At 41.8% G+C, this 60,948-nt stretch overlaps 1 protein-coding gene and 1 non-coding gene across 2 annotated transcripts; one reads left to right on the forward strand and one right to left on the reverse strand.

Moving 5' to 3' along the window:
• The first annotated feature begins 35,933 nt into the window (after positions 1–35,933).
• LOC140705289 (small nucleolar RNA SNORA49) lies at positions 35,934–36,072 on the forward strand. Its single transcript, XR_012084717.2, has one exon. It is a non-coding gene; the product is annotated as a small nucleolar RNA SNORA49 (small nucleolar RNA).
• Positions 36,073–44,875: 8,803 nt separating this feature from the next.
• Positions 44,876–57,680, reverse strand: KCNJ2 (potassium inwardly rectifying channel subfamily J member 2). The gene is made up of 2 exons (XM_020791307.3): positions 57,421–57,680; positions 44,876–50,212 (listed from the first exon to the last, which is right to left on the reverse strand). The coding sequence occupies exon 2, from the start codon at positions 49,995–49,997 to the stop codon at positions 48,720–48,722; it is 1,278 nt and encodes a 425-aa protein (XP_020646966.3). The 5' UTR covers positions 49,998–50,212; positions 57,421–57,680; the 3' UTR covers positions 44,876–48,719.
• Positions 57,681–60,948: the final 3,268 nt, after the last annotated feature.

Raw genomic sequence — 60,948 nt, forward strand, 5'->3', positions numbered from 1 at the left:
AGAATCCACAAAGCTTCACACAGGTCTTCCAATTTGGGGTGAAAAGACCTTAAGACTTAAAATGTTGAAGTGTAGGAGAAATCAAAGCAGACAGATTTGCCCATTGAGGACAAAAACGTTGAGTTCGTAAAGGCTTAAAAATGGGTTTGAATCCTTGCTCAATCAATCAAGTTTGTAATGCAGAGGTAGGCTTGTCACCTCTTTCTTTCTTTCCTTGCACAAAGTCCTCTTCTTTGTCACATACTTGGCCTGTAGGTACAACACAATCTTCCATATGGGGAGAACAGGTGTAATTATTGAATTGGCCAGTGCCGGTGAGGTAGAATTTCATTTCAATTTACTCCTGAAGAATTTCCCCAAATTCACATTTACTAGTAACTCTTTATCAGTTTACATTTATATGCCACTTTTTCTGCAATGAGTTCAAGGCAGTGTGCATGGCTTTCTTCTTTCTCCCATTTTACCTTCACAACTTGTAAGTCAAGCCAAAGAGAGAGTGGCTGGCCAAAGGTTAAGGAGGGATTTCCATGGTTCACAGCGGCCACAACCTGGAACTCCCACACTTGAACCACGTCCATGGCACTGTTCAGAACAAGCAGAACTAGAGGGTTTTAATAAAATAAATGAGAAAGAAAGTGAAATGGACCAATTTTTCCATTCCTAATATGGACAGAAGGAAAGTCAGAGGGTGCTAAATTCCCTGGCAAGATATTATACTCCAGCTACAATGTACTCAAGCATAAACGCCAGCTGGAAAATTGTTAAGTGGTCATCAAAGGAACTCCTGGAGGGCTTTGGTTTCAATTATACTTCTCTTTATTTAGGACTTCAGGGCACTCCAAGACTTGAACCAGAGCTTTCTTCAAACCCCTGAAGGGTATATTACAGCACAACATCAATTAGCCATTAGTTGCCAAGCAGTAGGGAGCATCTGGACTGGCTAAGTCTAATAAAAATACTTGGACTTCAGCCCAGCCTTCTGATTTTGCCTGAGTAGAGCCTATCTAGCTTAAAATGCTTTCTCCCAGAGCTTGGAAATAATTCGTTACTTCTACGTTGCCTCACCTGACAACAAAGTTATAGCTGAGCTACATTATTGTTGTTGTTTGGAAAGAGATAACTTCACTCCTTTGGCAACAATTCTATACCTTTCCAATTACTTTTATACTTCTGCGCATGTGGCCTCACTAAAGTGTGTGATATCCTATGTTTCGAGTGTTGGCTCAAGCTGCTGCCTCATGCAGATCATGCTCTGGACTCCATGCTTTGCCTAAGCCATACATAGACTTGTGATAATATTCCATTCCTAGTATTTTTAACGTTGGGAAATGGAGAAAATTGCATTTTTCACAGCATGTGTAAGAATGGAATGCTTCCTAGCAAGAGATACATGGACAGTTAACACAGCACAGTCATATTGTGGACACCCACCCATAAGCCTTTAATCTGTCCCACATCAATTTAAATTAATCATACAAAGAAGATGGGGGAAATTGGTTTCTGTCATGTTGGTTTGAACTAAATGTTTGCAGGAACTTGTCTGCTCTACAATAAATATTTTCTGCCCCTCTCCAAAAATGTCTGTTCTTTTTCAAACTGTCCATTATTCCCACAGTTGCTAATATAAAAAAAGATCAATGCGTTTTTAATGTGGAAATTTTATGCACTCGTTTCTCCATCTATTCAGCCAATTCCCATTTTAAGTTTCCTAAAGATTTATTTACTGATGGGTTTTTGGCCTGCTGGTGAGTTACACAACTTTTTATCGCAGGCAGGATATAACCACAACTTTGCAATCCTTTAATTTTTGTATCCCATGCAGCCAAAAAAAAAATAGTGTTAAACAGACTCACTTAACTGGGCATTATGGTTTACTAGAGTTTTTCATTTTCAGTGGGAAAAATTGGTCTAGCAAGCTGAAATATTTTTCCTTGATTTTGGAATTCCCAAGACAGGGAATATATGCCCATCTGACAATTAAAAGCACCATTCTTCCACTGTTGTTGTTGTTGTTGTTGTTGTTGTTGTTGTTGTTGTTGTTGTTGTTGTTGTTGTTGTTGTTGTTTTAAACCACACTAAACATGTTTATTTAGTGTGGTTTAAAACAACAACGACAACACATTTTCGCTACAGGATTATGATGCTCACATGTGAAATGCTCCATATTTGTCAGTGAAAACATATGTGCATATAGAGCTGGGTCCCAGGCAACCATCTTTGGTATGTCAGAAACAGAGCTCAGAAGATTTACTGGCAATGCTACCTGGGGTTTTTGTCTGCTGAGATAAATAAGTTTTCTCAAGCTCAGGACAAGACAGGAAGCAGGCACAACGAACAACTAAGGACATAGAAACAGAGAAAAGTCAGGAAGAACACACAGCTCCTGTGAGCTGGAAAAAAAAAACTTACTATAGAAGAGCCTCGTGGTGCAGTGGTTAAACCGCTGTACTGCAGCCAACACTGTGCTCACGACCTGGGGTTCAAATCCCAGGTAGCCGGTTCAAGGTCGACTCAGCCTTCCATCCTTCCAAGGTCGGTAAAATAAGTACCCAGCTCGCTGGGGGGGGGGCAATATGTAGCCTGCATAATTAACTTGTAAACCGCCCAGAGAGTGCTTGAAGAGCTATAGGGCGGTATATAAGCAGCACGTTTTTTTTCTCTATCCAGAAGGTTCAAATGTTTGGCCTGGTTTTGAGGGAGGGGGGAATTATTCCACTCTGGAAGGTTCTTGCAGTTCAACAAGTTACAACACAGGGCAGGTTGTAAATACAGTAGAATGGCAGTATCTGGGGGGGTGGGGATTGGTCCAAAGCCCCCCTCCAGCTGATGCTGAAAAGCATGGAAGTAGTGAATGCTATAATAGCTTGGTCTCTGGCTCCATCTACTGGCTAGTGTGTTAAATACACTATATTTATACCTATTTCTGGGTGTTTTTATTTAATATTTTCAGGCAGTCATTTAGTGAATCCATGGATATTGATCCTGCTGATGTGGGGGGGGGGTTCGTACTGTGCAGCAGCTTTTTTCTTTGTTTCCAGACCAGAAACATAACCCACAAGGCCCTGGGACTGGGACTTATACTTCCACAATACTTGCTCTATGCTGCACAGATGACAGGCGCTGGATAAAGAAAAGCCATCTCTAGTGCTATGTCATTTCTGTAGTTATAACCACACAGCTTTGATTCCTTTCCAGGCCTGCTTGGTATTTGTCTGTTACAAGCTATATCCAAGTTCACAACAAAATTGACACCATATATCTGTCATTGTAAAGTCTGTTATAATTGCTAAGCTTTGCTATATTTCAAAGCTTAGCAAAGTTGGTTTATGAAGCTGCCATTTCAGGAGCAAAGCATTCTCATTGGGTTTGTTTGGACTCTACTTAGAGTTCAGGCAGTCCAATTTTTGCCTGGCTGGAAGCCCCTAAGATAAGTCCTGTGGTTTTTACACAGCAGTCTCTTTCTCCTCATTATGAAGAAATGTTTTACTTGACAAGTGCTTTATTTTCCTGCCTAATTATGAACATCAATCCTGTTCTCTGGAGACAAATCCAAGAATCGTGGACTGCTTTTAACCAGTGTGTTAGCAGAGATTAAAAGAAGTGAGGGAAGGAAAATGAGGGAGAGAGGGAGAGAGAGAGCTTTACAGCCATAATAATGTGGTTGAATCAAGAATTATCTTTCAGGTATTTTTGTGATCTCAGCCCCAACCTCTCCATACAAACACACACTTTTATTCTCATCCACCCCACATTTCATCATTCCATGATGCTGGTAATTATGACCAGGATAAAAAACTAAAAAGAAGAAGTCATGCCAAAGGCCTATCTAGAACAGAGTTCTGTTCACAAAAGGGTGAGCAGATTGCTCCTAGGACCACAAGGAAAGTTACATTTTCCTGCAAGCACAAAAGGGTACATTTGTCTCTCTTATTGCAGAAAACCTATCTCGCATCTAGACTATTATCCATTCATGCTCCCATTTCCACAAATTTGCTCACTCACCCTGACTTCAACTCTGTCTATGTTGGCAGCCAAGCTTACATCTTGTGATACTTTAACTGCATGAACAAGTACTTTTTATCTATCCTGTCATTCAGCCTCAGCCAGTTTCTAATAGTGTGACTACGGGAGAAAATCTTCTCCCTCTCCACTTCTCCAAACCATATTTAATTTCATACACCTCTATCACCTTTTTTCCCCTCTAGGATAAAAGCAAAGCAAAGTGAGTGTACAGTAAGTGAGCATAAGAACATAAGAAGAGCCCTGCTGGATCAGGCCAAGGACCGACCGAGTCCAGCTTCCTGTATCTGACAGTGGCCCCACCAGATGCCTCTGGGAGCACACGAGACAACGAGATACCTGTCTCCTGATATCCCTCCCCTGCATCAGGTATTTTGAAGTACCTTCCTTTTAAGGCTGGAGATTATTTATCCCTATCATGGCTTGTAACCTGGGATGGACTTTTCCTCCAGGAATCTGTCCAATCCCCTTTTAAAGGCATCTAACTACACGCTGAGTAAATAAATATTTTCTTTTCTCTGTTCTCACTCTCCCAACACTCAAATTGATTGGATGTCCCTGGTTCTAGTATTGTGTGAGAGGGAAAAAGACCTTCCCTCTATCCACTTTATTAATCTCAATCATGTCCCCCATCAGGTGCCTTTTCTCTAGACTAAACAGCCCCAAACGCTGTAGCCTTTCCTCATAAGTGAGGTGCCCCAGCCCAGTCATCATTTCATTCGCTCTCTTCTGCACCTTTTCCAGTTCCATGATGCCCTTTTCGAGGTGCAGTGACCAGAACTGTACGCAATACTCCAGGCGCGGCCTTACCATCATTTTGTACAATGACATTACAGTGGTGCCTCAACTTCCGTACATCCGTACTTATGACCATTTCGACTTACAACCAGCTCTGGCCGCAAAATTTTGCTTCGACTTGCGGCCAGAGCTTTCACCTATATTAAAAAAAAAGGCAGGGGAAAAGTGCGGGAAATTCAAATTGCTAACCATTGGTGGCGAAGAGGCTGCTTCTTTGTACAGTAACTCTTTCACCCCAATGGTTAGAGCAGGAGTCCCCTAGCCGGTCCAGACCCCTGCAGGCTGGGGGTGTCTGGGACAGTTGCCCAGAGGGTGAGGCTGGGCTCAGCCTCCCAGTGCTAGGGCACCACTACTGCTGCAACCCAGGGCGACAAGGGGACCGGATCCGATTCCTCCACACAGGGAGGCAAAGGGTCCAGCTGGGGCCGGCTCTCCCGAGCGCACCACGGAAGGCATGCTGATAAATTTTTAGAGCTTGCCAAACCTCAAAGGAAGTGACAGGCAGGATCTGGGGCCCTGGCTTCCTCGCCCTGCTCCCTTAACTCGCACAGCTGCTAAACTTGCTGTGTCTTCATTCCCTGCACTTTGTTGCAGTGCAACACTTTGTTGCAGGAGGCATGCACTCTTCAGCAAGGACACTTGCTTTTATGCTCTTTCCTCGTTCCTCCTTGTGCCTTTCTGGCTGATTGCAAAGGGCTGAAGAGGCCAGCAAGGGCATGCTCTACACAAGGTCAGGACAATGGAGCCCTCAAGAGTTCTACTTACTGTCCCTTTGAAAACCCCTCTCAAGTTAGTTGAATCCCCCCCTTGAAGGTAAGCCCTCTCATTAAGGAATACTGAATGTAAAACTGAAGGTTACAGTAGATTTAGAATAGACAATGAATACACTTACCCTCTTGCACAGCCCCTTCTCCCTCCCTCCTTTTTCTCACACAGGTCCTCCTTTCTCTCTTCTTTAACTCGCACAGCTGCTAAACCCGCGGTGTCTTCTCACCCTCACTTTGTTGCAGTGCCGCACTTTGTTGCAGAGTATATAAGCAGCAGTGTGCTGCTTATATAAGCAGTGTGCTGCTTATATACTGCTCCATAGTGCTTGAAGATCTCTCTGGGCAGTTTAGTTTAATTATGCAGGCTACACATTCCCCCCCCCCCGACCCACTCCCATGAGTTGGGTATTCAGTTTACCAACTTCAGAAGGATGGAAGGCTGAGTCACCTTTGATCCAGCTACTGCAAAGTCTCTCCTGCAGGACACCAGTTTAACCACTGTGCCACAAGGCTAAATAGCTCCAAACATTGTACCCTTCCCTGATAAGGGGTCTGCTCATTTTTTGCTGCCTGCTTTTGCATTTTTCTGCAAGGGCTACCACAGCATGTTTCTGAATAATAAATAGCATCCATCCTCCAACAGAAATGAAAACAGATAAAACAGTTCTGCTTGGAGAAATGCTATGATGTTTGCATGTAATAATATGTCAGACATCATGCAAATAGCTAGGTTTGATATATCAGGCCTGAAGCAGGCTCTGGATGAGTGTTTCAAAATGGCAGGAGAGATGCTAATGGAGAGTAGAGCAAAGGTGGAAAGACTTGAAACTCTTCCTCCTCACTGGTTGCAATCCTTTTTTTTAAATATGAGCTGCCACCACCAACCCCACTCTCTCCCTACCACCTACTGGCCAGTGTCCTATGCTGCAGGGGAAATGGGCTGAAGGTTCCAGTACTGCCCTGAGCGCGACACTGGGCTCAGGGCCCATTATTTTATGTTTTTAAGTCCCAACAGATTTTTTCTGAACACGACATCAGACACAACTGTTTCAAACCTCTAGTTGTGAATTAAAGCCAGAGCAAGGAAGTAACATGCTTCCTAATGACTTACAAGTTGCAGTTGACAGTAACAAGCTTGAATGAAAGTACTTTCTTGTCTGCAATAAGAAGCAGAGTCTCTCTGTTACTTGTTACTGGTGTATGTGAAAGGACTGTGGTTTAAGTGACTCAGTAATTCCTCTCCCCACTCCCCTCCAGGAGGCCCAGTTGTCCTGGGTGGAGGAGCATTGCCAGAGTCTCTGCTGCATGGGTGTGAGTCCATGGGCCCTTGGATCATTGCAGCCGATGGTCCGGTGGTTCCAATGAGGTAAAGATGAGTGCAACACCCCCACATCCTCATCCTCCTAGTCAGGCATGCCTTTCAGGGCACACAACCCAAGAAGCAATTATTCCCACCCACAAACCTCCTCACCTTCCTCCTTCCCCCACTTATTTCTGGCTGTGCTCCTCCCATCCCACCTGGGTGCTCTCCATGGCTCAGGTGTTCTTCACCTCCACCTGTAGCTCCTGCTGGCTCTGTTGTCATGACCAACACACCCTCTTCCTGAAGCCATGAAGATGGGGAAGGTAGGCCTGCCAGGGCTGGTGAGAGCATTCTCCACACACAGTTCAATGGGAAACAAAAACATAAGTGCAATGTCCCATAAGGACACATAGTTGTCCAAGTCTCTCTAATAGAGAGAGAGAGCAGAAGGAAGGAAGGAAGGAAGGAAGGAAGGAAGGAAGGAAGGAAGGAAGGAAGGAAGGAAGGAAGGAAGGAAGGAAGGAAGGAAGGAAGGAAGGAAGGAAGGAAAGCATGCAAGACAACAAGACAAAGATTGCAGGTGCACAAGACAGAGCAAATATGTGAAATATAGCATGTGTACTCTTGCATGAAAGTGAGTGTGAGAGAGAGAAATTCTGAGAAAACAAAGAGGAGAGTGAGAGTGCATGTGGATGCAGGCAAAATGCAGACAAGGGAGACAGAAAAGCCATAATGGCTGTGCAAAATATCTGGCGTTCAGAGGTATCCTGCCTTTGAACATGGAATGTTCATTTAGGAGGACTTCCTGTAATTCTTCCAGCCAACTGGGCACTCAATGAAACATGGATGTGATTTTGAAATCCTCATGTCCATCCCATTCAACACAGCAAGAAAAGTTGCCAGGTGGATGTAGCTCTAGAAAGAGGCATTTTGTTGTGGCAAATCAAGAGAGAGAGAGAGAGAGAGAGAGAGAGAGAGAGAGAGAGAGAGAGAGAGATTCTGAATTATGGTTCTTGTTGTCTTCTCTCACCTGAGGATGCTGACCAACAGTGGCACAAGAAATGAGCAAGGGAACCTATGGAGAAGTGGTATTTTGTGAAATTATTAGTTCATCACATTTGAAACCATTTTGACGACAAACAATAAGCCGAAGGCTGGCAACCTGTAAACCTCATGATTGGATTTCAAGTCCCATTTTTCTTGGCATAGCAAATGATACGCTATCATGGAAGTTGCAGGCCAAAATCATCTGGATGGCCAGAAGTTGCCTATTTCTGCTATAGGCAATCATTCAACTGCATTCTGATATAACTAAACAAAATTCACCCTAGATAAAATGCAAATATGACTCATGAAAAACACATTAATGCATTTTAGTCCAGTCTTTGTTCCAGGTAAATGTCAGCAGGTGACTAATGTATCAGAAGCTTGGATTTTGTATACTTCCCTCTCTACTTTTAAAAAACAGAAAATTCCATTCATGTTTCATTCAATTTTTCTTAAACTTAAAAATCAGGAAAAGGGTTACAGTGGACCCTTGACTTACAGACGGCTTGACTTACAGACTTTTTGAGTTACAGACTTCTCTGGCCGCAAAATTTAGGTTTGACTTGCAGCCTGAGAATTGACTTACAGACCAGAAAAAAAACAAAATGGAACAAAAACGGCCTGTTACGGGATTAATCGGTTTTCAATGCACTGTAGGTCAATGGAGACTTGACCTATAGACTTTTTGACTTGAGAACCGCCTTCCAATACGGATTAAGTTCTCAAGTCAAGACCCCACTGTATTTTCCGGGCATGTCCCAATCACATACTGAGAGGCAACAGACTGTGTTCCAGATATTCAAATGCTAGGTAGAATCACCCAGGTTTAATCCAGAAACTTTTGAGAATATTAAATGTTACCTTATTCCAACTCTGATTTTGTATGTTACTACTTACCTTCAAGTCTTAACCGTCGTTCAACAACAACAATATTTATTTTATCGTCACAGACCCAATAATAGCCTTCTTTCTTTAAGGCCACAAAAAGAAACCATAAAATGACAAAAACAAAGTGAAACTCATGAGCTTTCTTGTTGCATAAGCTTTGGCAGGATTGGTACAGACCCTGGAATCTTTGCCCCCCCCTTACCCCGGATTAATTAGCAAGACCAGAATTGTGGATTAAACACGGGTCACACTTCATTGAAATAATTAATGTTGTCAATCCTTTGGCGAAGGGGGGTCCTGCCGTAGTGCAGAATCCGGTTTAAACTCAGAAGTCTGAACGGACCCTTTAACAAGCGAATGGGTGAGGCCCTGGCCCAAGTTTTCGCAGCCATGAAGACAAGGAAAAACCTGGCCAGCCCAGATTTGACCCACGGGCCTCAAGCCACCCTCTCCCTGTTGACTGTTGGTCCTGGTATGGCCCTAGCGCATCTTTCCCCCCCAAGCACTGTAATCGCACAATCTGCAGCACTGGGAGTTCAGATGAGCTATACCTTACCTGAGATTGCAATGGGACTCACCAAAAAAACATTTTTTCTGCCCTACTTGCCACAGCATTGGGACTAGCCATGCTAAGTCTCATGCCCACTATCGAGCTCACCGAGCTCCAAAAGCAGGCCCTCCTTGATGTCTTCAAAGAAAACATCCAAACCTTGTTTGGATACTGTAGATGTATGCCATCTGACCAGAAAAATCAGGCCTATCCATGAGGATCCTCTGGTGACCAATCACTGATCCAAGGCCACAGCAATCAGCCCTGCAGGCTACCCTGCTAACACTCCTTCATCCAATGTTAGTGGGCCAAAAATGCCTTGCATCCCTCCATACCAACTGAGGGATGGTTGTCGGCCATACAATGTTCATAACATTATACAGTGCCTTCACCGAACTGAAAACTCAGGTCTATCCGTGGATCTTCTGGCGACCAATCACTGATCCAGGCCACTGCAGGCAGCTCTGCAGGCCATCCTGCTAACACTCCTTCGTGCGGTGTTAGCGGGCTAAAATTGCCTCACATCCCTCCATGCCAGCTGAAGGATGATCATTGACCATACAATGTCCATAGCAGGGCATGCAACCCTCAACCATGTGAGGTCACAAATCACATCAAGGATCAAGGCCTTTCTGCAGATCCTGGTCAGGTCGTTACCACCCAAGTGTATTACCAACACATCTGGGGGGTGTTGACCAAAGGCAGCCGCACGGCAAAGTTGGCCTCACAGCATCCCCCGGCATCCTCTCTCCATTCGATATGGGCTCTAGCTCCCAGGCTGAGGCTGCTTCCCAATGGGGACGTGGCCGCGTACTGAGCTGCCCTAAAAACATAGCTGTAGCCAACGATCATGATGTGCTTCCTCTCATCATTGTTATGGCATCTGCAAGATAAAACAAGCCAGGCCCCTGCCTAGAAGTTAGGGGGTGCCTCATTAATCAGCCTTGGATTGGTGGATGTGAATCTGCACCGACATCCTCTCAATGTAAAGCCATGTCTCCCTTTCCAGTGGCTACCACTTCACTAATTCTGAGGGCGCCGAAAGAATTTATTAAGGACACTGCCCTGAATAAAACAACATCTCTACAGATAACCTACCACTGCTTACAAATGCTTTCTAATAGTCCCGGTGATATAGATACCCTCAAATCTTTAAATCTGCCTCTTTCCATAGACCAACCTTCAATCATTTTCCTAAAGTCGTAGTCTGAAGAATAATTCTGATACCATGAACCATAGCAAGCGTGCGCCAATAACCTACCCTATATAGGTCCTGGCCACGTAGGTTCTAAATCAACTAAGTTCATAAGCTCCCGAATCTCTATACTCACTGCCAAGTACACTTATCATTTCCTCAGTGCCAGGGCCAGTCTTATTGCCTTTTCCACCGCATCATGCCAAATTGCCAAGCCCCCTCAGGGGAAGAGCCTCTGGAAATTTACAATTGTATTTACTTATAGTTTATTCTCAGATTACTGTCAAAACTATTAGGCAATGATAATCCTTATTGGATTCCGTAATTAATTCATGAAGAATTAATCCAGATTTTATTTATGTATTTATTTATGTGGGTAAAGAGCAACACTTAAATTGAACCAGGCTGCGGAACATGATTTAATTCTAAATAAAATACATGCACACAACAGCAGCGTGCTTAGCACAACTACTGTGCACGTGGTCCAACTGAAATCCAGTCACTGCCAAAATCTCTTTACTATTACACCCCGAGGCGGTGGGGGGAAGTGGAGCGCCGAACAGCTAATAAACTACAGTAGTATCCTTTCCTAACCCAGGGCGAATCACCCATCAGAACAAATAATTACAGACCACAATAAAAACACAAAATCTGTTACTAAAGTAAAGGTAGAGGCTCCTAGACTGAAGTGTGTTCAGCCTAACAGCCAATCACACAATTTAATTCAGACTCCGGCAGAGAAGAACCTGCTCTTTTCTCTCTCCTTTGGGGTGGGGTGGGGGGACACAGCTGAACAGCTGAGCTGAGCAGCAGCCGGATCCGCTCCTCAACCCCAGTAGATCGGCCCGACCACGGTCCTCCCCTTTTAAATTTTTGCTTCTGAACTCAACTCAAAAGGAAGCATAATCTAACCTTGTCAGAACTAACAAGGGGGCAGCGGCAAGCCAAGGCACCACCACACAGACTGCCTGGCCCAAACACTGCATTCGCACTACCCAGCCCCAAACCAAACTCTATCCTTTACTCAATCAAATTAATTAATTATAATCAGTATATCTTGCGAAACAGTGATACAAGCAGCAGCCTGCAGACCACGGGAGGGAGCCGACGCTGTCCTCCCTATCTCAAACGCTGATCCGTGCAGGCCTCGCTGTGCAGCAGAAACTATCTGAACAGTCAAGACTCCGTCGTCATCTGTTGCCAGAGAAGGAAGAGGAAGAGGAGAGGAGGGGGGGGAACAGCCTTTAAATAACCTAGTGTTCCCCCTTCTCCCCCCAAGCTGCTCACGCGAGACTGAAGAGGTCTCTCACCACCTCCGAGGAAGAGGGCAAAGGCGAGCCGCATCACTGAAGCATGGCTCAATCATCGTCTGTCCTGCATCTGTGACCTCACAAGTGTACCCATCTCCTTGTCACTGAATTTGTGTTTAAAATCACAAGGAATGGGATTTTGCCGAACTAGCTGTTAAGCCTACGGTGTTTTCATTACCAAGATCCACCTAACTGTCCATTTCTCCTCCTCTTCTTCCACCATCCATCCATCCTCCACCACCACCTCATCATCATCATATTTATTTTTTAATACTACCTTTTATCGCTAAGAATATCTTAGTGATGGAACTTGCTTTTTGAAAGCTCCCTCCTGCATGCTCTCATTTTGCGATATATGTATCTTCCACAGTGACACTTCTAATCTTGAGCATCTTGTAGCCAGGAGGGATTAACAGATTTGCATTGTGCTCTGTTCTGTCTGAATCAAATGACAGCCTTATAGAATCAGCTTAATTGGATGTGCCTTTGCAATCTCTCTGTCTCCCTCCGTACACAACCAGTAGTTTAAACCACAACCTGAATTTGATGTTTGACTCTCTTTGCAGAAAGATAAACCGGGAGAGTGAATGAATAATCAACTGCCTGGCTGCCTGTAACAAACAGAGATTGCACTTACTTTGTTCTGTCTGCCGATTCCCTGGCATGGGATATGTTGTGCCTTCCATTCTGAGGTTTGCAAATGTTAAGTTTATTGTGTTGTTGTTGCGGTTGTTGTTTCAGCTTTGCAGCTCATGGCCTGGATCACTTCTGCCCTACTAAACTGGATTGCTGTCTTTTTCTCTTTTTTTGCTTGCTTGCTTTTTCTGTTTTTGTTCTTGTTTTAAATTGTAAAAATTGAAAGACAGACAATGTGGAGAAGGGTGAAATAGAGTGGAAATGAAGAGAGAAAGAACGGAACATCTTATAAGAGCTGTGGATATGAATTCCCACATTAAATTGTTGGTCTTAACTATAGTAGAACTTTTGAATAAATTGATGAATGGCAAGTCAGTATTTCTTTATGGCTGGACCATAAAGAAAGCTGACCGCTGAAGAATTGATGCTTTTGAATTGTGGTGCTGGAGGAGGCTCTTGAGAGTCCCCTGGACTGCAAGGATAACAAACCTATCTATTTTGAAGGAAATCAACCCTGATTGCTCACTGGAAGGACATCTCCTGAAGCTGAGGCTCCAATACTTTGGCCATCTCATGAGAAGAAAGGACTCCCTGGAAAAGACCTTAATGTTGGGAAAGTGTGAAGGCAAGAGGAGAAGGGGACGACAGAGGATGAGATGGTTGGACAGTGTCACCGAAGCAACCAACATGAATCTGACCCAACTCCGGGAGGCAGTGGAAGATAGGAAGGCCTGGCGTGCTCTGGTCCATGGGGTCACAAAGAGTCAGACACGACTAAACGACTAAACGAAACAAAACAAAAGTCAGTATTTAATTGATATGAATCCTATTACCCTGCCTCAAACTTGCAACCCCAATTGGCAAAACTGCAGTAAGTGGGACACAAGAAGAGAGAGAGAGAGAGAACATGATAGGAAGAACCACAGCAAATCTTTTACATGCACGAAAGCATATGTGCAGTTTTTACACCAGATTATACACCTGGATTTTTCTATCCTACACTAGCTTTTAAAGAGAGATGCATGCAAGAAATAGAGATACGACTCTTCCAGACTCTCACTCTCAGAGCTTGGCCACATTGGGAATAAGAACCACAGTTGAATCAGTTCTGGTGATATTTAAATTGATTCATAAATTACTGGCTACATGATACATGGGTGAAATTGATTTTGGAGGGTTGCAAAATGAGACTTTTTGAACTGGCTAGCAGGGGCCTTTTAAAAGGATCAATTGAATCAGTTCAAGAAATGTGAACACCCCTGCTGTTTTAGGTACTGTCTTTGTGGGCAACCGCAAATTTCACACACCAGAGACACTGCTATCCATCCAAAATAATTTTTGCAAAAAACTATTTTTAACTTAATCATTGCATCACTATAGTGATATGCCACTTAAAATGTATTTTTAAAAAAGATAGAAATACAGATATGCCTGAAAAACAAAGCAATAATACAGAACATTGAAATCATGGTCTGCAAATATGTAGGTTAACGAAATAATTTAAAGTCTCACGTGTAGTTTCTTGAAGCACTTTTAAGCCCCTACTTTATGAGTAATAATTTTCAAAGTGAATGCACACAGCACTTACACCATATACTGTAAATAGATTTCAAATATATCAGGGCTGAAATTGATACAAATCAACAGTGTGATCGAGCCATCAGTGAGAAACCAATGGGGAAAAGGTCTTCTTTTCTCCTCACAGCATGAGACCCTTCTGAGAAATCTCAAAGCATTTTTGTGTGGTCAGTATGTGCAGAATTATTACAATTCCTGTGTAAAGTCACTTTTTTCCTGCACAAAACTCCCTGGAAGGGCCATGAAGCTGCAAAATTTGATGCTTTCTTATGCAAAATATCAGGCAAAACGCAAGCATGCGAACAAACAAAGTAAATGCGAGAAACCAGAACAGTAGTCTCATTTTCCTCAGGAAAGCAAGAAATCTTGCTGGTGTAGGGAGACATCTTGGTCAAAAGTCTTGGCATGGTAAGACTTGGAAAATAGTTGAGAATGAGAATTTTAATTTTTTTAATATTCTCCACGACCCTTCTATGCAATGTGAGCTGATTCCAACATTCCTGAGTTCCTCCCTCCATCACCCCAAAGACAGCAGACCATTGAATTTGTTTTAAAATGTGAAAGGAAAGAGGTATCCTCTGGCACCAGATTAAATTAATTATATTAGACAATCTGGTGAGACAGCGTATTTCTCTATGAGGAAATCACTATAGGAATAGTCTAAATGACCTTTTATGTTCCTTCAAGTTTAGAAGCAGTATGTTGCAATGGTCATAGTTCAGAATCAGGAAGTATGAGATCCTACCTCCTTCTACCTCAGTCTCTTCCACCGAGAGGCTGAGTATCTTAGAAGTTTCATCTCTCAACTGTTCTCCTTCCTTTCCCACATTTTATCTGTCTAGACAATTTATTTTGTATAAGATCTGTCAGGCAGCTGATGTCAGAACAAAATATAAACAACACAATGTGTTTGTTTCACACAATAGCCCTGGTATCCAGTGGGGTTCCTGCTCTCCTTCAGGATAAATAAAAGCATCCTGTTTCAGTCAGAAGTAATTCAGAAGCACTGCTCTCATTAATTCCTAATTTAGTTGTGCTATTGTCACTAAATATTAACCTTAAGACAACAGAATCATGTACGTCCATGGACTATATAATAGTTCCCTAAACTGGTTAATGAATTAGGAGTTTGGTACTTGTGTAGAGACTGAGTAGGGTCAGATGGATATTAGGGTTGTGGATGTTAGACTCAGTACTGCAGAGAGGTTTGAGGATTTTGCGCGCGCGCGCGCACGCACACACGCACGCACGCACGCACACACACACACACACACACACACACACACACACACACACCAAGCTTGTCGCCATTGTTTACCTGCCCTCCCCACCTTCACTAAGCCATTGCTACAGTTCTTAAGGTACTGACCCACTATGTTGGCATGGTTTTTAGAGTGTTTGTATAAACATTGTTCTCCAGAGGCTGACAGCTTCAGAAGAATGACTGGGAGCTCTTTCTGCTGTGCCCCATCATCTACCCCCTGAGATGGTTGCCTCACTCTGACTAATCCACGCAATAAATAAACGGGTGGATGGGTTAATTGATCAATGGATGACCCCGAATATGTTAAAACTTCTTAGAAATAGTGTGTGAGCAAGTAGCAATAGGCTGTGACTTAGGGATAAAGATGACCCGTGAAAACGTAGAATAAGAGAGATAATGCCTTAAAATATTCACTGCTTGAGGCAAAGAAGAAAATGATATCTCCCTCTATTCTACATGCAGAAGCTGATTCATTGATAGCCAGAGTTCAGTGGTGCTCCCTTGCTTGAAGCAGTGGCCATTGGTGAGCTGACTAGACTACTAACTGACTCTCTCTTCAGCAGTGGCAATAGGATGTGTCTTCTACCACACTTGAAGACAGCATGTTTAAGGGGAGCAGTGTTGTTTGTGTGGCACATATAGTTGTTTCCTCCAAGGGGGTCGCCTAAGGAAGAATAGCTTGGGAAGTTTCCTTGCTGCCTCCCTCTTTCCAGTTGCAGGACTGGTTCTGGTCCAGATGAGAAAATAATCTAGGGATAAATGTTATCCAGGATCCTCCTTGTACTAACATAAAGTTACACCATTGCCTCCAGGCAATGAGGATTGTGCAGTTGGTTGCACAAGTGCCGTTGTGATTGATTGTGCAATGCAGATGTACAAGTGCTTTGAGAATTACACTACAACTTTGGTGTGGTTAGAGCTCCACCTTGCATAATGTTGAGTTGTACAAGCATTGTTGTTGTTGTTTAGTTGTTAAATCGTGTCTGACTCTTCATGGCCCCATCGACCAGAACACGGCAGGCCCTCCTGCCTTCCACTGCCTCCTGGATTTGGGTCAAATTCATGTTGGTAGCTTCGGTGACACTGTCCAACTGTCTCATCCTCTGTCATCCCCTTCTCCTCTTGCCTTCACACTTTCCCAACATCAAGGTCTTTTCCAAGGAGTCTTCTCTTCTCATGAGATGGCCAAAGTATTGGAGCCTCAGCTTCAGGATCTGTCCTTCCAGTGAGCACTCAGGGTTGATTTCCTTCAAAATGGATAAGTTTGTTCTCCTTGCAGTCCAGGCGACTCTCAAGCACCACAGTTCAAAAGCATCAATTCTTTGGCAGTCAGCTGTCTTTATGGTCCAGCTCTCACTTCCATACATCACTACTGGAAAAACCATAACTTTGACTATGCAGACCTTTGTCGGCAAGGTGATGTCTCTGCTTTTTAAGATGCTGTCAAGATTTGTCATCACTTTTCTCCCCAGAAGCAGACATCTTTTAATTTCGTGTACAAGCATAGCTACCCAATATGATTCTGGCCATTGTTTCATCCATAGGTTCCATGAGTGTTATGCTGTCAAGTAGCCACAAGTTCTGTATTCCATGCTATGTGAAATGTCATTATTCCTGCCTACCTCTTTTCCTCTTCACCTACAGCTGTGCATCGAAGCCCTTGCACAATTTATAGCTAATGACCTTTCTTTTGAAAATGTTTACATTGTAAGAAACAATTAGTAGTGGCAAGGGGAACTGCCTTGAAATACAGCAGAGTGTTGTGCACTGGCTAAATCCATTATTGGGTCCCTTGTATTTGAACTTCAGGTCCGTCATCAATGTAGACCGGTAGGGTTTATAGTTGTTTAGCCGTCTATACACACTTCAGAAGAGTTAATTAAAGTTAAGAATGTTCTTCTCATCTTACAGACACACGATGTCGATTGGATTGAAAACAAGCCTGTAACATATCAGATGCTGCTTCTATTTCCCTGGACTTGGGTTTCCATGTCAAACAAGACATCCTAAACATATCACTGATCCTGTGCTTGTACTATTGTGTCTGGACAGAGATAGGTCAGCTTCAAAAATAGCTTCCTCATACTGTTTGCAGCTGTATGTGTGTGTGCCTGTGTTTTTTTTTAAATCAACAGCTGACATTTTGCATCCTTTTCAGAACAAAACGGTACGTTTTCATATTTGAACTAGATGTGCCACTGATCTTTCACTCTAATCCAACCACGAAATGCTCATTCATTCTGTCCGTGCAGAGGTCTGTTCCTGCTGAGTTGCAGCCTGTGTTCCTGGCTCCCCCCTTAGAAGCCTTTAAAATCTAGCAGAGCTCCATTTCCTGATAGGATGGTCCTATCTCCTCTATTAGGAAAGACTTTTTTTCCCCATTTGATTAACTATCAGAGAACAGCCCTCTCCTTGAAGGGCTGGCCTGCACAAGTCTGGTTAAAAGATAGTGATCTACAAGGAAGGGAATAAAGAACCTTGAGGCTGCCCATCCACCATGAGCACTGGGACATCAGGCACACCAAGCATACCGTTCACCGGTTCACTGTCTTCCTCCATGGGATGAGACACATTATAAAAATAATTTCTAAGGTATCATCTAGAGAAGGGGATGAACTGCCAAAATGGCAGTTCGTCCTGGTCCATCAAAGTTCACAAACTGCGAACCATGAATCTCTTCCCATGATTTTGTGGTTCATCAGTTCATTGGGGTTTTGGAAAAAGCTGACCCCCCTCAAAAAAAAGCCTGCCGCCCTTCCCACTACCCCTGTCGCCTCCCTACCTTGGCTACTGCCACAGAGCCTCTGTAGCCACCATCCATCGCTGCTTCCTGTGATGGCCTGCCTTAAGGAAATCTGGGCTGCCCTTTGCAAAGATGGTGGCTGCAGCTTCTCTTAGGCGAGAAGCTGCAGCTGCCATCTTTGCAAAGGGCAGCCTGGATTCCCTTAAGGCAGGCTAAGGGAATTCTGGCCGCCCTCTGCAAAGATGGCAGCTGCAGCTTCCCTGCCGTAAAAGAAGCCACAGCCGCCATCTTTGAAAGGACAGCCAGTGTCCCTTACAGCAGGCTCTGGCTCCGGAGGCCACTGCAGCAGGCTGTGTTGGATGGCAGTGGCAGCAGGTGGCGATGGATGGCAGCAGCAGTGGATGGCAGCAGCGACTAAGGTAGGGAGGGGAAGGGGGTGGAGGACAGGCTGTGGAGCTGGCTCGCTATGGGGCTGCCTGCCTATGGTTCTGCTGATCAGCTGATCAGCGGGCCCATAGGTGGTGTGAGAAAACCATAGGCAGAGAGGGAAGGGTAGCCTTCCTTCTCTTCCTATGGGGGGTGAATAAAAATGGGGCAATAATCATCCCTTCATATTCGTTGCGGTCTCAGGAAATCACAAATACAAAGGGACAAGTATTTAACGAATCAACAATTTTTAATGCATATCACAATTAATTTTTTTTAATTTGTCTCCATATCTATTATCATCCATACACACATGAGGTGTGAAAGCAAAAGAAAGGAAGGGTTCTCGCATCTCTCTCTGGCCTCAAGAAATCTCAATTCTGTCATGGAATTAATCAGGTTGCCCAATTCTCCCTCTCTCCCTCCCTCACACACAGACTTTCTATGTACTTCTCTATAAGCTGCCACTTTTTTTGCTTATCACAGTCCATCTGTTGCCTCACTGCAGAGGAGAACCAGCAAAGAACAAGAGTTAAACACAGTTTCACGGTGTTATGAAAGTTTATATCATAAACTGCCCTGATAATTTCTCCTGTAGAATGGTGCATAATTTTAATGAGTAAACAGTCAATAATTCCAATGCAAGGCCAACACAGACCTCACATCTATATCTAGGCAGAACTATATTATTTGTAAATTAGGAACAAATTGTGTTGTGTTATGTGTCATCAAGTTGGAAGCACTTATAGAGACCCCAATGGGGCTTTCAAAGTGAGATATTTAAGGAATGGTTTTACCAGCTCTATACAACCCAGCGAGCTTCAGAGATTCAAACCTAGGCCTCCTTGTTCCTATTCCATCACTATCCACCACACCACCCAGTATCCCCAGGGAATAAATACCACAGAATTAAAACAGATCACAGCATAATGGATAAGATTAGGACAAAATGGGCTGTGTGCCTTCTCTGTTTACCCTGTGGGCACTAATTGCTGATAGCCAACTTCAAGACTCTTAATTCTGAACAGTTTCGAAGAGGGTAAGGCACACAGCTGTGCTATTAAAAGACTTGCCACAAAGCCATGGCACAAACAAAAAAGAAAGCAGTGTTGGATCTAGACAAGTTTCTCTGAAGAGGGCATGACACACTGAGCATGCCATCACCATGAAGACTCTTTCTTATACTGTATGTTGTTTCTATATATTCCCAAGACACTTCTGGCTTACAACAGCTCTGTGAATTAATGATCTTTGTAAGATCCTACCATTAACCGCTGTGTTCTATCATTAACAGCCCGAAGGTTAGTCATTTCTGCATTTGGGAGGAGGTGTGACCAGATGCCAGATTACTTAAAGATTCAGAGGGAACGTGTTATTCGCCTTAGGAGTGGGATTGAAAGAAATACAACACAAAGCTGCCTTTTTCCTTTTTGGATTCTTTAACTATTAAAAAAAAAGACTCTGAAATCGGAATCATTCAACTTACTGAAGGAGAGAAACCCAAACATTAACAAAGGAGGAGAACCAAAAACAGTTTGGATTGCACTTGGATTTTCTCGTTTGGATTGGCTTCTTTTGACTCGCATATGTAAAGCTGCCTCACCCCTATTCTGAAAAGCATCTTATTTTGCACTCTCAATGTTATTCATGTGGTCTGAGAAGAACTTGGTGGTGGTGTAGGTCAGTGGTTCTTAACGTGGGCGATAATGCCCCCCAGGGGGCGATTTCATTTTTCAGGGGGGCGGTAGAATGAAAAGGGGCGGTGTGGGGGCGCTGGAGCAGAAGGGGGGCAGTAGGGGGCGCTGGAGCAAGCCAAACCTGTGAAGATGGCTGCAGCCTTTTTACAATGTGCATGAATATATATTTTCCTCCTATCTTAATTTAGTTTCAAAGTTTTTGTCTTGAAATTTTTAGTTCCTGCATTTTATGCCCTTTTTAAACTTTTTTGAGTCTTAAAATTCGCTTGCAACTAAATCATTAAATGTTACTTTTTGGGGGCATTTCATTTTCTTGGAATTGAATTTTGTTTTCAGGGGTCACTGGATTTAAGTGTCCTAAATAAATAAACAAACAAACAAACAAACAAACAAATAAACAAACAAATAAATAAATAAGATATAATAAGAAATAAGAGGGGGGCGATGATAACTTCCTCAATAGCTCAAGGGGGCGTTTCTTTCAAAAAGGTTAAGAACCACTGGTGTAGGTGAAACCAGGCACGAGAAACAGCCTGCCGTGATTACAGATGATGAAGAAAAGGAATTAAAGCTGGTGACAATGATGAAAAGTAGGATACATATATCTGATGATGATGACTGTGATGATGATTTCTCTTTCTTATCTGTAGTGTTTCATGCTGGTGAGAATGGTCATGTGATGATAAATGTGAACTTCAAAGTATCGGCAGTGGCTGCACAGGTCGGACTGAGACCGATTTTCTCAAGTTCTGTTGTTGCTATCGGCTGCTTTTGGAGTCGAAGATTGTCTGTTGCCTTTCCCCTGCTTTTTGGAGTAGTTTTGAGGCTTCACTGGAACTTTATTTGGTCTAGAGCCCAATACACAAATAAGGAAAAACAAAATGAAAGACCCTGAAATATCCCATCCCTTTTACATTTAATGAAAGTACTGGGCTGGTACCTCAATGAGCTGAAATAAAATGAGGCAGCCCCACCCCACCCCCAGAACTCAAAACAAATGAAACCAGAAAGTTTTCCCCATGCATAATCCTATTAATCATACTTCCTCCCATCTTTGGGCACAATGATGGTGGCTATACTTCTAACGGCCTAAAATGTTAACATTTCATGCAGCTCTCTCTTTCCTACTGGAAAGCCAAAGTAGCTGAGGAAAATAGGGAGGCAGAATATTACAAGATTAAGAAAGAAAATTATAAGGATTTTTTTTCACAACATGAAAGCACAGGCAAGAAAAAGTACACAATGAGTATGGTACAGGTGTGTAGGATTTTTATGATTAAAGAGATGCTAACAGCATTAAGAAAGTATGCGAACACCCTAGAGTGCTTTCTTATGATTAGTGCTCTTAAGTATTTGTAAAGGCAATATTAACAACTGTAGCACCATATCCTACGAACAAGTCTGGAATCAAAGTATAATTGCACTCATCTGCCTCAAATTTCCCAGCAGTGGTATGGTAACATGTGTAATACCATAGGTACAGTTCTTTGAAGCTGGGATCCAAGTAGCTCCTACGTGTTCTCTCAAACAAAGCAACATTTTCTTCTTCTTTTTCATTAGGCATATTCTACGGACAATAATGCCTGCAGGAAGCAATTGAATTTTGAGGGTGAGATGGAATTGTACAGAGTTTTCTGCATCTCAAATTAAGCACAAAATACAAGTGGTCATCTGCAGAGAGTAGAAAGGGAACTAAATGCTTTCTTCATTTGGTGCCTCTACGTTGCTATAGCACTGTTTTCATTTTTTTAAAGTGAGGAACAGACAAAGCACGTACTAAAGAGTAGGCATTGCTTATTGAATGAATACATTGATTTTTCAGTAGCGTAAGTGACACTGAAGATCTCTGCTAGCATTTAAAGGGCATTGCAGCACGTTTGTGCACAAACTACTTAATATGCTTAAAGAAAGCAACACCTTAATCCTTATTTGTTTAGAGTAGAGACTTCAAACCTCACCGCACAAGCCATATAAGGAAATCATGCAGAGTTCTTGTATCTATGACTCTTTTTTGGGGGGTCACGGTCTCATTACACACTGAAACTGAAAACATAAAGGATCTGTAAGTGGCTGTTGCATTTGAGCTTTGAGTGTGGAAGCTATTGGAGATGTCATAGGAAACCAGATGAGGGAATATGTGGGAAGCGTTCATGGTTCAAATATTAGAAGCAAGAAGCTTTACAGGGATGGAAGAAGACAGGTGGTCTTGCCATGCCAAGATTTGTCTTGAAATGAAAAGAAAATTTGGTGATTCCCCCCCCCCAGCCCTAAATGTATGTAGTGATTTTGTACCCTACATTGCTCCACTTCCTTTCTCTCTATATAGAAAACTAATGTGTCACACAACAAACAAACTCATTTCCCTAACATCCTTCTCTTCTCTGCTCAGAGACTGGCTTTCATGGAGGACTATTCAGATATGCACTGCATACACAAACACACATCAATTAGACTGGCAGGTTGCAGTTCAAACCTTTTCCTGCTTCATTCTGTTGATGGTTCAAAATGGCCATAGTAGGATCAACAGGGAATAAACCAGGCCCTGCACTACATTACCCACCTTCTCCATTTTAATGCCCACCCTTGAGGAAAGGTGTTGAAGTTCACTCTGCACATGAGCAGAGTTGCAGTTGTAGCTTCTCAACAGCTTGCTGTCTCTCTCACCAGGGTAGCACAAGGGGCACCTACCCATTTTCCAGGTGTTGATGGGATTCTTACTGCAAAGTGCTCCATGGTTGTCATCAAAACCTTCATCATGCATTCAGTAAACTATGTTTTTATTTTCCAATGACAGACAGTAGCTTTTCTCACAGAGCAAGTTAACTGTAAGATTGCCTGGTAGGCATCATATTACCATAATCAGAGATTTTTGTTCTGATGCTCTTAGTAATGCTGGCAATATTTTGGAAGAACTTTCAGGTCACATCACATTAAAATGACCTAAAATAATAACATATGATTTAATTTCCTCCCTCAAAAGTCCTACTGGCTTAATCTTTCCAATCAAAATGACTAACAAACCTAATCCTAGTTTCTAGGTTTTGTTGTTGTTGTTGTTGTTGTTTTTAACACTTGGTTGCCTGTCTTGAGCTGAAAATATATTTGGATTTTATAAGCCCCTTTTCCCACCTTTGCATCTGCAATAATTTCTTCTGGTACAGAATATTTAGCCCCTCAATTTCTAAACTTTTAATTCCTGCCTTTTTTTAAAACAAGGAGCTGATGTTTTAGGTATCATTTTATTTGTAATACAGTATTTACAATATTTAAAAAGAATGTAAAGATATATTATATTAAAACTTATAAAAAAGAGCAATATTACAAACACCAGTAAAACAACAGAATAAAATAATCCCTTTTAAAAATCCCATTTGTCAAGCAGACATTTAAAGGAAATCCTGCCTGAAAGAAAGGGTCTACAACATATTAGATTAGACAGAGAGACAGAGAGACAGAGAGAGACAGACAGACAGACAGACAGACAGACAGACAGACAGACAGATAGATAGATAGATAGATAGATAGATAGATAGATAGATAGATAGATAGATAGATAGATAGATAGATAGATAGATAGATAGATAGATAGATAGATAGATAGATAGATAGATAGATAGATAGATAGGGGCCTATCTTGCTGGTGTTCTTACATTTTAGCCACAATTCCTGATTTGCCCTCTGGTTCTAAGATGTTCCTTGAACTTGACTCCTGACTTTTAACCTTCAGTCAGAAGATTACTGCTAGTTCCTTAAAGGTAAAGATTCCCCTTGACAATTTTTGTCCAATTGTGTTCGACTCAAGGGGGCGGTGCTCATCCTCGTTTCCGAGCCATAGAGCCAGCGTTTTTGTCCGAAGACAATCTTCCGTGGTCACGTGGCCAGTGCGACTTAGACACGGAACGCTGTTACCTTCCCACCGAGGTGGTACCTATTGATCTACTTGCATTTGCATGCTTTCGAACCGCTAGGTTGGCGGGAGCTGGGACAAGCGACAGGCGCTCACTCCGTCGCGTGGATTCGATCTTACGACTGCTTGGTCTTCTGACCCTGCAGCACAGGCTTCTGTGGTTTAGCCAGCAGCGCCACCACATTCCTTATTCATCTCAAAAGCTGCTGCCAGCTGTCACCACTTATCGCAGTGTGTTTTCCCTTATCGCAAGTGTTCATGAGCTAGGAAATAACTGATTTATCTGTGCCCCTGATTTACGTATCATAGCAATGGACCACTGTTATTCTGCTTATCAACGACACTGTTATTTGATCTGATTTGTAGCCCATTTTACTCTCAACAACTGGGATCCAAGGCAGCTTTTGGAATACAGTATACGTTTCTGGACTATGGTCCATATACTGTATGTTTTCATTCTGCTACAGCTGTATGGTCGTATCAGCCTGGCTATACTGTAGCTTGTGACAGAGTTACCAAGTGTTGACTAGCCTAGAGACAGAAGGAGCTAAGGAAGACAAGCATCAATAGAAAGAGAATGGAAACATTCTTCCTCTCCTTCCCCTGTGTCGGATTGTCCAGACAGGAAAGTTGTTTGGACCAAAATAAACAACGTAATTTGTGCAGATGGGAATCAGTTTAGGGCAGTGGTCCCCAATCTTGGGCCTCCAGATGTTCTTGGACTTCAACTCCCAGAAATCCTGGCCAGCAGAGGTGGTGGTGAAGGCTTCTGGGAGTTGCAGTCCAAGAACACCTGGAGGCCCAAGGTTGGGGACCACTGGTTTAGGGCACAGTAGTTTTGTAATACATCAGGGCATATGCCAGTTGGTTTCAAGTGATAGGTAAACACTGCATATTAACAGAAAAAAATAATCTATTCTCTATTATTTACATGGCCACGTTTTTACAGTTATTCAGTTGTACAACTAATAAAGCAAATAGGTAGGATCATCCTAAATACTTCATAGTTGGGGGAAAAGAAGGTAGTCTCCCTCACCCATCCAAACAAGAAGTTGGATGAAATGTCAATGCTGGCAATAAAAAAAAACAAAGTGTGTTGCTTTTATACCACCCCAAAGCACTTCAAGCACTCTCTGGGCAGTTTACAATTATGTAGATATTATTAGGATAATGATATCTCCTATGATACCATACATCTGTGGGCATGGAGACTTGGGACACTCTGTGTGGGAGGAACAGCTCTGTCCTTTGACAGGTAAAATGAACACGAGGATCAGGTGAGTGGCTGGGGTGGGGGTGGGGGGGACAATGCAGCTCACTGGCTGAGAGGGGCAGATCATTCTGCCGAATGGTAAGCCAGCCATGCTAAATCCACTGTTACATGAGTTGACTTCTGTTCATACGTTCATTTTCATTTTCTTCCCTGAAGCCCATTTCCTATGTCTTTGTTGCTCTGGGAATCCCTTCTCTTTCCAGGGCAGATTCAAAGTGTGACACTGTCAATTCATTCATTCATTCATTCATTCATTCATTCATTCATTCATTCATTCATTCATTCATTCATTCATTCATTCATTATGTGCCATCAAGTTGGTACTGACTTGGGGTGACTCTTGTCATGTTTTTCTACGTATAGAGTATACAGAAGTGGCTCACCATCCCCTTCTTCTGGGGGGGGGGGGTTGTGCCTTGAGACTGTGCCATTTGCCTAAGGCTACACAGGATGGCTTTTCTCCCTGGAGACACACTGGGGAATCCAACTCCTGACTCCTCGCTCAGGTGCTCCAGCAAATTGTAGTGTCCAGCCTGCCGGGAGGCTGTAAGGCGAGGCGGAGTTCAGTCCTCCAGCTGTATCCATTCCTTATTTGAAGGTCACCACTGGATGCAACCCAATATTGATATTGAGAGAGAAAGGCTTCAGCTGTTATCCCCTGCACCAGAAGATATGTGGCTGTAAATTGTTCTTATACAAGCTTGGCAAAGGAATCAGAAAAGCTAAGATTTGTTTAATCTAGATTTGTCGTCCAGTCAGTTTAAAAAGAATCACAGATTTCTACAGAAATATAAAGAACTGCTTGTTTTTCTAATTATTTTTGTTTTTTCAAGTGTGTTCATATGTTTACCCAGAAGTAAGCTCCTATTAAGTTCACTGGGGCTTAGTATCACGTAAATGAATACAGGATTGTATCTCCTTCTTTCTCATCTGTAAGTCTCCCCATCTCTAAGGCTCTCCGTCTCTCTATGTTGGATGTGTTCTGTTGATTAAAATGCATTGGCTTCTGAGCAGGATGGAATAAGACTAGATGGCCATGGCATTATTTCCAGCCCCACTATTCTGTTTGTTTGTTTGTTTGTTTATTGGATGAACTCTGATTCTATATATTACATAACCTCTGTTTGTAATTTTAGCCAGTTGAGCTAGCATATGAATGTTAGGACCTAGTGCTTCAGGAAGATTGATCTGAGAGCTCTGCTGATGTCATCCTGGGACCGATGTGCTTCTGTCCAAAGGTTTGTCACTTTTCTTTCTCTCAGAGGAATAAAATGATTCATTTGGCGTGTTAAAGAATCTGTTCATCTTCTTCCACCTTTGTTTTTTTTTTTTTTTTTAAAGGATCTCTGTGTGACAGCAGTCCGATGTGATATGAGATACACAGAAGGGTCTGTCTGTACATCTATTCACTGGAAACAGCTGAATGGGGATGATATGGAAAAAGGCCTTGGGCTGTCAGTCAGCTAAAAGGAGAAGGTCACATAAAGTCAGCGCTCTAACTCTGTCATTGGATCTTAAACCCAGTATTCCATATTGACCGTTAGCGTTCGCCAAGGGAATACTGAAGTGAGTGACACAGAGTGACATCTGTGTGATGAAATACAGCCAGGCCACACGGAAAGGAAAAATGAGATGCGTGCAGAGGAGCTCACAGTGAGCATTTGTAACAAGCCCATTTATGTGGTGGGCATCAAACATGTTCTGAAGGAAGGGAGGGTGCTCCAGAAGAGGTGGAGGCTACATTGCTGATTTTAAGCTGAAGTGGTTTTTCTAAGTGTCTTCCTCTTCCACACCTCTTTCCACCACCACCTTTCCCCCTTAAAGTTAAGCAGCAGGTGGTGGTGTTTTTTTAAAATCATTTTTAGTCTGTTTAATGATGACCTAACATCAGTTGAAGGGTAAAGGTTCATTGGCTCCAGGACATATGGTGAGCATTGCAGCATCTGAGCAAAAGGGGAGTGGTAGTTTACTCTCACCACTTCTTTGTCAACTTTGAAATACATATACAGTATATGTATGTACACATGTCACTGTAAGCAGGACTTTGTAACTGAAACTAAAGCAAAATTAATGTGTTAAAGGAACAGAATTTTTGATTCGTAATAGAAGTACTGTATCTGGATTACGGGGCGTGGAGCAGCTGAATAGTTGATGTATGTATTTACATCCTGCCATAAAGAAGTGCATTAGAAGGTCTGCATTTATGACTGCGATTTTTATCTTTCAATTTTACTTTTCAAACAGCAATGTACAATTGCACACAACCCATGTACCACCTATCTCAAGTTTCAAATTGGCTTCCAAGGTGTGAAGCCCTGTTGCAGACACAAAACTTACCAAACACAGCTTAGATTTAGGCTCAAAAAGATGATCCCATAGCAGACAGAACCACATTATTATTATTCTTACTTCTATACACATCTTGAATGCATGTCTGCTCATATACATATTTTTGCATATTTAATACGCAAAATATTTAATATTTCCCTGATATGCATACTTTTGCATATTTTTTGCACGTCTCATATTAAAGCGGAAAATGAACAAAGGATAGGCTAAATGAAGACAGGGAGCAGGATAGAATAAGTAAGGAAGATCAGCCCTCTCTTCCTTTTGTTTACGTGGCACATTACTCCTAAGTAACTGTTCAGAGCATTGCACCTTGACAACCAAATGCTAAATAAAGGGGAGCAAACAAAAAACAATGGAGTGACAGCTGGGAAAAGTTTAAAATATAATAAGGAGGCATAATTGTCTTCAGAAAAGATAATTAAAAAGTACCAAAGAGGCATGGCTATTTTACTTGAGTTTTGAAACAAATTTATTCAGCATGGAGTAAATTGTAAGAAATTATTAGACCGATAAGAAACTGTTAGGGAAATTTGTTTTTAAATTGGTGCTTTATCAGATTGATTGCATCATTAACTTTATCCACTATAAGAGTTTTATATTTTGTTTGTATTCAAAGATTTTGCTAAACACTGCACCTTTACTCAGCATATAGAATCTTGTGTTTAGAACTATGAACCAAGTAATAGACCATATATATAATAAAACTTTTCAATTCCTTGTCATGATTGTTTAATAGTATTCTTAAAGAACTGAATACTAAAGTATTATTATTATTACCATTCATACACACAAAACATACAGAACTGCAATAATAAGACCTAAAAACAGATAATAAAAGACAACAAAACTCAGCATTCATACTACATATATGAATCAGAGATTTCACCATCATCTCGTCATCTAATATCATCAAAGGGTTCTTGTGAACACTCACCATAAACTATTTCTTCCCCTAAATTCCTGTTTTTTTCTGGGCCCAATTGTATATCAGCTTCCAGTTTTCCTTTACAAAATGTCTCAGTTGATTCTGCACTGCCTCTGAAAGCATATCTAGTTCTTCAGTGTCTGGTATCTTATTTAATAGTTCCTCCATCGTTGGTATTTCTCAATTCTTCCATTATTGGGCCCAGAATAACCTGGCTGCTGTACAATAGACTATATTTTATTTTTTTATCAATAATCTCTGACATTATACTGTACTCAATAATAACATTTCAGGTTTAAAACTTAATTTTTGCTGAACAACTTCTTGTGACATTTCCCAAACCTGTAACCAATTTCTTTTTGCTTTTTCGTATGACCACCATACATAATAACAAGTCCCTGGATTTTTTTTTACATTTCCAACAAATATTGCTGATCCCTTCTGACATCTTTGCCAATTTTACCGGAGTAAAATACCATATGTGAAACATTTTAAGGATGTTTTCTCTAAGATTGATTAGTTTAATCAGCTTATAATTATCTTTCCACATGTTTTCCATATTTATAGGTGTAGCATATGTGAAAATGCATGTTCTTCCCAGGAAGCAACTAAAATTTCAGTACATGGAGATGATTGCCACATTTCTCTATCACTTTTCACCTTGTAGTCTGCAAAATGCACAAAACTGTATACCAGAGAGAACTGAGAGAAACCTCATTTGCCTGAATCCTGTTAGTGATTTGTGACTGTGTAAGTTACATTGCACAAGTCATGGTGGCAAACTGCTGCTAACTAATGAGGTTCTGATGCTCTTGTGAGATGTGTGCCTCTTAATACAAACAGCATCTTGTTAATCAGTGGCAATTTGCCATGGGTTACATTGCACAAGTCATGGTGGCAAACTGCTGCTAACTAATGAGGTTCTGATGCTCTTATGAGATGTGTGCATGTTTGTAGCATCTTGTTAATTAGTGGCAATTTGCCATGGTGAGTTTTGCAATTTAATTTATGCATGCATAAATCACCAATAGGTGATTGGTGATCTATCTTCTGGTCAAGGTATAAAAGGAAACTACTTGGAAAAATGTGTGCATTTAAACTGTCTAGAAACATATTTACAGAAGGAGAAATAAAGACAAAAACACATATGACTTTTAACATTTAGAGACTTTTTTAAAAGTTCACAAGACAATGTGGAAGTTTGATGGAGAGACTATTGGAAAAATAAGGAACTGATTAGAGTCAAAGTGAGCAGATTTGTCAATCCCCAAATGTATGATTTAAAATACTCCTATGCAAAACTGTATGTGATGGCCCTGGGAAAGGAAGTTCAGTAAGGTTTCTGTCAAATATCACATTGAACCATTCCAAGTTAATATATCTGATTTGCTCAACATGCAATGAGCAGTGTGTGATATTTCTTGATGTCTGATATTACCAACACTGGCCTAAAGTCTGAGCAAGCTAGGCAGCCTTAGCAGAGACACCAAGTAAATTAAAGGGGTTGTGTGTGAGTTTTTTGTTTTTTGTTTCATGTCTGTCTGCAGTGAGGTGAGTGGTTAAAAAGAAGCATTTCTCACCTTTTTTCTATGCTCTATAAGTTCATTGAGCACTAATTGCAAAAATGTTCCTCCTTCAATTACTTTTAAAGTTTGTTTTTCATTTGCACCCAGTAAGAATCAGGAAACATCATTTTGTGTAGGCAAGAATGGGTCTTTGGAGGGGGCAGCTGCAGAGCCACCAGCACGACACCTTCTCCATCCACCATGCCATGATTATAAAAGCTATTACTAGTTAGCATCTGGACTACTTCATCATACATCAACACCTTTTGTGGAAAAGAGGCAGCCGGGATGTTCAGGACCAGACAAATAACACTACATTTAATAGATATTCATCATAATCATGAAGTCTCATGCATACCTGCAAGATATGACAGATTTTCCCCAGGCAGCAGCTGGTAAGATATTTCTAACTGAGTGGAGAGATCATCCTTTAACCAGTTCCAGCTCCTTGCTTTGATCAAAACCATTTTTTATTGTTTGGGTCTCCATAAACCAAAGTATAGGGCCTATATTACTCTTAAGCAGCTTAAAATTAAATGTTCTATGCTCTCTCTTTCTTTCTCTGAAGGCTATGCATGTGTGTCTTAGTAAAGGGGGGAAACTGATATTTTATTTTCCATTATCTCTAAAATGTTTTGATAATTATATCAAAACGTTGCCCTGATATTCCTTCAAAGCCTAGTGCTTAAGCGAACCATCTACAGACCTCTTCCTCCCCCACCCTCCACCCTCAGGATAAAATTTATACTTTTGTGCAGAGGGGAGGGGAGGATCTGTTGCCTGGCAGGAAAATGGAATGCCCACGAATTGACTAATTATAGAACTATATTAGAACAACCTGAAAGCAGAATGTTCCAGTTACATCTTTCTACAGTTGCTCTCTTCTCCAAAATCCAGGGTACTGTTTCCAAAAACAGATCCAATCAAGTCAGTTATTCATCTTTGCCTATAAGAAGAAACATTCAGGTTTACTTAAGCCTACATGGCACCTCTCCATTCTCACTGATCACTGTTCAATTTTATTATGTGGCTCCAGGAAAATCGATCGTAACCTTTTGAATTAGCCACCCTAACTAGGAGACAATGTTAGATTACTACCTCAGGTCACAGAGGGGGCAATCAAGATGTTGCCTACCTTACTTAGTTATGGCAGTTTAATTTTTGTTGTTTAGTCGTTAAGTCGTGTCCGACTCTTCATAACCCCATGGACCAGAGCACACCAGGCCCTCCTGTCTTCCACTGCCTCCCGGAGTTGGGTCAAATTCATGTTGGTAGCTTCAATGACACTGTCCAACCATCTCATCCTTCTCCTCTTGCCTTCACACTTTCACAACATCAGGGTCTTTTCCAGGGAGTCTTCTCTTCTCCTGAGATGGCCAAAGTACTGGAGCCTCAGCTTCAGGATCTGTCCTTCCAGTGAGCACTCAGAGTTGATTTCCTTCAGAATGGATAGGTTTGATTTCCTTACAGTCCAGGGGACTCTCAAGAGTCTCCTCCAGAACCATAATTCAAAAGCATCAATTCTTCAGCTGTCAACCTTCTTTATGGTCCAGCTCTCACTTCCATACATCTCTACTGGAAAAACCATAGCTTTGACTATGTGGACCTTTATTGACAAGGTGATGTCTCTGCTTTTTAAGATGCTGTCTAGGTTTGTCATCGCTTTCCTGTCAAGAAGCAGGCGTCTTTTAATTTCGTGGCTGCTGTCACTATCTGCAGTGATCATGGAGCCCAAGAAAGTAAAATTGGTCACTGCCTCCATATCTTCCCCTTCTATTTGCCAGGAGGTGATGGGACCAGTGGCCATGATCTTAGTCTTTGTTGATGTTGAGCTTCGGGCCATTTTTTGCACTCTCCTCTTTCACCCTCATTATGAGGTTCTTTAATTCCTCCTCACTCTCTGCCATCAGAGTGGTATCATCTGAATATCTGAGGTCATTGATATTTCTTCCGGCAATCTTGATTCTGGCTTGGGATTCCTCCAGTCCAGCCTTCTGCATGATGTATTCTGCATATAAGCCGGGGGGACAATATGCAGCCTTGTTGCACTGCTTTCCCAATTTTGAACCAATTAGTTGTTCCATATCCAGTTCTGTTGCTTCCTGTCCCACATATAGGTTTCTCAGGAGACAGATAAGGTGGTCAGGCAGTCCCATTTCTTTAAGAACTTGCCATTGTTTGTTGTGATCCACACAGTTAAAGGCTAAATTGCCATGACTGCATGTGATGGAATCTTCGGCTTCTTTGCTAGAGTGCTTCGATGTACTTGACAGAATTACAAAAGAGACGTCTATATACCAAACTACCAGAATTGCTTAGGTTAAAGCTACAGTAGCAAAAGTGGTATCAAATTTCTGTAAATGTGTAGGCAGTGTTTAGCACTAAAATGGATGGCCTGAAAAAGTGGACCCACCCTATGTTGCAGGTAAGGTGGCCTCTGCTCTATCAGCAAGAAAGAGGACATTGAGAACAAGGAACACCTTAAAAGAGGACATTGTTCACACCAAAAAGGAAGATTTTTTTTTTTGCATTGAATTGGCATATGCCAATTAAATTAATATATGCAATTTTCATTTCAATTAGACATCATAACTACAATTTAAGTGGGAAGAAACACTACTATTCACCATGCTGGACAAGATTGTGACTAGTTAACCACTTGGGACACAGTACTAAGAGAAAGATAAAATTTTAAAAATTCAAATAAATAAACAAGGCATTGTGTTTAATAGCTCCTTGTAAGGCCCTGTGCCCTGTGTTTTCTACAGCTTATTACAAAAGAATGTATGGACAAAGAAAATAAACAGAGGTGAGTGCAGTTCTGTTGAATTATCTAGCTAGGGAACAATCAGTTATATCAGAGGAATGGTCTGGGCAGTACTTCCAGTATTACACTCCTCACATTGGAAGTTCATACAGAATTGGCATGCCATGTGATGCACTTCCTGCCATTCATTAGTTCCTATGTTAGTGTGTGTACACTTTGCATCTTTTTGTACAAAATGACCATTCTGCCTGGAAAGATTTCACTTTAAAGATGCCAGACTCCTCTTTAAGAATCCAAAAGTGTTTTTGCCCTTCAACTGGTGAAGAGTGCTTTCTCCTTTTGCTCCTAACTGTAACTCTTTTCCATGGTCCAACTTGAGTACACAAGAAGTTGTCTGATAATAATACTTGGTTCATTTAGTTTAGTACTGTTTGATTGACATCATCTCTCCAGGATTTCACATGTGACTCATCTAGCCCTACCAGGAGATGCTGGAGGTTAATACTGGTTCTTCTCCATTCAAGGCACATGCTCGGTGTTACTATAGCTGTGAGGAGCTGATTAAGAAGGTGCCCTTAGAAGAGAAGGTAAAAGGAGAGACAAGACACCAGGATGGCCATGTTTGAGAGAGGACCCCTCCAACTAGAAGGAAGAAAGGACCTGGGTGATGTGCAGGAGGAGCTAGAGGAGGCACACAATACCAAAGAGACCCCCCCTCAAGTTAAAGGACAAGATCGCCAAATTAGAGGGCAACTATATAAACAAAGATAACCCTTTGGACAGGGGTCCTAGAACAGCTGGAGGTGCCCAAGAGAGAAAGGTTCCAGTGCTCCAGTGCCTCTTGCCACCTGACTACAAACACCATTAGGTGCACCGTGTTCAACCTGAGTTGGGTGCTGGGGAACCAACACCGACTCAGCTGCGACATTGGACAAGGAAGCAGCAGCAGAAGCACCGGCAACTTCACCACCACCACCACCACCAGCAGGCCCAGACCAGGAGACAGGCATTGTTGAACACCACACCTTGCCCACCTTGCTCCATCTCAAGGAAGGCACAATTATGGATGAGGTGAAAAATTAAGTCCTGGTAGAGAGGAAAAACCAGGAAAACAGGGACCCAAAGCACCAATGTAGTGTCAATACATCACACAGTTTATAGCTAAAGGTTGTTCCATGAGGATGCACATACCAACACAAAAACCATGAGACATTAAAATGATTTCTAAAAACCTCAACCAGTTCCATATTTACAGTAATTCCACAGTATAGTTTCACCCTTAGTTGCATCAGGCAGTATTCCTTTCAATGACGCTTTTTTGGTTAATGTATTGAGTGGAACTGGAATCCATAGTATCATTTTGCTTCTGGAACTACTACTCTTTGTTACAGCAATGGGGAAAATCATATATTTCATGGCGTTCCTGCTTTTTTATGACAAGCAGGGACAAGAATTGATCATTATCATTGCAGGTGCACTGAACTTCACTTCTCCGGGCCTCCAGTTTTGTCGCCTTTTGGCGGTCAGAGTTAAGAAAAGCCAGTGATATTCCCACTCCACTGCTGTTCACTAGGAATGTGGAGTGAACAAAGACTGTGATGGGGCTAGTGAGTATCAGCAGCCCCTCAGTTGACAGTTCAAATGAATTACCTACTACAGTTTGTTTTACCCTCTGCCCAAATTGTAATAAACTCCTTTTCACTTAAGCCACATGTGTTGTGTCCAGGAAATGAAGGAGGAGCCACCCTTCCAGGTTGTCTAGGTCAGCGAAGCTCACAACAACTCTTCCCTCAAAATGGTTCATGCGGACGTTTAGGTTTCAGACATTGCTTTCGGGTATTTTAGTGCTTTGTTCTTTTTGATTGAGGGGGTGGGTGTTAAAACAGAAAATCTCGCATAATGCTTGGAAATAAATTAGACTTTTAAGTATAGTACAAATAAACACTGTTTGGTGGATGTAAAATATCTGTGTGGTAGTATAGACAAACGGTAAAAACTTTCAGGCCCGGTGCCTATTAGATCATCCACATGTAGGCAAGAGTTACAGAGATAGCTCAAACATCCACAAAAGCAGCTAAGCTAAAATAGCATTGATAGTTTTATTTGGTGCCAAGTCAAACTCCCGGTGCTCAGTTAATATTTGTTCAGTCCCTGAAGTGTTTTGATATGAAGGGAAGGAAGGTCCAAAGGGATGCCCCAGAGTGGTCAATGTGCCAAGAGGGCAACATGAGCAACAGGGTTTCCGCCGCTGCTTGAGAAAGATGCCGGTGGATGTTCCCAATACATTTGGATGTGGGGGAAGGGGGGAATCGTGCTCGAGCAAAGGCATTGTGAGAAAACAGGCAGCTCTTATCTCAGGCAGCAGTGGTAGAACATTAAAAGTGCACTTAATTTCATTATTTTTTCTGAGCTGAAAATGCAAGTACCCACTTCAGATGACAAGGCAGAATAGCAAAGATCATATGTCCCTTCCCTGCCGTCTCCAGCTAAGGCTATGGAAGTCTCCCATGTGAAATCATGGAGTGTTGCTGCCAGCCCATAGAAACACCACTATGCTGCAAGTTTCTTTAGGGTTTGGGGGTTTGCTAACACTGCAAATAGCAGCAGCAGCTACTGTGGCTGTGATGTGAAACTAATAATGTTTCATATGTACAGCATTTAGAAAAGGTGTACCCTTAAGAGGTGAAGAATATCTGTCATAGCATATGATTTTCCTCACCTTAGTTTCTTACATTCAGTTTGTAATTAACAAAGAAAGGAAGGAAAGATACAGGCTTAATTTGCAAGTCTAATCATGAAGGCATGTGCCTCTGAAAAAGTGAGGGAGTATATATATAGTCCCCTTAACCACTAATCGGACCTTGTGTTGGCAATATGGCCACCAGTTTGGATTCCATCCTACACAATGCCCAGAGGCTAATGCATCCTCAGTTTTACTCCAGGGCCTCTCTGAACCATGAAATGACCTGGCATTGCCTGAGGGTACTTTAAAACCTTACTCAATCCCCTCCCCAACAGGTATTCTGAGTTTCCTTTGGAGTCTACAGGTTGAGCAAACATACATCTCACAAACAGCGAACGAGCATCTGTGTATTTCTTCTACTTATACAATATTGGAAAGTTATTTTTTCAGATGGTACTTCCCAGAAAGTAATAATCTTTGGTCGATCCTAGGTAGCAATATCTTACTTGCAGACCTAAATGACAACCCCAGCTTGTAACAATAGCATATGTCCCAAGATGGATGTACGAGATGAAATGATCTGAGAAGACTCTAAATGACTGCGAGAAAGTGTTCTTGATGGTTTAGAGATAGCCTTTTAAAAAATGTTGTTTTACCTGTTGTAAGCCACTTTGGATCCCTTCTGGGTAGAAAGGCAGCATATAAATAATTCAAATAAATAAATAAATAATGTCATTCTACGTTTTTGTGGAGATAAACAGACAACACCACAACTGTAGCTAACACACACACACACACACACACACACACACACACACACAGACACACACACACACACACACACAGACACACACACACACACACACACACACACAGAGTGGAATATTCAGGAAAGAAATGTGCAAAATAACTTTCTTACACTGATGGGTGAAGAGGGGAAAATGTCAGGAATTCCCTCAAACTCTTAGAAATTTTATCTTAGATGTAGATATAATACAGTGCAGCTCAACATGAGGGCAAAAGTCAGAATGAGAAAGAAATGCAGTAGATTGAATTTCATTGTTCAACAATATTATGTTTGTTCAGCTATATTAAGGCTAATGGAACACCACTGTAAAAGACACAGAAATGAACTACCCTGTGCATTGGCTTAAAAACCAAGATCCCATGCATAGCAATTCAGCATGCTTGTTAAGCCTGATGTTTAATGGCTTTGTTTTATTTTTAAGTTAGAACTATGGCAGGTTGGCCTTATTGATAATTCAGCTCTTTCAGGTGTGCTTTAAATAAAAATAATAATAAATTATAAATTGTATGTTCAGGTCCTGGGGGCTACAGAGTTCTTTTACCTTTGATTATGAATGGATTTAAATGGCATACAGTAAAAGAGAAGCTGTATCACATTGTGATTGACTCGCCAACCCTGCCTAGCAGCTGTTTCCCAACACCAGGATTTAGATACCACAATGTTAAACTTCCAGGATACCAAATGCAAAGAGAGGATTTAAGTCACTTTGCACAATTATACAGACTATGGAAATGGGGTGGGCAGGGAAGGAAAGGAGTTCATGGTAAATTCCGTCTGTGAGCCCAACTCTTGGTCAGCATAAAAGAAATAATAATGACCCAGGTTAACATATGGTAGAATAGCCATTTCTATGATGTTAACCTTCATCCTGCTTGGCTACTGTAGGCAGTGTCCACTGAGGTTTACTATGTGGGCAAACCTGAAGCCTGGGAACAGGAGGGTCCAGACAAAAAGGACCAAGGGCCCCATTTAAGGAAAGGTGGCAGTATTCTCCACCATAGCTACCCATAAATGCATACCGTTTCAATCAAACCATAGAGAATCACATCTCCAGAACACCTGGGGCAATTCATAAAATGTAACTGCAATGAATGTTCTTAAAACAAACCCTTCCCTTCTCATTTTAAACTTGTATATGCGCAACAAAAGACTCTTGTTGCAAAACATCTTTCACACCACAACACACAGAGAAATAGAAGCAAAATGGCTGCTCTGCTGGCTAGGCACACTGCCTGCCTCCTCTTCACTATGTTGCACAAGCACTCCCCGTTTATCTTCCTTCATGTTAAGTAGTCTCCAGAAGTGGCCTCCTTTCCTTCAAATCTCCAGGGAATGGGCCTGCAAGCCAGCACAAACAGGTTCTTCCTTGTCTTTCCCTCCCATAAGGCCAAAATGGGAGAGGGTGAGCCTACTGCCCTCTTTGCATCACCTAGCCCTGCAGGGTGACAGTTAAGCTCTGTGGGCTCATCTTTCTTCCCAGGAATGAGGGATGAGGGAGGGAGGAGACCAAGACTGCTTCTGAGAGGCCAGTTGTGGGAAACCTGAAAGTGCTTCTGGATTGACAGCCCAGTCACTTTTTAAGGGCCTTGTTGGTGTGTGGGCATGGAGTGTAAGGCACCAGCATGCCTGTCATTGTTTAGTTCCCAGAAATGAAGCGAAATATCTGTCAAAGGATTTGCCCAGGGAAGGGCTTAAATAGGGGAATCTGTCAGTTTCACTTTCTCCCACCTTTTTTTAAAAAAAACTTATTTCCTTCTGCCCTGAATATATGGCAGTTTGTGGGTTTTGGTGAATTCTTCTAAACCAAACAGAAATGAAATTCTGCCCCATATCCATTACCCAAGTTTAGTAGGGTTAGCTATTCATAGCATAGAGAGGACTAGTTTTCTGTTTCTCTTTCTCTCTCTTCTCCCCCCCCCCATTGCCATATTGGTGTTAAAGATTATGAGCTTCTTACAAAATAAGCAGTGGCAACCCTAGATGGTTCTGGCAACTGGTTTTTAAGAGTCAAACACTCCAAACCCTGGATTTCAGTGGTCAAATGTGTCAGTTTAGCTTTCTCAGATTTTTGAACTCTCACATTCTTTCTGCCTCTGACATGATTGAAGACATTTGTGAGTCTTGGTATATTTGAATTCAAATACAAATACTTTATTGCTTCATAGCCAATCAGGCTGTACACATAATCAGAAATTAAGACACTCTTTAAAAATAGTATTTGGCATTTAATCTAAGTACATACAGATAATGAGAAAAGCATAAAGCTGGTAAATTTGTCCTATAACCAATTTAAATGAAATTATGTTCACCCATCCATGTCTCATCATGCATGAAGTACAAATTTTCAATTTTTTCATATTTTCTTTCTTCAAAAGAAAAATTACTTTTGAAGGACAAAAAGTAATACTGTGTGGTTAGAGTGAATACTGTGTATGGTAGACAGTCGAAAACTGTTAAGCAATCATGAGGACACTTAACAGTGTTTTGTTGGTTTTCCAAACAAGGATTATGCTGTCATGGATGGTTAAATGTGAAGAAAGCCTTGTGGTAAAAATTAGTATAAAATAAACATTTTTAAAAAATATTCACAAAAATCAGGAAACATCATGCATAAACACATTATGTATCATGAATTGTGTTCATTGTGGTAGAAATTCTAGGTAGCATTGCACCTGTACAGTTCTGTTATTCAAAACATAGTTAGGAACAGGGTCCAGTGCCCCTAAATTACATAGGCCTATATGCCTAATGTATTCGAGCTGTGGCTTGCAGCTTAGCGAGCCAGAAAACAAATCCATGCAAGGAGATGCTGCTCGTGGAGTTTTTTTCAGCCTGGCACTTAGCACACTGCCTTAAAGTGTGATATTTAATACCTTTGCTGATGAAGGAGGTAACTGAAGAACCAGAAAGTGTGGCCAAGAACTCCATGATCCCTGAAGGCCTAGCAGTTAGTTACCATTACTAAAGCGCCAGAACAGCAAAGTGTAGAAGGCATATTGAACTAAATGCTCCAAGCACTTTTCTCCTCCAGGCCTCATTGAAATAAACTGGAGGCATAGAAGGTTTTGCAGTCTTCTTCAGCTGGCATTGGAGCATGGACAGCTGAAGAAGGTTTCAGTTTAGTATTCTCTGGGTGGGGCACTCAGCTCCTCCACTCAGCTCTCCTTTCCTTCTCTGGCACATAACCTGTGCTTTATAATCCTAGACAAATATTGCTTTTTCTTTGAACCACATCACACATGTCATGAGCAAGTGATGATTTCATTCATTTTCTTTAACTTCCTTTTAGAAGTTTTCAGGAGGAGGATGGAAAGGTCTGCAAAACGTTGGTGCATTCATCGAAGACAGAGCACATTTATCGGTAACCCTCTCTTTAGAAGACATGTACGGTAGTGATATTAATTGCATTTGTTCCCCCTTCCAAGTGCAGAGTATCTTGTCTGCACCTTGTATTTGATTTTGATGGGACTAAACATAATGAATTTGGAGAATGTACTAAATTAGCAAAATAAATACAGTTTCTTAAGAACAGAAATCCTGTGAATCCAGACTTTGGATAATTTGTAATATTTACTTATTTGGGGTTAATGATTAATATAACTAGTAGTTACAAGGTTGCTTTTAGACATAATAATACCTCAGTTCTCAAAAATTGGTTTTAAGAGAAATGCATTTAAAAGCAATTCGGCAGGAAGTTTTTCAGATTTTATCACATTCTGTTATCAGTCCTAAGTGGGAAGGGAGAGAGTCTCCAGATTCATCTTTCATATTTTATAAATATTTCTAATATCAGACCAGACCACTACTTCCCTATAGTTTTATGAACTGTCAGTAATGATAACACAATGTGTTAATAATGCACAGTAGAAGAAATTACTTGTGTGATCAGAGCAATGATAACAGTCAGGGCAATCTGCCAATGGAGAAATAATGAGTAAGATTTTTAAAAAATTCTTTAAAATGTAATATTATAAGCTCATACTGAAGGTCCATTGTGACCAGGACTACCTTTCCCTCATGGGAACTCTGCACCCCAGGCGGCAGATGAGTAAAGATGGTGAATGATGAAGGGCTGCAGAATGGCTCTCCTCTGTGAGAAAAGAGGCAGTCAAGAAGGCGGGATATAAATAAAATAAATAAATAAAATAAAATAAATAATCCCTCCATTTCTGCCACCTCCTAGCCTCAGACTGATACCTTGTTTTTTGGGTTCCTAAGAGCGAGTGGTCAAAATGAGTCAGCTCTCTGGAGAACATGTACAACAGGCCTAAGCCTCACCGTTTGCTCATTTTTATATACAGTGGTGCCCCGCATAGCGATGATAATCCGTGCCGAAAAAATCATCGCTATCCGGATTCGTTGCTATGCGGGGGGAAAAAAACCCATAGGAACGCATTAAAACACATTTAATGCGTTCCTATGGGGAAAAAACTCACCGCTATGCAGAAATCTTCCATCTGACCGCCATTTTCGCTGTCCGGTAAGCTAGGAAAGGGTGCGAAAACACTGCGGGCGGCAATTTTTTCTGGTGGCCATTTCGGAACTGCCAATCAAGCTGTTTTTAAAACCTCGCTATACGAAAATCGGTAAACGAAACGCTTACCGATCATCACAAAGCAATTTTTGGCCATCTAAAACATCGCTATGCGATCGCTTTTGCGATCGCAAAAACCTCATCGCTATGTGGATTCATCGTTAAACGGGGCGCTCAAGCAAGCTAATAGGAGTGGTAGAACAACCACGCAGAGAAATTGTTTTATTATGTCAATACATAAATGGATGTCTGTGAGTGAGACCCCCCCAAATCCTAAATTGATTGTTTAAATGTATGTACACAGACCCATATTGTAGGGCATGCTATAAGTGTACAAATTATGCTAGCACACCACAGGGCAGCTCTGTTTCCTCACAATCTTGCAGCTGCTCTTGAACATAGAGATTCAAGGGAATATCATTCCTCTTGAGGCATCCACAGAGCATGTGTAGCAGAAACACAGTGCAGGGCCTACTGACTGTCTGTATTACTGTTTCAAAGAGCACATAGGATGGCTCTATATTTTGCACTTAATGTTGCCAGATCAAATGCTTTCATGGTACAGTTTATAGATTCCCTACAGTTTAGAGATCTAGTGATGTGAGCCTAGGAGAGGACCACATATGTGTGAGAAATGACTGGCCTTTTGCAGCAGAAGAGTTCTGTGTGAGGTTTTGTTTTCATCTTTAATTCTTTAAAAATGCTGCTTTGTTTTGTGGGCAACATTGGAAATGCTTTAAATGAAGGGTAATTGAGTTAATGTCATGATGTAATGATGGTTACTGTATTTATTTTAGTGAACCACTTGGAGTGCAATTAAGTTTGAAAAATGGGATGCACCAATAAATTGACTATGAGCCTAAGCTGTTTTGGAAGCCTCTCCAGCTTTAAAGGAAGATTTAAATGCTGCTACTTACAAATGAGCTACCAAACTCCAAAGCCAGAAGTCCATCATGCTTGGGGAAGGAGGAACAGAGGAGGAGAAAGAACAAGAAAGGGTTATGTAAGTTGCTGAAGCATGGCAAGGGGGACAGCTTGACTCACCCAAATGTTTGCCATTGCTTAATATTCCTGCCTTACATCTGAAGCAGCAAAACAGTGGAGCAACCAAGTGTGGCACCCCTCCCCCTCCAGTCATTAGTCTCACTCAGGTCCAGACTACATTGCAGATAGCCCAGTATTAGAAAGAGGTGTTGAAACCGTCGGAAAACAACAGCAGGAGCTTTGGATACCGGCTGTGGTTTACACATTAGCCTGCTTCGTTTTGTGATTGGTCCTCAGGAGGTAAACAATTTTCATTTGCCACTGGACCTGCTCATTTGCAAAGTTCTCCCCAAACACTAAGGCACTTCAGTTTCTGGTGGCAGATAGTTTGGCTATTCATCTGGCTTCCTAGCAGCTAAGGTGCATGCTAGATCAGGATCACACACAGCTGATGCCAGCTTCAGCACTGGATGGGGCATCCCCACTGTCCAGGCAGAAGCTTCTATACTCTGTCACATGTTCAGATTCTCTGCATAAGGATATTCCCCACCCCCCACCCCCACCATAATAATCCTTCTATTCTGAGGCTTGGAAATGTAGCATTATATTTTATTATTATTCTCAATGCTTGCAGCTGTCTTAGGAAATCCCCATGCCCACATGAGTTCAGAGGAGGCATGCTGCAGGTGGCCAAGTGCCCAGTGGACACAAGTGTCCGTCCCTGGCCATCACTCACTTTATTCCAAATCTTCCCTCAAGAAGGTCCAGCTGGCTGGGATAGGAATAGCTGCTCTAATACCAACCGTGTTCCCTAGAAGCCTGGTTGCATGACAGCATTCTTTCCTTTTTTCCTAATGGGGAATATGCGGTTTACAGATGACGCAGTTTACAGTATGCCTTAGTGAAAGAGTATCACCTCGATGGTGCAAGCCACAAACCATATAATGGGGATGGAGACGGAGCCAATTTAACTGGTTTGTGGATTCCAGCTTAAGTTGTTTACTTCTAGTCATTCACACCAAGCCAAAACCAATGAATACGCATTTGCCTTTCCTTCTCCTTTTCAAGTTAAGCTGCTTGCAAACCAGAAGGAAAAAGAAAGAGAGAGAGCTGGATATAAACATTGAGCATCACCACAACCCCACACTCCAGTTAATATTTGGTCCATTAGTCACTGCAGAAAGGGCTGTACTGCTTTATGAAGGGTAGCCCTACCTTCTTCTAGCACTGACTTACAGAAGTTGTTCGAAACTGCAGTAAACCGAGGCCGAGTCGTTCAACTCATCCATGCGTGCCCTTTCCATAAATGCAGCTAGTGGGAGGCATGTGGCTCGTATGGATTTCAATAATGACCCCTTATATGAGGCTGCCTCCAGATTTAGGAGAGTGCAAGTGGGACTGACTGAAGCAGGCATCCTCACTCAGCATCCTTGCAATAGTTGCCCCTCCTGCCCAACCTGGCTGTACAGACAGAATGGCTGCGTACATCCTCTTTTAAGGAGGGCGGCTCTCCATTTGAAGGGCTGTCAGAGTGCAACCCTGTTCTTCCTGATCGGTTTCATTGGGCAAGTGTGTCCAGTCAAAATCTGATTCAGCAATCACAAACTACAAGGAGGGGAAATCAGGAGCCTTCAGGTTGTCCACCCACTGTTAGCCGCACCTGGTCAGCAGGTTCAGGAGGCACACAAGCCACCAGGACACAGCCATCCACACACTATGGTGAGATAGATTGTAGTGCTGTCTGTATTATAAAAATTGTTCCTAATTTTGCATTTGCATATGTAAATTAGTATGTGCAATTTAACACAAATCAGTGTCCTCCTTTCTGGTGATGATGTGTAAATGGCCATCCTGTGCAGAGGATGAGTGTCTGTCTCCTGAGCATTGCAGCTGATTGATATCTAGACCATGGGACGAATGGACCTCCTGGGCCTTTTCCCAGTGCTAGACTTGTGTTGTAGAAGCAGGCCACAGTGACCTCTGGCATGGGGATGCATTGTTATGTTCTGGATTGAGGGTGTAGTGTTCAAGATCATGCAATAATAAGTCTAGCACTAAAATCTTTGTGAATTCTTCTATTGTCTTAAAATATTGCACTTGTTGCATGCCGTGTCTTCTTCTGCCACAAACCGTTTTTTTAAGTAAACACAACAGGACTAGGTTCAAGTGTCCTTGTTTGTCTGGGAGCAAACAAACACACCTTTGCGAATATTTGGGGCACACACAGATATAGGGGGAGGGGAGGATGTTGGGCCCCTGCACCATGTGCAGCAGGGAAGAAAGAGGAGTAGTGTTAAGGGAGGCAACTGAGAGGCTAGTATTCGTCTTGCTTCTAATATTTAATGACGATGAATAGTTTTTTTTGTTCAGAAACACAGTAAGCAGCAATTGGTGGGGGTTTTCTCCTTTAAAAAAAAATCCAAACCTTTTAAGTGTAATGAGTCTAAAAGAACATGCTGGGGATGCTGTAATGTGACTTATTAGAACAAACATGACTAAGGAACTGGTAGAACTGCAGATGTTGTTGGAGACAGTTCTCATCATCCTCAACCATTGTTCATGCTGGCTAGGATTGCTGGGCATTGATGCCCAAGAGCTGGAAGCTTCCACACCAAGCACACATGACTGCTTTCCACCCTCCAGCAGACTTCCTCAAGATCCCCACCGTTACTGTCATAAATAAAACAATGCATATATGCTATAGGACAGGCTTAGGTTGTATAACCTGCTACATGCCCAAGATTCGGTAGATAAACTGAGCCAAAATCCAAAAAAGAGTGCAATTATGCATACTGCACTTGAACGACACTTGTGTGATCACCTGTTTCTTTGTTTGAAAAACATTGGACATAAAATGTGCAAGAATACTTTATATTTTATTTATTTAGAAATAATAAAATAAGACATAATATATATATATATATATAAAAATCTGTACAGTCCATGATTTGTGCAGTACATTAGGAAGACTTAGATACAAAAGGCTGCAAACAGGAAAACAGTAAGGGAGAATGATTGTCGAATGCCTATTGGTTTGTTCGTCTTAAAAACAGCTGCAGGACAGAAAACCCATTTAGGAGAAGAGAAAAGAAGAGATCTTCCAGTTTGCCTGTGGGACGGCAACTGTGCAGCATCCTCCTATCTTGAAAATGGTCAGCAGCAGCCAATTTTTTTTAAAGACATTACAGTACTTCTCAGTTTTACCTTGTAATCCCACACACACGAAGAAAAAAAGGATGTAAAAAAACAACCAACAATATTGGATCCAGAAGCCTTTGTCTTTGCCCAAAGCATGTGCAACAGAATGAACAGCAAACAAACAAACAAGTTGACTGTGACTGAACTCCGTATTGAGAGGATACAAACATGCAGTGATCTTATTCACTTTAAACCCTTGCACGCCATATCAACCATGAGAAATACTCAAATGCATCACCTCCCTTGGATGTGCCTTGCAAAGGACAGTTAATTCCACAGAAGAGACACCCCACCATTCAAGTATTTTAGGGAAGAGGAAAATTACTGTTTGCCCCTTAACTCTTGTTGGTGCTTTGAGGATTTCACATGTGCCATCTGCATTCCAGTGAAGACAGTGGGAAATTTTCCATCAGGTTTAAGTAGTTGACCATTGCACCACAAAACTGTACTGCTCAAGACTTTGCACAATTGTCCTTACCAGCTACTTAAAGCAGTGTGTTTGCTGTACCTTCACAATGGCTGTGGAACCTAGGCAGAGTCTCCTGAGGCATGCCCATTTTCTTTTCTTTTTTTAATATCACAATTGGAAAAAACAGCTAAGGGCTGTCAGGTACCATGATATTAACAAAAATGGAAGTTTCTTCCTAGCAGTTTCCACAGGTTGAAGTGAAGAGATAAAGACAAAGGTTTATCTGAAGAAGAGTCAAAAAAAGAGTGCAATAAGATTATCCACTCTTACCAAGACTCCAGCAATCTGAAAGCAGGTTTAAAAAAAATGCCAACAGCAAGGGTGGGGGGACCACAATCAAGTTAAACATCCATGCCTAAATAAATAACAAAAACAAAACAAACAAACAAACAAAAACTCATAGCATTAAAAAATCCTATAAGGCTTGCAAATATTTTCTAAAAACCATGCTAACCAGTAGCATCGTAGGTTCTAACTGATGCCATCTTGGCCTTTTCTCCGTCATTTTCTTTTTAAATGAACTTTCTATTTACATTTGGCTTTAAATATGAAAATACTTGATAAACTTTATAAAAGTATACATTTTTGTATTTTGCTTTTTTTAAAATCTGAATACATAAAACCCTGTGTCATGGAAGAGAAAAATCAACTCTCAAGAGAAAAATAAGGAGAAGAAATATTAGGTTTTTAGAAAAATCCCTTTCTCTATGTGTTTGTTTTTAAAACAAATATTTTCAACACTTTCTCAACCTCCCCTTCCATGTAATAACTCAAGTCTTGCAAGTGGGAGTTTTGTGCACTTTGGAGTAGCTTCCTCCCTTCTTTGTTTAACGTGTCACTAAATACTCTTTGGTTTGCACTTTTATTTTCCTTTGCGGAAAATGTATCACGATAGCAGCACGAGTCATGTTCATTTTCCTGACCCTAAAACTCATCAGGTTGCCATGAAAACCTAGCTTCCTCCACCCTGCTTCCCCCCACACACACACAATTACCCTAAGTACATAATGTATAAATATCTGCCTTAAGAAGAAAAAGCAAACCAGTCTACATTTGCAGTATCCAATTTTTTCAGCTTAAAACCCATCTACTCTGCTTAAAGTAAATCGCACCCTATCTAGGAACAGCCACATTACTGTAATTTGTCTGCTTCTGGCAGGGCAAAACCTCCACAGTTGTTTACTAGCAAACAGCACTGGAACCATGGACAAGCTATTTTTAATGGCATGCAGTGAGATCCAATACTGTAAAAGAGTTTCAGCCTTGATTCCTTGGTGTCATCCTTACTTCTTGCTTGTTTGGAGGTCTTCCACGTCTATAACCTATGGCCGTAGCTAAAGTGGTACACTTGATCTTAAGAGGCACAGAGAATTTTTAAAGCATTCTTGGCAAGAGACCCCAAAATGCCACTAAAGTCACAGTTCAGCAGAAGGTTGCAGTAGTTGTTAAAAGATTTTAGTACAAACTTTGTGCCCACTGATCATCCCACGGCAGCTTATTAAAAACCCACAGAGGGAACTCTTTTACAATATGTAAGCTGTCCCTTCAAACAAATGACACCTCAGCAACCAATGTAGAAAATAGTAGCGCACGTGCACTTTCAGCCCTGGCAGAGAGAAATTATCCCACCGAAACAGAGTCACTGAGATCTTTGCACCAGGCTGTCCCGTATCAGCTTCCCTCTTGAAACCAAATTCCTGCTTTGTTCTGAGCAGCCTCTCTTGCATTTACATCACCCTCTTTGGTTCTGAAAATGCCTTGCAACCTTAAGCTAAAACATGAGATGGATCATTCATAACCATGACCTCAGTTGCATTTCATAGCTCAGTGTCTCAACACTGAAGATTCTGAGTTACATTTGATTTTCTGCCATTATCTTGCTGGTGTTTAGCAAACAGGAAATAAGAGGTTTCTCTCATATATATCTCTATATACACACACAAACATCTACATATAAACTACATATAAATGTGTGTGTTTGTATGCCTGTACGTACTGTAGATAGACATATATATGAAATCAGAAGCTTATTTCCCCAAATTGGGGTGCTGGTGCAGAAAGGGGATTGAAAATGTATCCTAAGGTTTATTTTCCGAATAAGGTGCATTAGAAAATACTCCACACATAAACAATCACTGGGGAGGAAACCTAGTCTGAAAGCAGCCAGCTCTATTTAAATAAAAAGTTCCCTGTGCAAAAGTGTGCATTTTTTTTTCCTTTGGTATCCATTTAGGTAGTTTTGAAAATTACAATGTTTTAGATGGAGGGAAAAAAATCTCATTCAATTCCGAAACATAAATTTAAGAATGAAAAAAAAAAATCTTGCTGTAGGCTACTGCATGGACTTGTGTTACATAACACTCCTTATGTAACTGGATGGTACGGAGAAAAATTGATTCTAGCCACCAAGCTACTGGCCTCAATAAGCGTTCAGATTCCCCAGCATCGTCAATCACTTTGACTGATTGCCAGGCAGTTTTGAAACTAACAAGTTCAACACTGAACCTCTCCCCACTTTTTGTTTTGTTTTGTTTAAAAGGATATATAAAAAGAACACAAATTCTATACTGCAACAAAAGAAGAATAATTACGATTTGTGTTCCTGTAGTTAGCAGCAACTTAAAAAAAAATATTAAGGCAGTCTCTTGCCTTTGTTATGCCATTTAAAACATTCTTGTTCCCAAGAGACCTAGAAAGAGAGAGAGAGAGAGAGAGAGAGAGACAACAAACAATACAACTCAACCAAAGCTTGCCTGCAAGTTCAAGTTTTGTAAAAAAATATATACATAATTTATTCTACAACATTTATGTGCCTTCTAGTCAAGCGCAGACATAGTGCTTCTTGTTCCAAGTTCACACGTTCGCTGTACCTCTTCTGAAGACAGCACCTAAAAACCAGCCCAGGTTGGCTCTTCCAGGGACTGTATGCCCATTTCTTGAACAGTACCATCATTTGCAGCCACTACTTAACGCAGCTTGCCTGTTACTGATAGATTAGATTTTAACCATAGAAGAAAAATTATTTCCTTCAGTCATATTTCAGATTCTCGCCTTAAAGGCCTAGGCTCTAGGGGCACACTTGCTTGGCTGTGATGGTCCATGTCAGGATGGGTGTCCGTACTGGTGCTCTCAGGCACTCCATTGTCACTGTCCTCTTCCTCTTTGCCCGTGAGAGCTACTTCATTCTCATAGCAAAATGAGTTTGCGTTAGAGAGGATGTATTTCTTTTCTGCTAAGTCTCTGGCACTGCAGAGGGGTGTGTTCGGCACTTCGTATGTTTTGTGGAACCTAGAATAATCCACTTTGTAGTAGTTCTTCTCTTCAAATAGTACAGGCTCATAACGGTGGCCCCAAAGGACTTCATTTGCCAGGTATGAGCTACGGCACTGGGTGGTCATGGCGGTGGCTTCCACCATGCCTTCTAATATGACTACAATTTCAAAGTCTGCATTGTCCATGTCCTGCTTACTTAAGTCATACAAAGGGCTCTCTTCATCTATTTCGTGGACAATTGTAATGGGCGAGACCAAAAAGATGCGGTCAATTCCACTGTCAAACCCAACATTGATGTCTATTTGATCTAGAGGGATGTATTCTCCTTCAGTGGTGATTCGAGATTTGAGGAGCTGGGCTCTCACGTGGGCTTCCACCAGATGGCTCTTACGCAAATTCCCAACCCGCCACATCAAGCAGAGCTTCCCATCCCTCATGGCTACGACGGCATTATGGCTGAAGATGAGCGTTTCGTTTCTCTTTTTCGGTTTTGCCATCTTAGCCATGACAGCACCAATGATGAAGGCATCAATGATGCAGCCCACAATCGATTGGAAAACCACCATGAAGACTGCAATGGGGCACTCATCCGTGACACACCTGAACCCGTAGCCAATTGTTGTCTGTGTTTCAATGGAGAAAAGGAAGGCTGCAGTGAAGCTGCGCACTTCAGACACACAAGGTCTGTCCACATCCTCTAGGTCCCCATGTAATAAGGCAATCAACCAAAACACACAACCAAAGAACAGCCATGAGAGGATGAAAGCCAGGCAGAAGATAACCAACATCCACCTCCAGCGGATGTCCACGCAGGTGGTAAAGATGTCCGCTAGGTAACGCTGGCCTTTTTCACCCACATTGATGAACTGAACATTGCAGTGGCCATCCTTCTTGACAAAGCGGCTCCTGCACTGCTGCCTGGTGTGAACCTTGCTCTTTCCATTTCCAAAGCCATTGGCAACCGCCATGGTTGCCAACTTCATGCCGTCTTCTTCTGAGGAAACGATGCTGTAGCGGTTGGTTCGCACGCTGCCCATCGCTTCCGCTGTGGACTGTGCTGCTTCTGCTTTAGAAAACAGTCTGAGTTTCTGCAGAACTCTTTGGAGAAACAGTTTTGAATGTTCTAGGGGAACACACTCAGAGAAGAAAAAGGGAGAAGCTGTTGCCTCTGTCCGTCCTTGACTGTGGCAAGGAGTCTTCGGAAATTCAGAGCTAGCTTAGCAACTAATCATCTGCCACAAGGAGACATGGCCTGTAATAAGAAGGGAGAAAAAAAGTTTATTAGCAACTGTTGGAAACACGTATCTGTCATTCTGACTGTCTTAGTGCACGTTTGCTCCTATCCGTGTAACTAATAAAATATGATTTTCATTTTTTTCCCTTCCCCCTTCTCATTCTAGGGCTAAAAAGTTGATTTAGTGGCAACTCAACATTGTAGGAGAGTTAGACTCCTCATCTTAAAATAAAATTGCACCAAAGATGTGGCTGTCCAATGTTATCTTCAGACAAAGATGTATAATGAAATTACTCTAAAAATGTAAACAAAACTTGGGGGGGATGGGATCTCATCTAAACACAGGCTGAAATCCTGCTGCTTACCATAAGAAAATTCATAATTTTCAGTCCATTCCTAACTGGCAAATAAAGAGCCCCCACCACATTTCTCATGGGCATGCACACATACATTGGCTTAATGCATGATCATGTACTCTAGGAATCACCTTGAGATTCTTTATTTTCCTCATAAGAACAGATAGAAATTTTGCTATGCAGAGCAGGAGCTGAAAATATTTTCCAAAGCGTCCAGTAAGATGACTTTTCTGAGAGTACTTTGATTTCAGGGCTTACTTATCAATGCCGGCTTTTGTGTGACAGAAATCTTTCTAAGGACATAAAGTAAAAAGGCCATTTAAGCTATGTTCGGCCTTCCTATTGTCATTGCCCAACCCTGTCAGCATGATGGGAGCTGTGAGTTCAATATCTGAATATCTATCTATCTATCTATCTATCTATCTATCTATCTATCTATCTATCTATCTATCTATCTATCTATCTATCTATCTATCTATCTATCTATCTATCTATCTATCTGTCTATCTATCTATCTATCTATCTATCGATATAAAACAGAAATATAACTTTCCAAGGTGTATTACCAAAACTGGTCACTAGAGGGAACGAGAAACTATGCTATACATATGATCGTTATATCTGTGGGCTTTTGGCATCTGTGGGGCGAGGCTTGCCCCCATGGATACTGTGGTCCTATTGTAGTACTAAATTGCCTTTGGTATCAGCTGGCAAAAACCAAGTCCCACAGGGGTAGATCAGAGCACAGCAAGTTTGTTTAAAACCCTGAGAGTGACTGGTACCAGTTTTAATACTGTTCAGCTAAAACTGTGCTCACGACCTGGGGTTCAAATCCCAGGTAGCCGGCTCAAGGTTGACTCAGCCTTCCATCCTTCCGAGGTCGGTAAAATGAGTACCCAGCTTGCTGGGGGGGGGGGGCAATGTGTAGCCTGTGTAATTAAAAAATTGTAAACCGCCCGGAGAGTGCTTGTAGCGCTATGGGGCGGTATATAAGTCCAATAAATAAATAAATAAATAAATATATTGGTACTCTTGTTAAATGCAAGTAAATAAAAAACAAGCACTGGATATTGCTTTTGCTTTAGAACTGAATCCAAAAAGTTATGCATGGATAGTAAATCTAAGACAGTTTGACAGTTGACATTTCACATGACAATGATTGCTGCAAAATATATTAATGAGCAGTGGCTTAAATATGAATATAGAAAAGTTCACAGACTCCTGAGTGAGATTTGTTTAGGGCCAAATTGAACAATGGCCTTCACTTTCTTCTTGTTATATGTTAGGTGCCATCAAGTCACATGCAACATACACCAACCCTAATAGGTTTCAAGGTATGAGATATATTTAAGGAGTTCTTTTCCTAGTGCCACCCCTAGTGATTGTCCATGGCCAAGCAGAGATTTGAATCCAGGTCTCCTGAGTCCTAGTCCTACAAACTATTCATTGCACAGCACTGGTTCTCAGTCTTCTTTACTTCCATGCAGTTAGCTGTTTGTAGCACCTAGAAGCCCCACATCCAGGTGGGTCCAAAGACACATCCAGTCAGGCAGAGCCTATGCAATTAAAAATCTGGGTTTCTCACCTAGATCTTCTTGCCCAATCAAGGCATAGACATTTATTGACTTGAAAGTCTATGAACTTGATTTTTAAAATGCCAGACCAGATGCAGTTAGTTTTTGAATTGCAAGGTTAAAGAACTGTGCATGTTGTGTTGTCTTGAAAAACACCCTAATCACTAATGGCATGCCAACCAGCCATAGGCATGTTTAGGTTTATTAAAGAATAACTCCCGTTACATTCAAGGAAGTTTTCCACTACTGTATTAGAAATGTGCAAAGGCTTGCAACTGCACAACACAATATTCAATATGCTTTCTTAGAAGTAAGCGTGATTGAATTCTATGGGATACACAGTGCAATTCTATGCATGGCTAGTCAGAAGTAAGATCCTGTGAGTTCAGTGGGAATTGCATCTAGCTGAGAGTGCATTGTATTTCCACTTTGGTCTTAACATGGTATACAGAATCAAGCACACACAGAGGTTTCAACTTCTTTAACCATCATTACCTAGTTTTCAATTTCTCCAAAAGAATCCTAATGGCCTAATTAAAAATGGAAGAAACAAGACAAGCAGTAGCCATATAGATCAGATTTGTTATTTTTAATATGTACTGTATGTGTCTTTGTACAGTACTCAAACGCCTCAAGCTGTCTTCTTAAAACTTAATTTTTAAATTAAGAGGCAAGACTGATCTTCCATCTTACATTCCATGATCATCGGTTCAAATGAAAAGCCACAGTCTATTCCAGTCTATTCCACTCAAGAAACATCCAATTATGCTACACCCAAAAAGGCTAAAACAGAAATAAAAACAGAAGTGGATTTTCTTAGATCACATGATCTCCAAAATAAAGTACCAGATAATGCTGTACAAACTTTTGTGTATTTTTCTGGATCATATCTGTATAAAGCTCTGTTAGGTGCTTTACCAGATAACAGAAGGCAAATCTTCTCACATACTTAAAAGATGGAAATGACAGCACCTGGGTGCTGGAAATGTATTTAGTAAGTACATACAGTAATGCCTTCCTGAAATTAGTCAGCTGTACACTTGCTATTGTGTCACGCTTTTTGGCAGTTTCCAACAATCTAGTGTTTATTCTTATCTACATCACCATAACATTATTGGCCTAATTGCCTTATACCTGTAAGGGTGAGATAAGTTTTGTCAGTCTCACCTTCTGTTGTGACTACAACTAGACTTGTGACTTTTGATACATTCCTCCAAAAACAAACAGTGTGTCTGGGGACATAATTTTTTATCTTCAGCAACAAGTCATGTTTAATAAGGGCAGTTCCTCTCCTAAGGAGGGGTTCTCTCTCTCTCTCTTTTTGCCCATCTGCCTGATATCAAAGAAGATAGTTTCAGAGAGGAAGAGGTGGCATCAGGAACCCCAATTTGGCCGTAATACAAGGCTTCATACCCACAGTTTTAAGAGTTAATTCCTCAATGTTCTGGGCCTGGATAGATGAAGCTGTCAGACTTAGTTTATTCCATATTCATCTTATTTAAAAAAAGGCTCAAGTTCTTTCCCTTCTGAATATGGAGAAATTAACAATTTTGGTAAATTCTTATTAAAAGTGAAGCAAAACAAAATGTTTTGCTTGCAGGCCAAAGTTCTATTTTCCAACAACAAACAATTTAGTTTTTAGTTCACTCAGTACCTAATCCTTTAAGGCCCAGTTTTCAGTATGCACTATTTTACTGTTTATTTATAAACATAGTTGCAATATCTACATAAGCGTGTATCGGAGTGCTATTGATATGTTCCAAACAAGCTAAAAAGTCAGCTGGAAAGTAGTGTTATGGGTTTTTGCATATTAATCCTCGTCAGAAACCACATCCTATAATTGCGATCATGTTGCACCACTATGTTCAAATTACATTTTATATGCATAATGTCTGGGGATAATTTTTCCTTGGATTTAAAAGAGGAAAACAAGCCAGTTATAACATCTGAAAGGATGTCTATATGAGATTTTCCAAAACCACCTTGACCTCTGGGCATTGGATCAAATTCCAAGCATCACTCAAACATAATACCAGCTTCCTATGAAATGCTTGCTCAATTTAGAACCCTTGAAATAGCACCAAGTACCTATTATTGGCAAATTTCCACTACCCGTAATAGTAATTGTTCCATATGTTGCACATTTGCATGGTATTATTAGCTAATAGAGTTTCACCACTGCAAGCAATATGTCTTTGAAAGCAAATCCTGTGCAGAGAACAGTTAAAATGATGCTTATAAAAGAGCCCAGGGTACAAATCTTTCCAGTGTTTTATTGACTGCATCTAGCAGTTCATACAACAAAACTCCAGGAAACCACACAAACACATAACCACTTTTTACGGCCTTGGTTACAGGATAACTATCATCTCCATTTTAACAGGACACTTTGCTCTTGTCTGCTTTAAGTAACTAGGATACAGACAGCTGGGAGTGGGGTGGTTGGCAGGTCCACACTGAATCTCCAGACCAGGCTGACAGCACCCCACAGCAAATGCAGGAACCAGTCCTCGAAAGTGGATAGCAGCATTTCTACTAATCATCATGGGCATGGAAGTAAAAAGTGTGCTGCTTCTATTGAGAAATGAGACCTACAAGTCTCTTGTACACACAGGCGGTTTTGGAAAAGATGCACATACAGTACAAGAGAGGTGCTGCTGTGCCACACTAACAGGTTCATAAGTACAGCAGTGATAGGAAATTTGGAGTCAGCCAGGGAAAGGCTCTATAAAATGTTTTACAAGCGTACATCTCTAGGAATAAAATGATAATATCTTAACCCCAGGAGATTCAGTACACAGGATGCAATTTATTCTAAGAGATTCAGAATTCCACTCCCTTTTTTCCTCCTCATCTTCCTCTCCTTTTCCTCCTGCATCAGTCTCTCTGTCTCTTCCTCTCCCTTTCACACAATGAATGAGAGAGAGAGACTTGGCTTACTTTGAAGTTTTAGAAGAGGGGTAGACAGCACATCAACCTCACTCTCCAAAATGGATATGTAGAGCATCATAGTCACTTGGGCATTTGGGCTCACCCGGCTGTGGGTGCTGCCCTACTGATGCACAACAAGTTCACGATCTTGAAATGTGAGTGGAGCCTTCCAGCCAGCCTCCTACCTTGTTCCCACTGTTCCTGCCCGCCATCATTCTTCCCACACTTTTAATTCTCCAGAAAACAAACAAACAAACAAACTGAATGTGAACCCACATGCTAGAGGACAATAGTAGAAATCTGGCGCCTCCACACACCACACATAATTAGGTTCAGTGTGTCTGGGAACGAAGCTACCATTGCAGAGCCAACTTGTGGTCACTTCTTAGACTCTTCCTGTATACTGGATTAAACTCATACCACTTGTATATATGCCTTGTATGTTTGCTCAGGGCATTACCTTTAGCCCCATTGCAACTCTACAAAAAGCAAATAGATTGTTTTTCTCTCTTAAAAATAATATGTCGATATTGAAGTACGTTTTGACAAATAAAGAAAAGGGGGGGAGGTGTTTTTGAAAAACATTCAGCTGATGGGGTTTGGACCTAAGGAGACCCCCCCAAAGCACAATCTGACTCCTGCTGTGAAACACATTCACCTTTAATGCTTGCTAACTGCAATGATGAAATAAGAGACAAGCATGCTAAATGCACACACACACAAACTGATCAGAGATTTTAGATGTTTAGATAACTGAGAGAAAGGTAGGGGAAGGGAGAGATTGTTAATGAGCACACAGCAGTTATTCCCTAGTTGATACCACACACCTCTGCTGAGGCTGTTCAAGGCACACGTTGCTAAGTGAACCTGCTACCTTCCTCTGCTCTGAGTAAACAGAGTGAATGTGAACCAGAGCTCAAATCGATGATCAGCGTATGCCCTCCTCTTCCATTATTTGCCATCTTTTTGCCCCCATTCCATTTTTTTGCTCTGCTGGTTTTGTTTATTAAGAGCCAATGTATTAAAGTCCTGAATTATCTTACTACAATTGGATCCAGTTTGTACCCTTCCAAAAGCAGACCAGGTGATTTTTAAACAAACAACAGAAAGCAATAATAATAATAATAATAATAATAATAATAATAATAATAATAATAATAATAATAATAATAATAATAATAATAATAATAATAATAATAATAATAAGCTGATGGAATGCATGTGCTGTGGGCAGAGAGAGGAGAGGAGAAATAGGAAGGATGAGTATCTTTGATCTCACATCCTGATTGCTTGAAGATGGTAAGATATTTCTAGATGATGACCAAGTAGCTACAAATGACAAGAGTCATCAACAGGGGGTGTCACTGACAAACTGCTTGTGAGGATGGAAAAACAAGGAGTGTAAAGAAGAAGAAGAAAAGATAAGGGATCTGACTAACTAACAGCTAGAGATGGGGGGAAATCTAAGAAGCTGAAATATGGGATGGAGGGAAAACTGACAGGGAGAAATAGATTGTTCTTTCTATTTCCCACAACAGTTGTTCAGCTGCAGTGCCTGCTCCTAGCGCTAAACATTCCAGCTACAGCATAAACTATTTTCAGATGGCTGTCTCAAATAAGCTTCACCAAGCCAATATGATTTCTTCTTTATTTCTCTTCTTTAAGAAGGAGAAAAATCCGAAGATGATTCAAGCTAAAAGTGATGCAATATCTCCAAAACACACACTCACAAACCCTTTCACTTCCTTTGAGTCGTTCTTGTCAAAACATAATAACGCACAGGAAGATCTACAAGTGGCTTTTGGTGCATTTTGAAAAGGAAAAAGAAAAAAAGAGAACACTCAACATTTAGTATTTTAAGCTGCTGTGAAAGAGTTTTGAAAGTATGATGAGAACCTACAGGTCTTGGTGCTGTGTGACCTTTTCCTGAGTCACAACGTATTTGCAATCACAGTCAGAAAAAAAAGAGCACAAAAACTAAAAAAGGAAATGGCAAAAGTAATCCAGAGCTCCCTGCAGCTGGCAACATTCTTTGCAAACTTCCATCCAGAATATTTCCACTGCAAAGGCAGCCCGAACGCAGTGAGAGTTCAGAGCACGGAATATCAATTTGCAATTCCAACCAAATCTACCTAAAACCAAGTTTAAAAAAAAAAAAATAGACGGGGTGGGAGTAAGCTTCCTCTTACTTCTAGCATGCAATCACATCCTTTTTTTAAAAAAAAAAGCAGACGTTCAAAGATGCTGATCTGTGGGACACTTTTGAATCGAAGAGTCCTTCGATCGCTTTTTTTTTTCTTTTCGCAAGAGAAAGTTACACGCTAGGCTGGCAAAAAAAAAAAAGGCAGAAAGAAATCTTCCTTACCTGTCGGTGGATTTTAAACTAAGGAATTAATATTGTTAAAAGAGGGTTAGATCCAGTGGTGGGACAAAACCATGCCCAAGCTCCCTTAGACGCTGGCCGCAGCACCCTTTCGCAAATGAAACAACTCAATAAGCTACTGCTTCTCTTTTGAGGGCGACCCATGTGATTTTTTTTTTAATACCGGCTCGCCTGTCTCCGCCCCCGGGGACAGCGCTACGCCAATCAGAATCGGGGGGCCGTCCCTGGAACGTTTGGGGCTGCGCTGCCTGTCCTGCGCTGGGGGAGTCTCGGAGAAGGAGGCGAGCGGGAAGGAGCGAGGGGATCTCGCGGCTGCGTTGTCGGGGAAAGACGGGGAAGGGAAGGGCAGGGTAGGGTGCTTGGGCGGGGGGGGCGGCTCGTCGCCGATCTCCTCCCTTGGTTCTGGAGGCCCGTTGCAGCCCTGCAGTAAGCAAAGCGGAGAGAGGTGGGGGAGATATTGCATGGATCCTCAGGAAAAAGCTGCAGGGATCCAGCCCTCTCCGCTGCATGGGTTGGGCGTATATTATACAGCGGGAAAGGGAACTGGCTTCCTTGTCCCTTTTCTTTCTCCCCTCCGGCTCCTTCGCGGAGCCCGTGCGAGCTTTCTTCCCTCTTTTTCTCTCTCTAGGTCACTCGGGATCGCTTGCAGGCCAGCCGGTGGATTCGAGGCAAGGGCGGGGAGAGGGGAGTGGCGGGGGAGAAAGGAATTTCTGCTCGCCCAGGACTGCCCTCGGGGCTTGTGCTTAGGAGGAGCCGCGGGGAGGAGGAGAAGGAGGAGGCGCCGGTGCTGGTGGTCGTGGGGAGGCTGCGCTCTTGAGAGAGCGAGCGCGGCGGGGAAAGCGGCGGCGGCCACTGGAGGTGCAGGAACAGCGAGTGGGGGGGGGGGGGACGGGCGGGCAGGGAGAGGCTTTCTCACGCCAGCAATGGCTGTCGGCGTTTCACCAGGGCGGGACCCACAGGGACCCATCCACCCCCCCCCCCCGAGAGGAACGACCGGGACCTCCTCTGAGGGGGCCACGCAGGACTTGAGCACGGAACCGGGGACAAGCGGGCCCCCGAGGGGGTCGCGGGTGGAAAAAGGCGAAGGAAGGAAAGCCGGAGTTGGGGACGGCATGAATGTGGGGGGCGGCGCTGCCCAGGCTGGTTGGCGGGAATTGGCGGTTTTGCTGTGGGTGCCGATGTACAGCTATTATGGGAAGCGCGGTGGGGAGGGTCAAATATATATTTTTTCTTTAAAAAGAAAGCTAGTTTTCCTTTCTTGTCAGAAGCTTAATTCAAATTCCTCCGCTGAAGCTTTCCTGTAATGGGAAAAGAGATAGTGGTAGGGAAATAGCACCCCGTTGAAAGACAAGGCGAAAAGCCGTTGCAGGGGGTGATTTAAAGTGGAGGGGAGGGGGCCGCGAGGAGACGTGAGGTGTGATGTCTGGCGGGCAAAAGAGCAGTTGTGGGGGGCCGGTGAAGAGTTGAGGCTGGCTGTTGAAGCAGGCGGTAGAGGAGGAGGCGTAATGGGGGTGTCGTGTGGGTTGGGCAGAGGGGGTCTAATGAGAGAAAAGCTTGGAAGAAAATGAGGGAAGTCGAAGGGAGACGCAGGAGTGCTCTCATGTGGGCAGGGAGAGTGATTTTGGTGAGGTCAGAATAGAGATAGCATTGTGGAGGAGTGAAAAAATGGGTGGTTTACAGCAAGGAAGGGTGCTCTGCTCATGTTGCTGTGATGAGCACCTGGACGCTTTGACATGAAGAAAAATGCTGGGCATTTACTAACTAACTTTGGGACATTTACTCGCAGTTGACATCACAGTTCCTAATGTCACAAAATGCTCTTCAAGTTGGACTAAGTTTTTTTTAAAAGCATTTTCCTCCTGTCAAACACACCAGTTCATCTTCCCCCTGCAAAGCTTCTGTCCATACCATTAGCAAGTTTGAAATAAATATACACTTTCTGAGGATAAGTACTGAACTCAGGAAACGGATTTCAATAAACTAGGACAGGGGTGGTCTGTGGGACAGTTTTCTTCAGTGCTGGACCATTCGCTAGCCGTCTTCAGACAGTGGAATTCACTTTATACAAGATATTAAATTTGGCACCCGCTAATAAAAGATGCATGCTGACATATGTAAGTATCCAGGGAGAAAGGAAAAGTGCACTTGTTGTTTCTCTTCTAGGAAATATTGTAATAATCTACTTGGAAATTTACTAAATGCTTTTGTCTACCTAATCCGATGTGTGTATAGCTGCTTATTGTCACCTGTACATTTCGGTGCTGCTGTGTTAAGCAAACATACAAAAAGATGTGTTTTTAATTCTGTGACTCATGATTGCTCTGAAACATGCCTGGAATCTGTGCCTGAGTTTGAAAATGCTGATGTAAACACAAAAGTGTATTTTCAAGAAACTGCACTTACATATGAGAACTTATGGGTGGTAAGCAGCTCTGATATTCCATTGGGTGCAGGATGGAATCTGACAGTGGTGTTGAGGGAATTTTTTGTGATCTTGTCACTAGACATTCTAAACAAAGATAGAATTAAGTCTAGATGTCACCCTGGCAATAGCTTTTGTTTCCAGATAGGGGGTTGGACTTGATGGCCTTATAGGCCCCTTCCAATACCATTATTTTATGGTTCTCTGGTCAAATTGGGTGTATAAAGTGAGGGAGCATAAGTTGCAGATGCTGATACTATCTTGGGTTCCAGCCCAGGAAGAACGGGAACATATACATTAAATAAATAAACCATGGCTTTCAGGACACTACTAGACAGACTCAGCTGATGTTACTGCCACTCAAAAGACATCTTTCAGCTATTCCATCTTTCCCTCCTTTCTATGGCAAGACAATAGGAGAAGCTGATGGAAAACATGGCAAGGTTATTAATAGGTCATCTAAGCCCCACACCTTGTAATATTCCATTAATGAAGCAACATGATTACACAATAAAAATATATCTGGAAGCATCTTGAGTCTGCAAATGATGTTCTGTGTTCTGACTGACTCCTATAATGACTACATTAGAAAAAAACTGGCGGGAGGGTTGGGACAGGATGGTATGTAGCACAGAACACATTACCCCTAGAATCAGCAGTTATCCATCAGATAATGTACTGCATGAACTTGCCTGAAACACTCTTCAAAGCACCTGACTACAGTAACTGTAACTATAAGACTAGTGCATTGCTCAGAAAGAAAGCTAATGATATTTTAGAATTTCAACTGTCTCAATTTATTTTAGTTTGCTGCCCTTTTAATTATGACAAACACCTTTCATACACAATAGCAGCATATGGTTTATCTGATCAGCATGACATGGTTTTTGAAAGGAGCAAATTAACTACAGTTTCATATATGGTAGAGTCAAAATCACAGCTGTCATCTCAGAATGTAACAATAGCAGTCAATTTACCAAATACTGCTTCAGATTAAATATGAAGGTGTTTTAATATTTTGGGAGAACTGATTGCAGTGAATCTAGGAAGTTTCTATTCAAGCCAGAAACAGCTTCTAACACTCCAAA

This window comes from Pogona vitticeps, chromosome 2 (genome assembly GCF_051106095.1).
Source record: "Pogona vitticeps strain Pit_001003342236 chromosome 2, PviZW2.1, whole genome shotgun sequence".
NCBI lineage: Eukaryota > Metazoa > Chordata > Lepidosauria > Squamata > Agamidae > Pogona > Pogona vitticeps.

Excerpts from the sequence above, each read along its gene's own strand:
- KCNJ2 (XM_020791307.3), bottom strand. The coding sequence starts at position 49,997 with ATGGGCAGCGTGCGAACCAACCGCTACAGCATCGTTTCCTCAGAAGAA.